Consider the following 72,089-nt stretch of genomic DNA (forward strand, 5'->3'; position numbering starts at 1 on the left):
GTATGGGCACTGTAGCCAGTTGCACCACAGCGCCCTCTGGTAAATCCATCCTTCCATTATGTTGCATGGCTCAACCCATTCTTTACAACATACCATAGTCAAGCATGCAATGCTGCTCGAATCTCATCAGATACAATTGGTCCTTGTCTACTTTGTCCTCACTCTCCCCTTTCCTCTCCTTGTCAATGCTGTTTTCCATTTCTGTTGAAGGTACGTGACACGTGATGGCTGTGATCAACTGGATCATGAGTGTGGTACTTTTGAAGTACCTTATGCCCAGCGCATCGTGGAGCCAGTCTCTGCTAGTTTGTGGCCAACACAGTTATCATTGTCCTGTCAGGTGCATACATTGTCTATGACATTGTCAGGTGCACACATTGTCTATGACATTGTCAGGTGCACTCATTGTCTATAACAGATGAACTGAATGAAAAGCACATTCCCTTGCATGTCGGAGAAGAAATTAGGTGTGGTCAGGCACATTGATCACACATTGCTATTTTGATGCCACTGAAAATGATAATGCCAGTGACTGGTCTAAAGTGAATTGTGCAGTATTAAACTGTTATTTTGAGAGTGCACAGTCAAGAAGTCCAGCTTCTTGTTATTTTTAGTGTCATATCGTGCATTGCATTGATAATAATAATAATAATAATAATAATAATAATAATAATAATAATAATAATAATAAAGATTTATTTGTATAGCACCTTTCATACACAGAATGCAGCTCAAAGTGCTTTACATTTGAAGCATGTAACACAATAATAGTCAGTCAGTCATTATCAATCACTTTTCTTTGCTGTTTATGTTATACTCAGCAACATATCAAAAATATAGAAAATGACGTCATAAGACTGGCAGCCTTAACCCTCTTACCCCCCACAAGCACGCCATATGGCAACTGTGGCAATGAAAAACTCCCATATTCCAGGAAGAAACCTTGAGCAGAACCTGACTTAATAGGGGGAGCCCATCTGCTTCTGGCTGGCTGCGCCCTCCAATAGTAGCAGATGTAAAATAATCTGAAAATGTAGTCTACAGGATAAGATGAGTTAACTAAAAGCTTTCCTGTACAGGTATGTTTTCAGATCTTTTTTAAAAATATTTACTGATGTACAGAGGCAGGGTGTTCCATAGTTTGGGGGCATAATGGATAAACGCAGCTTCTCCACTTTGTTTGTGGAGCACTTTGGGTACGATTAAAAGATTAGAATTGGATGATCTAAGTTTCCTTTGTGGTTGATAAGATATTAAAAGCTCAGAGATATATGAAGGTGCTATGCCATTCAGAGCTTTGTAAGTAATTAACATAACCTTAAAATCAATTCTATAGGAAATAGGGAGCCAGTGCAGTTCAGCCAACACAGGGGTGATGTGTTCTCTCTTCTTAGTCTTAGTTAAAAGTCTAGCCGCAGAGTTCTGTATGAGTGCCAATTTCTTTAGATGTTTTTTGGGAAGACCAGTGAAAAGTGCATTGCAGTAGTCTAACCTGCTAGTGATAAAGGCGTGAATTAGTTTTTCTGCATCTTGTTGAGTTAAAAAGGGCCGCACTTTGGCAATGTTTCTCAAGTGGAAATAGGCTGTCTGAGTAACTTTACTGATATGGGGCTTAAAACTTAACTCTGCATCTAAGATGACACCGAGGCTTGTTACTTTTGGTTTGACCTGGTGTGCCAAGTTCCCCAGATTACTAAGAATAATATCTCGCTTTAGTTTTGGTCCAACCAGAAGTACCTCTGTTTTGTCATCATTTAGTTTCAAAAAGTTTTTGCTCATCCACTGATTAATGGAGGTTAGGCATGCAGTGAGGGAGCAAAGGCCATCTGGGTTAGTTGGCTCCACAGAAAGATACAATTGGGTATCATCTGCGTAGCTGTGGAAGTTTACATTATGCTGACTTATGACGTTTCCCAATGGGAGCATATATAGAGAAAATAGCAGGGGACCAAGGCAGCTCCCTGGGCCACACCAAAAGGCAAGTCATGTTTTTCAGATACATGATCTCCTAGACTGATATAAAAATCTCTGCCAGTAATGTAGGTTTGAAACCAGTTTAGAGCATTATCAGAGAGACCCACCCCTTAGCAAGGCGGTGAATTAGGATGCTATGATCAATGGTGTCAAATGCCGCACTCAAATCCAGAAGAATAAGGATTGAGACTTTGTTTGAGTCGGTAGCTAGTCTGAGATCATTGACTATCTTTACTAGAGCCGTTTCTGTGCTGTGATTTGATCTAAAACCTGATTGGAATTTTTCAAGGATACTGTTTTCGTTGAGGAAGGTATTTAACTGATTGCAAACAACTTTTTCAAGTACTTTGCTCAAAAAAAACGATAGATTTGATATAGGCCTGTAGTTGCTCAGATTGGTATGGTCAAGTTTAGACTTTTTAAGTAAAGGTTTCACAACAGCGGTTTTAAAAGCAGTTGGAAATATACCTGTTTCTAATGAGGTATTTATTACCTTGAGAAAAAAGGGAGCTAAGCCATCATATACTTTTTTGAGGAATGTAGTAGGGATTTGATCTAAAACACATGTTGAGGAGCCGGTTTGAGTTATAATTTTACCAAGCTCAGATTGAGTAATAGTGCTAAAGGACCTTAATTTTGGGGGCTGTTTTTGGGTGTACTATCAAACATATTACTTGTGTTACCAATAGCCTCCCTTATAGAAATGACTTTGTTTTTGAAGAAGTCTGCAAATTCTTCGCATCTTAGAGAGGATGCCTGACTGAGTGTATCAAAAGGTGTTTGATGCAATAGCCTATCAATGGTAGAGAACAACACCCTAGAGTTTCCAATGTTTTCAGCAATTACCTTAGAGAAGTGGTTCCTCCTCTCATTCGAATAGCTCTATTATAATTTGCAATTTTTTCTTTTAGAATGGCACGGTGAACCTGTAACTTAGTTTTTCTCCATGTTCTCTCAGCTTTCCTACATGATCTTTTTTAGATCATGGATATTTTCGTTCATCCAAGGTGTCAGTTTGCTACAGGGGCTTTTTTTAGTCTTTTAAGGGTGCCACTCTGTCAAGCAGAGCCTAATTCACGATTAAGAGCCTCTACCATTTGATCAATGGGATGATGTAAAATATCTAAATTTATGGAGTCTATAAGAGCTATGAACTGCTGTTCTGCTCTAATGTCCAAGAGTCGCGATTTGATTGCAATTTCGGGATGAATTTTTGGAGTATGTAGTACAATATTAAAAGATACACAATGATGATCAGACATATTTATATCATTTACTGATAAGTCTGTGACTTCTATCCCTCTGGAAATGACTAGATCGAGGGTGTTGCCAAGGTTGTGGGTGGGTCCTGTAACATGCTGCTTTTAGCTCTAAACTGTCCAACACATTAAGGAACTTACTGGCTTTAGCATCAGTTGTCTTATTGACATGAATATTGAAGTCGCCATTTACAATTATCCGATCATAGCTAGTGATGATGAGCGACATAAGTTCAGAAAACTGGTCGAGAAAGCCAGTCCATAGTTTAGGAGGGCGGTATAAGGTTAATAGAAGTACAACTGGGTCAGCCTTCAGAGTGAGGGCAATATACTCAAAGGAAGCGAATTCGCCAAAGTTGACTCGTGTGCAACTATATTTGTTTGAGAGAATGGAGGCAATTCCACCACCTCGTTTGCCTTGTCTAAAGGGAAGAAATTATAATTTGGGGAAATTCAACAAGAATAATTTGGGGACAAGTCTCAACAAGAAACAGAAAATCCAATTTTTTTTCACTAATAAAATCATTGATTGCAAAGATTGCAGTCCATTGACTGGAAATGTTCCATAGATGTGTGTGCATAATGTTAGACTTCCAATATTTAAGGAAAGAGCTGTGTAGCCTTCGTGTACAAATCCTACAAGTCAAAGTAATGTAACATCTCTGATATGAACATCCTGAAAACAGAAAAAAAGACCAGAGGGAACTGACGTTTTAAAGGAAGAGAACACAAGAGGGAGCTTTGTCACAAATGACCTCAACTGTGATCTGGTTGTCTGTGCAGACAGTCCAATAGAACGTATCTCCTATGTATTTCATAAGCAATTGTATTTTACAGTTTTTCACAATTGCTAAAACACTAAATCCCATTCTCTGAACAAATGCTCAGAGACCTGAACACATTTATTGATCACTGTTGACAAAACCATAAACACTTTTCACCTAGTAAACACAATTTGCAGATCTCATTTACATGCAAAAACTCTTAACACATTGATTCTCATGTAATGAGATTTAAAATCCTGCAACATACCATTTTCCACTGTTGATTTTTGCTTTTTTCTCTAGATAACTAGAGATAACAATAACGAATAATTAGATATTCATATTGAACCATCACCAGTCATTGCCATTTTTGGAGTAGTACCACAAGGGCTTGGCATAGGCAACCGGGGAAAAACGATGATAGCATTTGAAACTCTCCTAGCCAGGCACATTGTTTTAGTTCAAGGATAAGTCTCCACCTATATTTAAACACTGGATCAGTAATGTCATGTATCACTTAACGCTTGAACAGATTCATTATTACAGTGCCTATAAAAAGTATTCACCCCCCATGGATATTTCTGCTTTTATAAATGGAATCTTGATCAATTTTTACAATAATTTACAAAAATCCCCTCTTTAATGTCAAAGTGAAAAAAACATCTACAAAGTAATGTTAATTAATTAAAAATGCATAATGCAAAATAAGCGATATAACATAAATCACCCTTCAAATTAGCATTGAGTAGATGCACCTTTGGCCGCAATTAAAGCATGGAGTGCGTGGATAGGTCTTAATTATGCTTGCACATCTGGATACTGCAATTTTACTAAATTTTTCTGGTAAAACTGCTCAAGCTCTGCGAGGGTGGAAGGGGATCGGGTACGAACAGCCCTTTTAAGGCCAGCCACAGATTGACTCGACCACTCCAGAACATTTACCTTGTTGTCTTTAAACCATTTCTGTGTAGTTTTTGCTGTAGGCTTCGGCTCACTGTCTTGTTGGAGAGTTAATCCAGGATTTCTATATATTTTGCTGAATTATTTTTTCTTTTACCTTTACAAGCCTTCCAGGGCCTGCTGTCGAGAACTATCCTCACAGCATGATGCTACCACCACTATGCTTCAAATTACGGATGGTGCGTTTTTAGTGATGTGCAGTGTTTGGTGTCAAAAATAGCATCTAGTCTGATAGCCAAAAAGCTCAATTTTAGTCTCATCAGACCAACAAACCTTCTTCCATTTCCATTGGGTGAACTTTACTCGAGATTTGATAAAAGCTTTGCCACTCACCCATAGAGCTCTGACTGGTGAAGAACTTGGCAAAAGTTGCTGTATGCATAGTTTCTCCCATCTCAACTGCTGAAGCATTACATTTCTTCAGAGTTGTCATAGGTACTTGGTGGCACCCTTATTCTTCTTGAACAGTCACTCAGGTTGTGGTAAAAGCCTGCTCTAAGCAGATTTGCACATTTGCCATATACCTTACGTTCCTTAATGATGGATTTCAATGAACTCCAGGGGATGCTCAGTGACTTGAACATTTTTTTGCATCCATCCCCTCACTTATGCTTTTCAATAACGTTTTCTTTGAGTTGTTTGGAGTGTTTTTTTGTCTTCATTGTGGAATTATAGCCAGGAATATTGATTGACCAGGGACTGGACCTTCCAGACGCAGGTGTCTTCATATTACTTCACTACATTCACTGCACTCAGATGATCTCCATTTCACTAATTTTGAGACTATTAGCACCAATTGGCTGGACCGCTGTTGATTTAAGAGGGGTGAATATTTATGCAATCGCTTATTTAAAATATAAAATATTATATATTTTTAATTAATTAACATTACTTTGTAGAAATTTGCTTTCACTTTGACATCAGAGAGGGGATTTTTGTAAATTATTGTGAAGAAGGCCAAATTCAATCGAATCGAAAGATTCCATTTATGAAAGCAATAAAAGGGGAAATATCCAAGGGGGGTGAATACTTCATATAAATAAAAGTAGACTTTTATTTGTAGGATTTATAGCCAGTGTCAGTCAGCATCATGTAATGACCAAAAAAATTATGTTAGCATATTTAAAGGCTGTTGTGAGCTAGCATAACAGCCTAATATATGTTGCAATGGCCAATCGTTTCATACAATAAATGAGCTTTAGCAATCTCACATTCTGACTTTTTGGTTGATTATATATATCATTTTAACGCTATTACATGATGCTGACTGACACTGGCTATAAAGCCTATTAACGTTTAAAAGTCTACTGAGTTAAGGCTGTAGGCCTACCAAAACCTGTCCCCGTTCAGTTAAATTCTTCACAAACTATAACTTATTGTTTAATTTTGTGTCAACTTTCAGAGAGAATACATATACGACTCCTTTCTGACCAAATTTCCCAGCTTCTAAAAAAGTCTATCGTGTTTTGAACAGAGAAAACAGAAAAAAGTTAGGCTACAATTTTGCCCGTTCTCCCATACAGATCAACACCCCAAATCAGGGCAATTTTAGCTAAATAACATTCCTGTGACAGGCTATCAAATATTTAACAATGGGATAACGTTTCACATCACCTTTATTGATGCTTGTGTAACTCTGTTTACCGGACAGGCTCTGGGTTAGCACTATCAAGTAAATTCTGTAATATCTCTCACTAGATTCTTTCAGGGTTATCTTAAGGTTCGTACAGGAGGACTGCAGTAATGCTTAATTACTAAGTATTGCACCCAAACCCACAATGACAACAGCAGCAGACCAATCAGATTATGTATCAAAAGATAAGCTTGTATTAACAGGAGGTGTCATCACATTAAATCGGAAAAATGTATCAGGAAAATTATATAAAAGAAAAATGAATATGTACATTCTGTATATTAAGTGTAGACACTGGATCTAATTTCCAAAAATGTGTGGTGTATAATATGAAATATCAAGGCAGATCTTAAAATACCACTAGTGAATCGTGTGGTGTATAATATGAAATATCAAGGCAGATCTGGAAGTAGGCTACCACTAATAAAACGTGTGGTGAGTAATATGAAATATCAGAGCAGATCATAAGGTTCAGCCTTAGCTTGTAGAACATGTAGTGAACCACAATCACACATGGAATATTAGACAATACAAATCAAACTATGTTGGATCCAACAACCCTCAAAAGAAAATGTAAATGTCTTTAAGTTTGAGATCTCATAAAAAAATGGAATCAAGAGCTGAAAAAGGAGAAAAAAGTTGTGTGTGTTAAGTTCTGATCAGTATGTCCCGTCCTACCACGCTCCTGGGCGAAATCAGTCCGTGGGAAGGCGTCCTACTCTCAAGGGGAACTTCTCAGTCCATGGAACACTGCACTCAGGGGGGTGGGGGAAAAAACCAGCCTGCTCACACGCACACAGCGATTAGCAAAACTACATTCTGGAACTACGCTGTTCATCAACATTTGGGATAAATAATTCATTCTCCATGTCGTTACACCTTAATATGAACATACAGCAAGTGTTTTTATCAAAAGACACAAGTATTACTTTTCTTCATTCAAATACGTCTCCTAGCTTATTCAGCTATAGCACAATAGCTAGGTGGCTAACACAGCTAGCTTATACGAACGTACACCACCGTAATAACATGAGATTTGCAAATTGACGGTTACACATCACGCTTGCAATAATAGTCAACCTATCCTGACTGGTTTACAATGCAATTCTTTTCATTTGACATGTGTCTGTCGTGAACAATTTAGCTAAGTGTCCACGTTTTAACAGTAAGTTATAGCTGAACACTAAGTTCAAAATAAATCAAAACAGTTCTTCTCGGAAATCTTCAAGGTGTCAATTACAACTCTTAGTCTATTCTATGTGTTCTGTGTTGTATGTAAGCGATAATGAGCTATTTGCCATACATCTTATGTGAAATCTCTGTATCTGGTGGATGGTGTTGGTGTGGGAAAATGAAAGGGAGGAAAATTAAGTATCGTTTCTCTACAAGGGGGAGGGACTTAGAGAGTTACTGATAACACCCCACCACCAATACTAGTGCAGCCAAAGCGAGGGACCACTCACATCAAGTGGGTGAAACTAACGAAGGTTACACTTGACATGTTGATATTGATGAAATACAGAGATGTAGCCTACCGAGAGGCACCTGTCACAAGTCTACACTGACATCTTTAACTTGTCCCTTTAACTTGACCAACAGGCCCCAGTTAGTTAAAATAGTCCAATGTGTCCAACGCACTGACTGTCTTTCGGAGGGAGGAAGCACAATCTGGTGATAAGTCTCTTGGGTATTAGAATCCTGTTTCCTGCGAACAAGGACCCCCCTCTTGCAAACCCAACCATGGCCACTGTTGCAATAACTCACAGACTTCAGCAGGCTCCTTCCTACAGGCTTGTCCTGACAACCGGTTACCTGCAGTAAAGAGCTGTTTTACCCTAACCAAGTTGGGGGTCCTTACTCTGTACGCAAGTCCATCTCTGTGGGTCCCAGGCCCACTGTTGGACCTGAAACTCCTGCTCCTGAGCATAAGGGGGCACCCTGCTGTTGGAAGGGCGATAAGTAACCACACACACTGCTGGAACTTGTCAACACCTGAATCTAAGACAGTAAGGGCACCATGACTGGAGGCCGAGAACCCAAGCAGGGAGTAGTGATTGTTGAAGACCAGTATTTACCGACCTCATATGGAATTTTGGGAATGAATGTTATTCGTCACTGCTGGGAAGTCCTTGAAAAGCAAGGGGGGGGGGGCTAATTGTTCCTTGTTTGGTCTCTGCTCTCCCCAGGTCTGCTCGAGTAGCTTGGAGCCAAGCATTTGCAGCGTGCCGGTGCCTGCAGGTGACCTCCAAGGCTGCAGCCCCAGTGGGAGTGTGTTGTCTGGGCTGATATTCCAAGGGGCCGACTGAGGGACGGGGACCAAGTCTTGGTCTAGGATTTTCAAGGTGGTTACCAGGAGTGGTGCATAGGCCAAGCCCTGGCAAGGGTGCAGGATGGACGGGTGCCGCTCCAGGTGTGTAACCTCCATGCCTACCCTGTGGAACTTCCCTTACACTGCTGCTGGCCACTGTCAAAAGGGTTGGACCAGACGCTGTAGTTACCCAACAAGTTTGTGCTCTGCCCCCAGGGGGAAAGTACTGGTGAGGTCATGGTCCGCCCTGTTGGGCATGCTCTGCCCCAGCATCTCCAGACATTGGGGGAACAGGGGGAGGGCCTGAAACAAGAGGAGAGGGGGTAGCTATATCGTTTGCTGGAGCAGTGGCAGAGGGTGTTTGAGTGAGATGAAGATGATTAGGGAAAAACCGACGCAGTATACCACCCTATTCCAATGGGGACCGCTGCACCCATCCTAGAGCTCTACCGTCCAGTGCCCCCTAGCATGTATTTGGAGATAAAGGAGCTGTTGCGGGAGATGCTGGAGGGAGGAGTCCACAAGAGCTCCAGTCCTTGGGCCGCGCGGTAGTCCTTGTTCGGAAGAGGGACGGGGCCTGTCGGTTCTGTGTGGACTATAGGCGACTAAATGATGTCACCCACAAGGCCGCTTACCCCCTGCTCTGCATAGAAGAGTTCCTTACAGATCTAAAGGGAGCTGCCTGGTATTCCACCCTCGACTTGGCCAGTGGGTATTGGCAGGTGCACCCCAACGACCAGAAGAAGACGGCCTTTGCTATGCCCATATGGGCCTCTACCAGTTTGAACATATGCCATTTGGGCTCTGCAATGCACCTGCCACATTCCAGAGATTAATGCAGCACTGCCTAGGGGACAAGGTACATGATTCCCTGCTAATATATCTGGATGATGTGATCATATTTTCTTCTGACCTCTCTTCCCATCTAGCCCATCTGGACCAGGCATTTGCTCGGCTGGAGGCCCATGGGTTGAAGCTACAACCAGCAAAGTGCAGTCTCTTTCAGCGCTCTATCAAGTACCTGGGCCATGTAGTCGGCACGAGTGGAATATTCACAGACCCTGAAAAGACTGCGGCGGTACAGGACTGGTCGGTACCCACAACTGTGAAGGAGATAAGAGCCTTCTTAGGATTTGTGGGTTACTACCGCCGTTTTATAGCCTGGGTGCCAGCTGAACTTTTTCCCGCCCACAACATTTGAGGTCGGGAAGTTCGGTCTGGCATTGCTCCGTTGTGGAGCAACTATGCTCGCCCAGAGCTGGGCGAACCAATCAAATTAGGCTTTACGATGATGGACAGGTGAGCAACAGCACCTCGTCTATCATGTTATCTGAGCACGCTTAGGTTGATTATGTTTGCAGCAAAAACGCTGTGGCTAGAAGGAGACAGATGGCCTCTAGACCCCATCTGGAAAATGCATATTATTTTACTGAAAACTTTTCTAATTATTATAATATGATTATATTCTGATTAATTCTGAACACTTTGGCCAAAGTTGAGATGTGGGAAAACTCATGGTGTCACTTTCATCAAGGGAGAACAGCGTGTTGCATTGTGACATGTTGTTCCCTCGTTTGTTTGAAATCCCTGATTGACCACCTGTTCGAGGGATTTGCGAAAGCCTTTCCCTAGCTGTTTATAACATGTTTGTAGCATAGGCTATCAGTGTTCAACAGAATTATTTTTAAAAACAGAGGGGATATAGGCTATCAGTTTTTTCCTAATAGCCTACCCTACTATGTATCTCTTAGATTTCGCTAATGAGTGTTGTAGGAGATATTGATGGCACAATAACTTTTACAAAAGCCCAGAAAACAATGTTGTAGCAGCCTTTGTGGAGAAGAAGGATGGTTTGTGTGTTCTTCCTACATCTCATGGTAAGCTATTTCGTTGCTCTGATTGGTTAGGTCTACCCAATTGAGTGCAGAGGCATTCCCCCCCTGTATCGGTTGAAACACGCCCCATAATTACGTCCCAATGGAGCAGTATCAGACTCATATTCTGACTAGAATTTGAGTATGATGTCAGGCTAGCCGTTTTATATCCGGGTTTTCCAAGCGGGCGGCACCTGCACGCCTTGTTGAAGGGAGTCCCTGGGGCATCACATGGAAAGGTCCAATGATCGGATGTCTGCCAGGAGGCTTTGATGGCCTTAAATGTGCCCTGGTGGAGGCGCCAGTGCTAGCCTACGCTGTATACACCCTGCCGTTCCGCATCTACACAGATGCGCAGTCCTCGCTCAGGTGCTGGGAGGTAAGGAGAGAGTCATAGCTTAGGCCAGTTGGAGTTTGCTAACATAGAGAAGAATGACCAAAATTACAGTGCATTCAAGTTGGAACTATTTGCCTCAAAGTGGGCTGTAAACGAAAAACTTAAAGACTATTTACTGTTTACTGCATTCACAGACCATCAACCTCTCCTGCACCTGAAGACAGCCAAGTTGGGAGCTGTGGAACAGCGATGGGCTGGCCAGCTTTCCTGCTATGACTTTGTACTGCACCACAAGCCGGGGCTGAAGCACCAGAATGCCGTCACCCTCTCACAGCAGTTTGGCTGCTGTAGGGAAGTAGGTGCCTGGGATGAATCTGATTGGGCGGAGCAGCAGGAACAGGATTCAGCAATGGCCCAGGTGAGACGGGGGTGGTCGTCAGGGGTGGTACCTACCGCGGAGGTCCGGGAGGCACTGCTAGGGGCTAGCCGAGTGCTGCTCAGGAACTGGGACAGGCTGAAGGTACAACAGGGGGTGCTCCTGTATCAGGTGCATGGAGAAGAAGGCTGGGGTGTGGTGGTCCCCAAACCCCAAGCTGAGTGCCAGACCATCTGGAGGTAGTAACACAAGGTTCTGGGGCATGTTCTTAGAACATAGTTACTAGAAAGACTTCTTATATTCAGATGGAAAGTAGAGAACATATTAAGAGGCATAGATGCACACACATTCTTAAACTGGGTTTCTTTGTAAAAGAAGATTGGAGATATCATGTGATGAAAAGAAATTTGAGTCTGGGTCAACCTCAAGATAAGAGTCCACTGAAGCTGGATCAAAGGGCTTAAAGATCAGTGGTCAGTTGCACAAAGCACCTTAAGTTTTTTCCCTTAAGTATGACCCTTAAGGCTTAGGTAAGGGATTTACTTAAAGGAACACGCCACCCAATGTCAGTAGTAATATATGTTCTTACCTTAACTTTCACGAGGTTGAGTCATACCTCTCTCCCGTGTTGGTACATGCACTCAAAGCGGCTCTGGTGTGATGTGCGAATGTGTTAGCATGTTGCTATGCTAAGCGGGCTCAGGCGTAGCCATAGATAGAAGTAATCAAAACATCCACGTTTTCCCTACTTAAATACAGTTGCGCAGTGGTTGATAAAATGTGTAGGTCACACAACATGAAGCGTGGCGATTTTCCAAAGCGAAGAAACAGGAGAACTATAATGTAATGTAATAGCATAATGGGACTTGCCGACCTAGTGTAGTAATATTGTTAACACCTAATTGTAGATCCCACGCCACCATTACTACAATGTCAGTAGTAATATATGTGTCACCGGGTGATGGCACGTAGCATGGGGGAACTAACCTTCCAGGGTTTGTTTCCCCCCCAAGGGGGAAGAATTACCAGGCAGACATAAACAAAGCAGGCATGAGCACTAATTGTTTTTATTGTTAACTATGTACAGGTGTGCAGCGGTAATGTGTGGGTTTTAGTGATTGGTTAAGAGCCATGGACCATGTGTTTTTAAGCGTGTGACTTTTAGTGTTTGGGACACCTTGTGGGGTTACCGAGTGAAGAGGACTGCTGTTTGGAATACCTCAGAGACGCAACTTGGGAGTTCGTAAGGAGGAGTTGACAACGACAACGAGTGGATTGGGAACCGATTACTTTGGGCTGTGGACGACCACATCAGACGAGACCGGAGGTCACTTGGGGCTATGGCAAGCTAAGTAAACTCTCCCACTTAATGCGACTGGTCGAGTTGTAGAACACGGAATACCGTCAGCGTTTGCCCGTCTCTCGTCTCCCCCTCATTTACTGTGATCAAAGTGTTGTGACAATTAGTGTATGTCCAGTATAGTCAGAGCTGCTAAGTCTTATCGCTCAAACGAGCCTCAGAGTGAACGTGCACTACTATTGCCTTGCCTGTGTTGTAGCCAACGGCTCGTCAGCCCCTGTACTGTGCTAGCGACTTTCATACTAGATGCCTACTATTGCCTTGCCTGTGTTGTAGCCAATGACTCGTCAGCGCCCCTGTACTGTGCTAGCGACTTTCATACTGGATGCCTACTACTATTGCCTTGCCTGTGTTTTAGCCAACGGCTCGTCAGCCCCTGTACTGTGCTGTTACCCAGCTTGAGTGGATTGTACGCGTGACACCCGCCTGCTTAGTTGAACTATCCCTCTGGATTTAAGCCAACGCAGTCCCCTCGGAGGCACTGGCCTGTCCATCCCCATTGGTGTGTGCTCTAGCCAGCTAGCTATTTTATGACTGATATCTGCCTACCCCATTGAACTGTCTCTACCAGGATTTAAGCTAACACTGTCCACTTGTTAAGTGCTAGCCTGTCCTCCCTCATCACCACCGAACCCCAGGGTGCTGTTAATCCCAGGGCTGCCACCTGGGAGACTGAAGTCCACAGCCTGCCGTAAACCAGACACGATTGAGAACCACAGTGTGCTGTGACGAACACAGAGTGACCCCCCCCCCCTTTCACCTTTGCCGAGTGTGACCAGAGTGTGTGTGTGCAGTGGCGTCTCACAACAGGGTGAATCCCTCCTATGGTTGCAATGAGTGACCCCTAACCTGCAGGCTGTGATCAAGGCCCCCTTTGGTGAAGTGGCAGCAAGACGACGACGCACGCTCCAACTAGAGGTAGGCTGGCCTGGAATATTGCAAGACCGGCTGCCAAGTGGTTGACCCTGCCTAATTGTCCCTTTGTCTTCCCTTCTAGTCCGGGGCAGTGTGGGCGCTGAGTTGGGGAGTGTGGCCAGAGACTCCCGGGACCGAGACAGTGCTTTTGGCCCTCACGAGGGTTCCCGCACCAGCGAGTTCACTTTTAAAAATAAAACTGTATACTTTTCTGCTAAACGCTGGCCTCTGCTCGGGTTTTATTGGCGGGTGTGGTTGCTCCTTGGGGTAGAATATAACTGGGGCAAACAGCGCCCCCTAGCGGTCATATATGTTCTTACCTTAACTTACCGAACACACACACACACACACTTTTACCATGTCGAAAATCTATATAATCTATATATCAATCTATTCACTGCATATTTTTATGTGCGCTTCCATACTGAGTCCATTCCACTTACTTTGTTAGGAAAATATGCAAATCAGTGGCGATCCATGCCATGCGTTTCCGAAACATGTTTGGAATGCCTAAAATGATGAGCACAGAGGAGCGTTCAGCGACTCTGGTGAATGCGTGAAGCGCCGGAACACTGTCTACTCACCCAACTGCTAGACTTGAAAAAGAGGCTACAGCCAATCCAATTGTCAGCTGCTGTTCTCTTGAATGTGTATGAATGTGAAGGTGCTGCTTTTAGACACTTTTTTCGTTTTGTTTATTTTGTTTCGTTTTTGTTTCGTTCTACTCTAAAGGGGTGTGCCTTAGCTCACGTGTGGTATTGAAACCTTGGCCTGGTCAAGCTTGTATTCCGGTGGCCCACCCACCTATGGCTTATCCCTATGTTAGTTGATGGATTTGTGTGTTATTTATTTACTATAGTTATATACAGTTTGTAAGAGTAAAGCCCTTTTGTCGCAAGTTTTGGGCAAGGTCCATAGGCTACAACAAAGTGTTTCTGGCGTGAAATTTTGAATTTAGTCAGACCTGTGTGATAGAAGAATATAGCTTGCTATATTCTTCTATCTCTAACTAGCTCATATCGAGAAGAATGCATGACGGAAATAACAGTTTACTAACTATGGATAACTTGTAGACCATAAAGGTAAGAGTTCATTGTCCTTACGTTTAGCTATGTTCGCCATGTCCAGCTTCTAAATGTTATGTGGCTAACAGTAGTTTATAATGTGATAATGTAAAAGCTTGCTAGGACCAACGTTCAATGAGTTCATGCTTTGTCCCTGCTTTTATGCTTTTATCGCTGGATTTTAGGATAGCCTATTATGGCAACCGATTGCATTCCGACCTACAGTCAACTCTAGCAGGGGTTAAATGACTTTAAGGATTTAAAGATTGTCGTAATGTGCTGTCTCTGCTATTGCTGCTTTTGATCAGTCAGATTTTAAATCTCCTGCAGTGGGTTGGACATATGTAGTGTCATCAAAACGCCTGCCCTTTCCGGCTTAACATTTTCACACTGGTGCCGGTGTTACATGGCAACTGGCACCCATGGTAAAGAAGCACTATGGTCTGGTAGCAAGTGACTGCTACGCTAAACCCCTACTAGCTAGCGAGCTAGCCATCAAGAAACCAAGCTAGACACATACAGGGCTCACAATAAAACGGTCGAGCAAACACATTGTTCAAGAGACTATCAAACCACATTACAAAGACGAAGTTCACCCAAGGGTAGGCTACTTACAATTTCAACAGCAACAAAAGCCAAGTTGGCTTCCGTTTTGCAGTCTTCAGAGTCTCTCACTTGACGCCTATGTTCACTCGTGTCTGGTCTCTTTTTTTGTCAAACTCCCTTTTCTTCTTCTGTTCCTCCGTCAGTCGCTTCTTGGGTTTCTTATTTGTCGACTGATCCATGATGAATGCAACAATTGCCTTGCAACTGGCTGTTTATCTAGCCGGTCCCATGTTTGGGGGTGTGTCTGCCGTAAAGCATTTTCGAAACTACAATCTGACTACATTTTCAAGGCGCGATTGGATACTTCCGCTGAGTCACATCCGGATTTACCCGGACCGGGTCCAGAAAGTTGCATATTCGTTTTTTCCGTGGAAAAGTGATAGGGGGAGGCAAACCCACCAAACAACCCAGAAAGTGTTGTAGAACCATCGGAACGACTCTCAGCCTGCATAATTAAGGTCATTTTTGCTAAAATTGTTGCATAGTTCTTTAACTGGCTGCGTTGGTGACGTTTCACAAGTGATGACGTTTCTTTGACAGATGTGGCCGCTTGCAGATTTGTCACTTTCTGATGGAAACTGGAGACAAACAAATACAAATATGCATGACATTTTTAAAGCATTCCGGGAAGGCAGCGCTGCATTTGAAAATATGTCACGCGTCAAAAAGCTGGGCGAAGCCCATCTTTATGCAAATGAATCCGTTGAACGCGAGGCGACTCTCCAATGAAAGGACGAGGTTGTAGGTCCTTTGTTCTACCCCAACAGTGCCTGTGAAACTTTGGTTCCGCTTACATACAAATAATGTTTTAACGATCTCTTCCACGACCACCTAGTAGTCCATAAAACAAACGAAACTAGGATTTGGATAAATATATTGAATGTTGGTGTTTCTGGTGAGGATTTGAGATTGCATTGAGTAGTTTAAATAAAAAAAGATTTCGAAATGGCTTGCATAGTTTGTTTAGGCTATTAATGTGTTGTATACTGTAGCGTCGGTGGATGTACATGTCTAACGTTGAATGAGTGTCTCCCAGAATGCAGTGCGAGTGAATGCTAGAATGTGTAATGTCGGTTATAATAGTTGTAGTTACGTTTAGCATGTTGTGTATTTGTTAGCGTGTTAGTCTCTTTAGTTGTACCTCATGTGTTTATCCTCGTGTTTATGTGTGTGGTAAACCCTTATTGAGTTTTACATGTGCGGCTGAGACTACCCCTGTGTTGCCCTATGTAGTTATCCGTATGTCTGATTATGTCTGAGTCTTCCTGTTCCAATAAATGGCCGTCCTGGCCAAAGGTGAATCTTGTCTGAGGTCGCTACATTGGTGTCAGAGGTGGGATGGGCCCCTCCCGGGGCGCGAACATCTACGCCAGATCAAGATGGAGAAGAAGGCCGAAGACCAGACCAGCAAGATGGTGGCGAACCTCAGCAGATGTTCCAATGGTCCTTTTAAGGACTAGCCAGCTCGCTGAGCTTGCAACTGCGGAGGATGGAGGACCTTCCGGCCCAGCGCGGGACCTGTGCAGGCGACCAGCGGCATCAGCCCTGCACAGCCGACGAGAGCTGCCAGCACTGGAGGAAGCGGCCCTGGCTGATGTCGCGGAAGTGTCCGCGGCTGGCAAGAAGTTCCCGGCTCGACGCCGATGTCGATGCTGCCGTCATCCGAGGATCTCATCCATAGAAGCCTTGAACTCTCTCTGACGACCTTGGAACCACGACCACAGCGGCCGGGTTTACACCGCCAGTTACTGAAGAACTTCCAGAGCGTCAGCTGCCGGTCGAGAGTGTGATGGAGTCATGGCTGCTAGTTCGGGAGCTTGCGGTGCACCAGCTAGTGACCAAGAGGGTTTATCGTGCAGCCGGAGGCTTTCCGGTCACTTGGACTAAGCACTGGGACTGACACCGACGCAGCCGCGAGCGGTGAGCTGAGCTGTCATTGCCGGGGACGACAATGGCTCGGGAGGGGGTTATGTAGCGTCGGTGGATGTACATGTCTAACGTTGAATGAGTGTCTCCCAGAATGCAGTGCGAGTGAATGCTAGAATGTGTAATGTCAGTTATAATAGTTGTAGTTACGTTTAGCATGTTGTGTATTTGTTAGCGTGTTAGTCTCTTTAGTTGTACCTCATGTGTTTATCCTCGTGTTGATGTGTGTGGTAAACCCTTATTGTGTTTTACATGTGCGGTTGAGACTACCCCTGTGTTGCCCTATGTAGTTATCTGTATGTCTGATTATGTCTGAGTCTTCCTGTTCCAATAAATGGCCGTCCTGGCCAAAGGTGAATCTTGTCTGAGGGTGAGATCGCTACAATACTGTTAAGTACATGCCTAAAATTGTGGTCCATTTGTGGAAAAACACTTTTAAGATATGTTAAAATGAACTGAATATGAGCTGGTAACTGACATTTTAAACAAAACGCCCACACACTACTGAACGAGGGGAGGCAGCGCGACCCCATGTGTATGTAGTGTCGTGCAAGTGGATCGGTACCGTAAGTCATTTGCATAGCTACCGTCGGGAACACCCACTGGCATGCGTTGACGGAATGCAACTGTGTGTGGAAGCTGTTAAACTTAAATGTCTATATTCTATTACCAATATAAAAATAAATATCCAAAATTAAACATGGACCTCTGGGATGTATGCATTTTATGCATATGCATTTTATTGAGCCGAAATACCTATTTTGAAAGAAAGAATTTCTCAATTGTGCTATCCTGTAATGGCTAACAAACTCATTTTCAATCAAGATGCTGATCTATGTGTAGTTAGTATCAATCTGACAAAATGGATAGACTAGTAGGCTAAATCGCAGCATAGCCTATCATCAAACAAGAGGAAAATACTAAATAATTTAAAATAATTTAAAACAAGCGTCAATGGGATCCTTTCCAGATGAACCTGCAAAGCAAATTCAAATTTGTTAACAGGTTTGTCTGGGTTGACTCAAGCTAAATTAAAAACATGGTTGATAATATTTGGGTTGCTCAGCTCTGCTCAAAGCTGCCCTCATGTTGCACGAATCAGGATCAGACAGAGTACTGTATAGCATTGGGAATGCATTTACGCTAATTGGAGAGAAGCTCATGTGTGCTGTCATACTGTGATTAAGTTCGATTTTAATAGTAGCCTATCAAAAGGCGTGAATTTCTTCAATTTCACATCGCCTATGAGAAGTGAAATAGGCTTACAGGAAACTGGTTAACATGCTTAGATATTCGTTCAACATTTTCCCTTTGTGTATGGACTTCAGAAGGCACAATAAACCCGATAAGCCCGTCCCGAATAATAAGATAACGTCAGACATTCGAGTTTAACTTCCTTGTGGAGAGCCGTCCAGACGAAGGACTCACCATTTATGATAGCCACACATCGCTCCTCCCACGTACGAGTCCGTGCGCGCTCTGAACGGCTCTGAAAAGAGCAAGACGACAAACACTTCCTCATTGATAAGGCTGTCTCTCTTACTGTACGTGAACAATATACCTGAGGCTTACTTTTCTCTTATTTTCTTTAGAATTACACGCCTTTAAGCAGGCCATATAGGCCTACTTACAAATACAAAACGCGGAGACATAGCCTACTTATTTTAATTAACCTATTTGTCGTGACTACGGAGACAAATAGCCTACTTCAACAGGTAGGTTGGCTATTCGATTTAACACATGGGCAATACATTTTTGTCGGGCTCAGACATGCTGATAAGTGAAACCTTGCCAATTTGTATTGCGTTTTCAAACTGTAGGCTATGATTCGCTTTTGAGAAGGGCGATTTTGATGTTAGGCTATATTTGTTCGATAGCTAAAGCCAACATTTCGGCAAGACGATCAAATATTCATAAACTATGTTATAGCCAGCACTTTAGATAAGGGACCACCATCAACTCGACGATGAGTCATTTCTGTCATCAATTTCAGCCTGGAGGTGATCCGGGCAGGGTTTTCCTCATCGCCATGTAACATGATTTTGTTTTAAATAACTCAGCCAATTTAGGTGAACTAGGCCTATATGTTTGGCCAAAAAAAAAACAACAATATCTTTGTCTCCCTTATCCTAGATTTCAGTCTGACTACACCATGGAACAAGTGATGCCACTGTCAGCTGGTTTTCGCTCCTCATTAAAAGTAAGAACTGCGATCTTAAGACCTGTCAATGAAAACATGTTGCCAGCCGTGCCCAAATCCATTTTCTTAAGGTGTAATTAGATTATTCAGAATATGTATTATTTGTAGGCTAGTCTACGGGCTATCTACTGCAGCGTGGAGGTTGTTGTAATAGCCTATAGATTCTAGTCAGAGCTAATTTGACACGATCTTCATATTTAATCTGATTGGAGAGACCTTGGTAGTTCAAACTGGTTTGCAGAGTGCTTGGTTTTTCTCTTTGTGGCACCCACCCACGCAGTGTTGCTGGGTGACTGCCAGTCCTCAGGGAGAGTTTTGAAACCATCGGAAGAGGAAAGCCATATATGGACACATTCTCCCGACCAGTTATGACAAGCCGAAACCCTGAGAAGAGACTGATGATTTTGAGTTGCAATGGCAAATGCATTCTAGGGAGTGCCCTCAGGGCGCTCTCTTTGTGTTTCTGGCAGATGTTTTTTCAATGTATTTTCAAGTCAGTGTTGAGTTTGCTTTCCTGATTGCATTTCAATGAAGTTTAAGGTTTCATGGATTTTCTATTTGGAAATATGCAACTCGAGAGGTCTGTGTTGTTTACATCTATGTTTATACTTGTTTTCAGCGTCAGACCGCCATTGACATGTATGACCATATGTCATTGTTTTCTGGATATCTCCTGCCAGGAGATGAGGACCAGTCAGTCCAAGAGGTTCCCTCTGGCCTTGACTGTGTTACACATGGTAAGCATAAGAGTCACATAGACCCTTTACTCCCCTGTAATACATAATAAATTCATTCATACACTGTTAACATTGTTTGTAAAGCTTTTTTTTTTTTTTTTTTATTAAAATGTTGTGAAATATCTTTTTTTGTGTTGTGCCTACCAGACATGGAGCCATGTACTGTACCACTGCTTACTCCATGTAGCAAAGCAGTCATGAGTCAGGCACTGAAGGACAGTTTTAATGGGTTTGCAAAGGTGCAACGCATCTGTGGAATCTCAAACAGTAAGTCACATTTCTCAGGACATGATAATTGGCATTCTTCTTCCTGCCTCCTAGGTGTTCAATGTCACATCTATACTCATGACTCTAAAAGTCATGAAAAATTGAAGACCATTGTGTTTCCTGTGCATTTGTTAGACCCGCGCAAGTGGAGCAAACAGCATATCATGAAGTGGTTGCACTGGGCATCTACTGAGTTTAGCCTCACAAATGTTAACTTCTTCAAGTTTGACATGGATGGCCAAGAGCTTTGCAACCTTGGAAAAGACAACTTCCTGGAGCTAGCTCCTGACTTTGTCGGTGAAATACTCTGGGAGCACTTGGATCAGATGATGAAAGGTAAATGGTTCATAATATAGATATTACTGTTTGTAATGTATGATCTATGTACACAGCATTAACAGATGATGTCTTCCTTAAATTAGAGTGTCATGAAAAGGTTGAGTCAAATGTCTTTGCTCAGGCAGTACAAGCAGTTCCCAACTGGATGAGCAAAAACAATGTTGGTAAGTCTGTTTAAAAACACAATTGAAAAAAGTTACCAATGGATTTAATATTATTGAATTATAGCCATTGTATGATGCATTTAAGTGTGTTGATATGTGGCGGCAGAATGATGCTGATGGTGTTCGTTCTCTCCAGAAGGCTTTGGATTGGAGGATGGCTTGTGTTCACTTCAGGTACCTGACAACAGCTTACTGAGGGGGCTGTTTGAGACTTCAGATGAAACAGCACTGACAAAGGATCAGGAGTACTCCATGTTTCCCAAACCCCGGCTGAGCACTGTGAATATTGGTTATATCAAAAGCAGGCAGAATTACACAATGACAGCTATTAGGCCTGGCATCTCAAAACACAGTGAGTTTCTTGGTGTTTTTGTTATTCTGTTTTTGTGATTGTTGGCTCTTGACTCAGGAGCTCATTAAATGGAAGAGAACCCTGTTAATAATTGTTAAGACTGTTAAGAGTGTGTTTCTTAAGACACTTAATCTTTGTTTGTACTGCACGTTTTAAATTTGACAGCTAAACATTTTTTATTTTTTTGCTTTCAGTTTCATCACATGATCTAAGCTCAGTGGAGAGTGTCGACAGCTTTGAAGGTGGTGCCGAGTCCATGTTGCGCTCATGGAGCAGTCAGTCATCTTTGGCTGACATGCAGCGTGTTCCTTCACAAGACAGCTTTGATGATGAGTACTCCATAGCTCCATTTGATGTGGGAAAGCAGGGGCTTTCTTTTAAAGACTACATTTTGGAAAGGAATGAGCCCATTGAACAGGGCAAACCTGTAATACCCGCAGCTGTTTTGGCTGGATTCACAGGTGTGTTGAATCCGTCCTAAGTGTGCTCCCTCTATGGAAGAAACATAGTTTGTCTAGTTGTATGCAAACAAAGATTATACATCACATCTAACCCCAGTATTGAGCATGCACACAGTTACAGTGATTAAGTTGAGATGAATTAGGAAAAAAGTATTCACAAAACAGGGGGTGTATTCTTTTTTTTTATTAACAGGCAGTGGTCCAATACAACTATGGCAGTTCCTGCTAGAGCTGTTGACAGATAAAGCATGCCAAACCATCATTAGCTGGACTGGTGATGGATGGGAGTTTAAGCTCATTGACCCTGATGAGGTAAGCTCACCTGTCTTTGCTGCTAGACCATATAGTATTCACTTTTTAACCTATGATAAAGGTCTGACTGTCATCAGCTACAGCATTTTTAAAAATCATATGTTGTTTTGCTTGTACAGGTGGCTCGGCGCTGGGGACGAAGGAAAAACAAACCTAAGATGAACTACGAAAAACTAAGCCGAGGCCTGCGCTACTATTATGACAAGAATATTATTCACAAAACGCCTGGGAAACGCTACGTGTACCGCTTTGTCTGTGATCTCCAGAACCTATTGGGCTACTCAGCTGAGGACTTGCATATCATGTTGGGGGTTCAACCTGACACCGATGACTGAGCAAGCTGGAATGTTTCTCAGTGTTGAGCGAGGTGATTAAATTTTAACCCTCCATGTGGAAATATTGGCTTCTTGAGCACCTCCATTTCGTAGTTGGCGAGGTTCTTTGTTCTTAGTTCAGCGGGGGCTCGATGCCATGAGTTGCTGACCAAGAGTTTCTTTATTTGATAAGAGTGGACCTCAAGCATGGAAATGCATTGCTGTGCAAGCTCTGATTATGTAGAGCATCCTGACATTTCCTTAATTGACACAACAGAAGTGAAGTTGAGGTGATAGAATTATATCTCACATACTTATGCACTGGTTGTGGTTTGCACTGTAAAATTGCTAATTAAATTAGCTACCGCTTAGTGTGAACTGGTGGCAATCGTGTTCCATGTCAGCACGATATGGGGAATATCTTGATATCTTGGTATAACAGCATCTCCTTTTGAAATATGATATGTTATATTGTTCCATTCAGTGTGACAATGTAATTATGTATTTGGTTCTTAAAATGATGTAGAAGTTCACTGGGGGTGTACGATCAACCCCAAATTCTACTGGCCTGTCTTAGTCTGAGGCGTGTGGCACTGTTACCTTTAGCCAGGTCACTGCATGGTCTCCTGCATCTTAGAGCAATTTCCTGTGTATTAGCCGCATTGTGTATAAGCCGCAGGACAGTGTTTTATGCAAGTTAAAAGAAACAAAACCATATTAATACCATATTTACTGCTCCTGTGTATTAACCTCATGGCTGAAGAAATATTGCAAAATCAATGTATAAGCCACGGCTAATAGTTGGGAAATTACGGTATCAAAATAAACTGATTACAAATGGTATGGCCTTACAAATTGTCAGTACTTTAAAACAGATGCCTTGTTATTCATGTATTTTACTGCAGTTTATCTTTGGGGAATGTAGCCAATCCACTGAGGCACGAATGCCACAATTTTTTTATCGCTCAGGCCAAAGTGTGATATGAATGTATAATGTCTGTTTTCTGATTGCATTTAGCTGTTTTTTAAAACCAAAGCTGTTAATCATGCTCAGCAAATGGTATTCAGCTGGTTACAGGTTTGAGGAGATTTCCTAGAAAATGAAAATATAAATGAAATGTGTCTCAGATAACTGCTTATTATACTGCTCTAAGCTAAGTTTTTGAAATATTTCTCATTTTTGTTTATTTGTATTTTGGATCTTAAGCCACAAACCTGGTGTACATTTGCTGCTTTGCTTTAAATGTAATGTTTTTATACATCAAATTTTCCTGACTACAGAAATGCTTATATCTGATGGAGAGCACTATGTGAAATTGCTTTAGCAATCTTTTGAAACCTGTTTCTAGTACTACATATTTGCATGTAATGTCTTACACTTGGATGCACAATTTATTTATATGGTTGCAGAATAGTTATTTGACTCCAAAATGCTATGAATGTATTACTAAGTGCAACCAGTTTGAATTTTTAGATTTTAATTAACTCTGAACCATCTGTCCTCAGAACATATGTGGACCTTGTCTATGTAATGTTTATCAATTTAAAATTGAGACCGTTGTCTTGGAAAAAATCGGGAACTATTTCCTGCTGTGTTTTTATAAAGCGCTATTTTTATATGAACTGTTTAATTATTTTGTGTGAGTATAAAACATTGTAATATTTAAAATATTTTTTGTAGAGGTATTACCACAAATTCATGTGGTGAAACAGAGGAAGATAGTCCTGCAGATCTTTTATTTATTTTACTGAATGTGAGCCTGTTGCAGAATCCCTATATTACATGACTATTTGTTTTACTGCTGAAACTTAGTGTAGTAAGATTAGTTCACTCTTATTATCAACTGTGATGTTGTGTATAATGCAAGTCAGTAAATATATCCTATATCCATATGCGAACTGAAGCCATACTTTACAGCTCCGACTGTGATTACTGTACGTCAAATATGTTCTGATGCAATTTGACAGATGTATGCCTTTCCTAATTATGTCCAATGAATTTAATTGGAGCCAAGTTAAGAAGCATCTTAAGGAGCATTCAAAAAAAGAAATAGGATGCACCATATAGCTTTTATTTGTAATAAATTTACAAAACACTCATACTCATGATTGTGGTTTATTGTGTGTATATTGATGAGAGAAAAACAATTTCATTCACTTTTTGTAAAGTTGAGATGTAAAAGGGGAGACTCTGAGGGACCTATTTTGACAATCTAAAATGCATGGTCTGAAGCGTATGGTTTAACTGCATTCAGGGTGTGTCCAGATTAGCTTTTGCTAGTTTGACGGCAGAATAAATGATCAGATGCCAGGCGCATGGTTCAAAAGGGTTGTACTTATGTTTCTTAATTGATCATGCGTGTGATGTGGGCGTCATATCTAATAAACCAATCAGAGTGCCAGTGCCCATTCTCTTTCATCTAGCGCATGTACCATGGCGCAAATTGGTATTATGATAAGTGAAGGCATTTCTTCAGAGGGAATCCACACACAAGCATGACCATCTATGCAACAGCAAGATTACATCAAACTGGCAACGTGTGCATGTGACAAGCAAAGTATACATGTGTCTGTACTTGCCTATGCATTGAACTCGTAGGCAACAACAAAACAAAGTCTTACGTGGAGTGAAAGCCATGGAGTATTCCACCATCACAATTCTCATATTACCAGATTCCAATACAGAGACATCACTGGGCAGTCCTCAAACACAAACCTTTTTCAAACAACCTGTCCTTGCACACACATTTTATGGGTAATACCAAGACAAACCAATTCAAGGAGAGAAAATATTGAACAATATTCAAACCTACTACATAGTGTTTTACTTTGCTTGATAATGCATTGAAAATATTAGTGTTGAATTTCCTGAGCATCCTAGCCACCATAAGGGACTCTGAGTCACTCGCTGTCAATTTTTGCACCTCCTTCTCCTCTGTGATATTGCCCCCGTGTTTCTGAAGGAAAAATGATGATGTGTAATCTGATAAATTCTAATGTGTTGAGATTAGCTAGTCCATTTCTCTTCACTGGCCATCTGGGTATGATAGCTGTCTTCACAATGTGTAAGATGAAAGAACAAAATGCTGACAGAGATGCCATCTGATCTAGTGGTACAAACACCATTATATAACAGGAAATCTCCAGAATATCAAAAGGATACATTTAAATTAAAGTTCTGCAAAAGATTTATCAGCTCTTGTTTGCATGACCCAGAAATGCCTTCTCCCAGTGCAAAGTGAAACCAAGACCATGAACTAATATCTACACTCACGGTTAGATCATGTAGTGACAGAACATACATTCCTGTCTGGGGTTGGATCGGACGGGGGCAGGTAGTGATGTGACCTTCCTGGGTAGATTTAATGAAGATGTCTCTTCTGCGAGCAATTAGTTAGGTACATCATCTGGGGTTCTGTCTGCTTACAATACACATTCAGTTCTCAGCCATTTCTGTTGGCTGAGACAAAAAGACAGTAACAATAAAACCACCAATATTCAACAATGTGCAAATTGCAGAGTTGTCAAAAGGGGGAGAAATGCACTCTCTAAAAGCGAACATGTAACCTCTTCTGCCCATGCACCACTCAAAAGGCTATTGCGCTGCTGCTGCAAGGCCAGTGGGGGTGCAGAGGTGTGTAATACAGTAAGTAGCAAGGCACAGATATCTGAGTCACTTCTCAGAAATGGTCAGGTATGTTTCATGTACTGTACACATCTGGGAATTTTCTGTAGGCTTAATCGGATGACATTACTCATTAAGAACAGGATTTCTTAGTCAGTCAAAACCATGACAATCATAATATTTGTTATGTACAATCATAATTATTTTATGAAATCTTAAAGTTAAAATATTTGTTAAATAAGAACCTAATTACACTAGCAATCAATAAAATGATCAGATTTTGATTGAAAATCATCTGTTTGAAATCATCACAACTCATTAATTTGAGAGAAAACTTAGCTCAGAGTGTCTACATTGTGTTGAGATCTGATCTGACACGGGGAACAATCTGAGGAGAGGATTACACTTACAGAATTTAAATTCTCAAACAAAACCTTGGGAATTTCATATAAGGGTTACCTCCGTATATTTGGCCTCTGGCATGTGGTTAATCCTTCAGGTTATACAAACTAATCTTTACAGAGTAAGAGATGTTTTCAGCCTTTTGTGCATATTTCACTGCAAAACAATTACACAACAGAAATAAAGTTATTCATTTATATGGCTCAAACCTCTGAACAGCATACTCAGTGTTTTAATGTAATACAATTATTTTTGCTTTGCTATGACGTCTGGCTTCTATGGCAACCTGCCCCTGGGTTCATTAAAATGCTTCAGTTATCACTACAACATGTTTTTATTGCACTGCCATCAGAGGTTACAGCCTGACCTTAAGTTGTATATGCAACTGCTTTGAGCAACCCTTGCCATACCGGTCCTTAGTATACAACTGGAAATTCAGTTGAGGATAACTACAAATAGTTAGTTAGTTCTTTCTTCAACAGAAAATAAAGAGTGAAAACAATGGGAAAAGCATGGTTATAACCAAGTCATTTACCTTGTGACTTAAGAAGATTATGGAAGTCACAGGCAACAGATATGCTAAAAAACTGATTCTTGTATAAAATACATGTGATATGAGGAAAATATAGCATTTTGTCAACTCTGTCAGATGTCAACACCATCAGTGTATGTACATTTGTTTAAATCTGCTTTCACTTTGACATTAAAGAGGGGTTTTTTGTAAATTATTGTAAAAAGGGAAAAATTTAATTGATCAAGATTTCATTTATAAAAGCAGTAAAGGGGGAAATATCCAAGGGGGTGAATACTTTTTATAGGCACTGTATATCTGCCAAGGTAATGGATGGATGGTGAAGAGGAACATGTGAGTCGTCTGTTACCTATTCTTGGTATTTGTGAGGGTTCAATAGTCATTTTTAAAGAATAGCTGATCTGTTCCCTCAAGGTTATTTGTCCATTAAACCAATACATTTCCACAAGTTCATGTGTAATTTTTATGCTTCTAAATATCACTGTTCATTATGAAGGTTAAAAACAAAACTTTAAAACCTGTACAACCAAAACTGTATGCATTAAACACTGACTTTTCTGACTTTATAAATCTGATATAATTAATTTCAAAACCTGTGTGCATTGTTAAGAGAATCAAGAGACTGATAAGTCAAACTATTTGTGGTAAGATATTCAAAAAAAACATTTTATAGACATTTCTATGTGTCTGATGGTGTTGACAAAAATCGAGTGCGGGAGGTTGAACCAAAACATGGTTAGACATTTAACAAAGATGTGTTAATAGCTTTTGAACATCTTCAAAATATTCTTTTAGAAAATGTAAACCTGTTTTGTCCCTAATCTCAAGAATCACTGCTTGAACTGTTACATACTTATGTTTCAATGTGTGTTACCTTCTATTAAAAATGAATAAATTGACGAATAAATGATATCAAAAGCTGTGCAGAAGTAAAAATGTGCCTGATTCCCTGCATCATACATTACATCACATTAACCCTCATGTTATCCTTGGGGTCAATTTGACCCCAAGCAACGTTTAACATCATAAAATATATGGTTCACTTTTTTTTTATGTTTCATGACTTTTCCTCAATTGAAGGGTACACCAGAGTTAGCATGAAATTTGAACAATAATTTGTTTTCAATGTCCTGTACAAATATTTTGTACATTGATGTTCCTTGGGGTCAGTTTGACCCCAGCTGTATGAAACATAGGATACATGAATATTTGACACATTATGGATATTATTATTTGAATAGTATGAGAACATATTGCTATTATCATTATTACATACACAAGTACATATTACATACAAGTCATTTTGCCAGGACTGTATAAGTCAAAAGGGGAAGCAACAGCAAGCCTTTCGGCTGCTGACACTGGATGGGCAATATTGCCAGCCAGGGTTCCAAGGTTCATAAAGGGGTGTGGAGGGGTGGGATTGTTTTGTAGGGCTTTTGATGGTGGCTATTACACTCTTGTTAAGTACCTGTCACAAAAAAACTGGGTAACAATATGAATTATAATCATTTTCTGAGGGTTTATTTAGCTGGGGTCAAATTGACCCCAAGGATAAAGAGTGTCGGTAAGATTTGAGGATAACACAAGGGTTAAGCAAATTATATACAATAATACTTGTGTATTCCACTGACTTTGATATCCCATGATACAATAGGACTTTTCCCCTCTGTCAAAATGTCTGAGGTACGTACTAAGATGTTGAAATTCAGGAAGTATTAAATACTGAAGAGGACATTCTGTTCATTGTGACATGAGTCATGAGTCAACATAGAAGATGTTGCCAATAGAATCATCATACATGTATAAACAGCATGTTTCTAAGGTGTCTGACATAGCCTGGGTAAATTGAAACTAAATTTGGCTACACACCCAAAATAACAGTTAAAGCTTTGATAATGAGCCAGACATATGAAACTGAGCTCTCAAAACTGATTAGATATATCTGCGAGCTAAAAAACTAGGGTTGGCAAGCTAGTTGTGAAAACCTTGCTTCTAGCAAAAGGCTTTTTTTAATAGACATCATAATTTAACAGTTAAAGAAGACAGTTTGAGTGTATGAGCAATCGTTGTAACGGTTGGAACACAAAGGGGATTTCCCTCAACTGTAGCGGCAATTGAATTTACACATTATGAGGAGAGTGACTTTTTGACCCCATGATGCTTTCCTGCTGGCTGCCTCCCTCTTTACCCATCTCTTTCTTATGACGTCTGTTCCACCAGATCATATAAAGAGTTTGGTTTCAAACGCTATATTTCCGTTTTTAAAAACATTAAAAAGTCATGATTTTGATTGAGTAAAAGATAAATCAAATAACAATACACAATTACATTTCTACTGAAATTACTTGGAAAACAAAATGTTTTTTTTTTTTATGGAAATTCATTAAAATGGTGGATATAGTGTTTTGGAACTAAACTATTCCAAATAGTTTCTTTGCCAGAAATGCCATCTAATGCATTTTGTTTTAATGGTTTTGACATGTCTGCCCTGTTCTGTGCAGCTTGTTTTCTGGGGGATTAAATTGTTTAATTTAAAGTTAATGTCAATGAATTTAGGATGAATTAGGAATGGGGAATTAGGCCTATTAGAACATTAAAGAGCTGAAAAATTCAATGGATCTATGGAAATGAAGTAGGCTATGCAATTTAAACTTATTTGCAACCATTTACATATGATACAAACATAATGAAAGATAAATTCTTGATATTCATTCGATTCTCGTGAGATTTGTTGGGCTGACATTCTTGAAGTTGCATGGCTGGTTTTCTCGGTAGCGACTCGCTACATCTATGCTGTGCTAGGTGAACGATTTGCCTATTAAAAGTTAGTTTACCATTAAATTGGCTTTGTAAAGGTTATAGTAAGGTGAAAAATAGTGTACCTAGTGTAATATATTAAAGAGACCCAACCTTTAACATGGTCAGCCTATGAATATGTTTCATATTTCATATCTTTACTCCAAACATTATATACCACATTGTGGTATTAAAAACATTTCATAACAATAATGATCATTTTGGTCTTACCAGGCCATCAAATTCACAAACAAGGCACCTCAGTGCTACTTTCAACAACTATGCAAATTCAGCAGGAACTGCTGCTGCCAGGCTTGCGCACCCTCCCTCAAAATGCAGAATGATCACACGCACACAGCATACTGTACATGCTTACATTCAAACTGCTTTCAGCGGTTCCAGTGTGCTCGCCAGTTGCACACCCTCTGTCAGACCTACAAAAGAAGGCTGTGGTGATAGATGTCACAATACCAAGTGACAACAACATCAGACAGAAGGAAAACAAGAAGCTTGAGAAATACCAAGGGCTGAAGAAGAGCAAGAAAAGATGTGGAACGTAAAGGCAACAGTGGTCCCAACAGTGGCAACTGGAACATCTAGGGTTGTGACCCCAGCAGATTCAAGGAACAAGATCTGAGATCTCAATCCAGAAGAGGGCAGTCGGACTAGGAACAGCTAAGATACTGCGCAGAACCCTCAAGCTCCCAGGGCTCTGGTAGAAGAGCTGTGCTTGAGGTAAGAACGACCGCCCACAGAGGGGCTAGTCGAGAATGTTTTCTTATTTTTTTTGTCCAAAGGAAAATGTATTTTCTTGTTTCATGAGAAATAAATCAGCTTTTATTGAGATCTCACCTGTTTGTCTTAAGGGACCCTAAGGAGAAATAGGATTAAATTAGAATAAACTGAGAAGAAAAAAAGAGTGTTTTGAGACCTTAGCCGAAGTCCAAGTTCAACTTAATATCTTAAAATACTTTGTTTTTCTTATAAAGCCACCATCTCGCCTTATTTTTCCAAATGTTTTTTAGGAGAAATAGGTGAGATTTCATTTCACTTTGTTTTCCTATGTGTGTGTGTGTGTGTTTTATTATATTATGTTATTACAAAATAATGTATAAAACAAGCTGCATTAAAAACTCTCAATTTATTGTTGCTTTTCTGAGGAATCAATCAGGTTCAATGTACACACTGCTCAATGTATACATCTTTTCAAAAACATGTAAAGTTTATTTGTTTTGGGATATGTCAAATGCCAAGTGAGGTTAGGCAAGCCCCTATAATAACCATGTGGTGCAAGATATTTCATCCTACTACAACCTCTAGTGGAAGTACAAAGCTTTACAGGTTTAATAGCAATAATAATAGTTTACTCTCACACAGTCTTATCAGCATTAGAAAAATATTTTTCATAGTCAAACTCTGCAAAACAGTATACAGTCAACAAAAACAGACCGTTTATGTATACAGGTTACCATGGACATCATCACAGCCCCTTGTGAACTTCTGAAGGATGTCTGTGGTTGGAGGCTCCAACTAAATGAAAGTAAAGATACAACAATGAAAGAAAGAAAATAGAAATTCAACATTAATGTCATAGACACACTAAGTAGGAATGCTGTGACATTTTAAACAAGGAATATTTATATGTTACTATACTGTTACCAAGGTACCAAATTCTCCCTGCATTATGTAACATTGCAAAACACAGCATTACAACCACGCAAGAGATTCATGACACTACACCAAATGATGTAACTGGTTTTACCTTTATACTCTTAGTCCAAGTAAGAGCAAGCTTGTAGGTTTCCATTGTGACAGAGTCGGCACTTATCACATCACTGTAGCTCTGGTACAATACAGCTGGGATCCCATGAATTTGACAATGGCAAAGCACTGCAAACACAAGACAATATCATCAAACTAGTGTAAGACTTGTGAATATAGTTAAGTGGGAGTGGGGTTGGCAAAGGTTCAAGTGCATTGAACATGTTTCCACACCTAGACGTGGCAGAGGTATGGATCATCTTCTCCTCCTTAGGAGGGATACCTTCTACATCTATTCACTTAATACTATGTCACCTAAACACCTTGAAGCAACACAACATAGTTCTATTACCTTCAAATAACGGCTTCAAACTCATTAGAGTTTATCAAATCAGTTTTGGCATGACCTTTTCTCATTTCTTGAAACTGACCTTAAATACCATTGTGTGTAAATACATTCTCTATAGAAGCACTTATACTGTTTCCATGGTCCAATACATGCATTATCTTCACATGTATTATAACTGTCCAACCAGTGTATAAAACAACACATTCCTACCAACAGGCATTTGTGCAAAGTTACCTGCTGCAGGTAGTCCAGTGACGATATTTGGTTGTTCCAGAAAGGGACAATTTACAACTTCTTTATATGCACTAGTCTTCAGAGCACGAAGAAATGGAATGTCACTCCCATGGTGGTAGTCTGATGTTTTGTATTCTGCAATGGGTGCATCTGACAGTACTGTAACAGTAAGCCCTCTCTTCTGAAGACATGCAAACACCTGAGAGAAATAATACAAGACAAAAGTCATATGTATGCACTATACATATTAGACATGCAGGATATTGTTAAATATATCAGTAAAAGAAGCACACATTGGCTTTCGCTGCACTACTGTAGCATCTCCCCCTCTCACTCACACAGCACTGTAGGCTACCAGAGAGGATAAAAGGGCCTTTGGCAGAACTGAATCCACAGGTAAAAAGTTAAGCGAGTGCAATGGCAGAACTGAATCCACAGGTAAAAAGTTAAGCGAGTGCAACTAACCTTTCTCACCTACAATTTTGGTTCGGACCAAACTGAAAAGTCCGAGGTCCAGACCAAATGAGGTAGGTGTGAAAGCCCCCTTAATTCTAACAGATAATTTTGTATACTTCTTTTTACTGATTTTTAACACTGATCTGTAAAAGGCACTGCAAGTACACTGGTCATTACAAATATATCACTGCAACACAAATTCTGAGAGTCACCTTTTCGGTCCATTGAAACAGCTGATCTTCTGCAACGTAGCATGTGCACTGACAGATTAGTACCTGCAGAAAATTGAGACATGTAATTTGTACTTTGAAGTTAATAAAATATCAATGCATGCCTATGTACTGTATGTATAATAAGGCAGTCCATGACAAGAATTGGTTAAGGATCCTCATTAGGAGCAAGTCAGACAGGTCTAGGACCTCTCATTCTAGGACTCTTATAATGTCTTATAATACACATAACAACGGCAATGCTGTATAATCAAAATAGCAAGAGCATATAAAGCACATTTAACACATAAACATTTATGTTGTGAAAACATCGGTGACCCTTCATGTGATTTCAACATGACTTCTACTTCTGCTTTACTAACTGCCACAAAAGCAAGTTACTAGTGTCATTGTGCATCATAAGGTCTGCTCTTTCATGTCTCCACGGTAATGACTGAGTAATTGAAGCAGGATTAATGAGATGGGGAATGAGATAGCTGCAGATATTAAATGACTTGTCATTATGCCATGTCATCTCAAAACCAAATTACTTTACAATACAGGCAGTTCCACATACAACTAATATTTCAAATGAACAGACTGCAATAAGGCCTACTGCGTTATATTCAGATAGAGTTTGAGTTGAGTCAAATACAACAATATGTCCACAATACTTTGTAAAACTCATGTAAACTTCTCAAAGCTTCAGCCGTTTATCCAGTCAAGTAACAAAGAACCCGCCTGTTACTTCAGAGATAAGGCCGATAGCAGAAACTGAATATAGCATTAAAAAGTACATGTGGTTCCATTAGCCTATAGTGAGCCCTTTACATCTACATAGGGACAGGGTCCCCCTCCACAGTTTCAGTCTCCATGTTTCTACTGTAGCTTGAACAAAGGACAACCCCAATCACTGCATCTAGAGAGCCTTTTACGTTATTGTGGCACTAGGCAGTCGTTGCATTTCTCCCCCACTCTTGGAAATGGAGTAGTATTCAGTTGGTGGGAATTCAGCAACCACACTACAAGATGTTACACCCTGAACAAAACCAAAACAAGCATTTGTTTGCAACTTCAACTTCTCAACGACTTCAACATAAGATCTCGTTTGTAACTATGGGCCTGCTTGTAGGTCATTACATAGACTAGCAAGTAGCATCGTTGAAAAGGGCTAGTCTTATTGATTATTTTGATGTGATTCATGATGAAGCAATGATTACTAGAATTTCCACAATGTGCATGCACAAAGGTCCAAAATATGCTACTTTTATTTACACTGCCTAAGCCCCACCTTTTCTCAGTGGAACACAGAAATGCCCACGTGCCAGAAATGAAAGGCAACATCCCCTCTCTGCCAAGTCTTATAAAGATTTCTTTAATCTGTTTTCCAGTGGGAGTTCTCCACAACTATGGACTGGACTGCATTTATATAGCGCTTTTTTCAACTCCTGCAAGCACCCAAAGCGCTTTACATTGTCATGTCTCACATTCACCTATTCACACACACATCTTGCAAGGCGCCAGCCTGCTCATCGGGAGCACTGGGGTTAAGCGTCTTGCTCAAGGGACACCCGGGAGGGGAGTTGAGCTCGAATCAGCAACCTTCCAGTTGCTGGACGACTCCTGTACCTTCTGAGCCACTGTCGCACCAATAACTATGACTATCTTGTGATGCAAAATGCAGATCCGGCATAATTCTGCTTTGTTTAACATTGACAGTTCAAGTTGCCATTAAGATACATTTTAAGTTTGAATTTTATGTCTCTTCCAGCACTATTTGGAAGAGACACCCCTCGTTCACACAAAACTACAATCCACAAAGAAAATAACCACAGTCTACTCACAGAGCCACCTTCCTTCTGCTGGTATATCATACAGCTTGGTTCTCCTGGGGCAGGAGGGCTATTCATGAGACTCGATCCCCTGTTTCTCTCATTCCATAGAGACAGCCAGCCAACTCTGTTCCAGCTTGCAGAGTTTAAAATAAATGCTGATACAAAGCCTACGTAGAGACAGGAGTAATGTGAGATTGACAAAGGATAGTCACAGACTATTAAATCAAATATCATGTTTTTACTGTTGGTCATTTTCATGACACTCACCAGTAGCATTGGTTCCCACAGCTATGATAAGATGGGAGCAGAGAAGTGTCTTATCAGTGCAAGCCTCAACTGCTTGAGATACCTCTGGACACCATTTCAGATGGACCTTTCTGCAAGAAAATGACAGTCGTTCACTTAAAAAAAACACTAATAAGAATTCACAAGCAAGCTGATGAAGGACATTACAGGTGTGATGAGCAGCCGAGGAACAATCCACAAAGCAAGCAAGCACCTACATGAAATGTTTTTGCACAATTTTGTCTCTGTAAACAAATGGCTTCAATGTGCCATACACTACTACAACCAATCAATAATGTTGGTAATCAAAAAATGGCAAAGGTGCCTTTCATCATGATTTCGTTAAATGTTTCCCTTTTATTGCATTATAATAAATAAACTGAGTAATATCTTTATTAACCTACATTTACACACAATGCCTCTTTGACTAATTACTTACACTTGAAGCATTTAAAAAAAAATAAGGATCAGTCTTCAGTTATAAAAAAGATAATAACACGGAGGTCCGAGGATTCTGGTTGCTAATCACACCATTTTGACATAGATTGAAGTAGTGCTGGGCGGTATACCGGTTCACACCGTATACCGGTGTATATTTTCGTTATGATATGAATGTTTAATATACCGCCATACCGGTGTATTTGATTGCACAACGTTTGGAATGCTGCGCCGCGCGACAGTGTTTCAGACGGGGACTTTTTTCACACGCAGGCATGGTGCCACTGCCAGGCATAGTGAGGGTAAACACAAAACACCTTCACAAAACTTCAGTTTTTCCCCTGGCTCAATTTCTCCTTAGGTGTTGCACAGAATACCTTAAATTGTTTCTTTAGTTAAGGAAAAACGTTAAGGGATACTGCATTGAAAGGGATTTACAGTCACTAAAATTCTATTGAGATTGTTCAACAGCTATTAATGATCTTAATCTTATCATTCATCTCACCTTAAGAATATTCGCTGAAATCATCCAGGTAGCAAGTAAAGCATGTTATAGACATGAACTGAGCAATACTAGCTGGCTAGTTAGAAATGATCCTGACTGTCATCAGTGCACCAAAACGAACTTTTTTGTTAATGTTTTGCCTAGAGAACCGAACCGAAGCTCATGACAGGCTAACAAGACATCCACATCCATATCCACAAGACATCCACATCCACATGAAGTTAACGTTAGCCTACCACTAACATCATGTAAACCACACAAAAACAATAAGGCATGTTTCTGATAGGCAGAGAAAGCAAATTAGCAAAGAGGTTTTATTTTAAATTGTATAATTTTCAAAAAAGTATAATTATTGCAAGTTGCAATACTTTTTGTATTGGTTTTATACAAGATGTGAATTTTGCACAGTTCAAGTTCTGTATTTCGACTGCAATTGTCTTTGCATTCTGATTAGATTCTTCATTAGAATCATGAGTGGCTCTTTGTAAACAGCATCATTTTGTGGGGCCATGTAAAACTGCATGTTGGAGTTATTCTACATCATGACAGTAAAATAGAGCATCCTTATTCAATGTAGCAATTCCTCTCTCAACCTGTAGAAAATGCTGTGAACATCTGATTATGCATGAAAAAAGAAATACCGTCATATACCGTGAAACTGTAAGAATTTTGAAAAATACTGTGATATACATTTTGGGTCATACTGCCCAGCACTAGATTGTAGGGGACAGGAATGCTAAAGATAGGCCCATCTTCAGTCTGATACATCATTTGAACATTATTCCATGCATTATTATACCAAATGTCATTGCTTGACTATACCATAAGATTAAGATCAAAAGCTCCCCTAAATTATAGTAATGATTAGGCGTCCAAATTTACACCCATTATTCTCTGTTGAATTGCTCACGAAGTACTTATCACACAGATATCACATGAAAGAGCAGAACTGGAGCTTTTCAATGATATTAGCGTCTAGGTGCTGTGGCAGTTCCCAAGAAAATCAACACTGGATATACATAAAATGTCATCATATTTGCAATGCACTCTTTACACAGTGCTTTGTCCATCTCCACCCATTACTCTTGGTGGTGTCTCACAAACGCTTCACGCAAGTCATGTTATTTAATTGTGTATTTCAGGTAATATCAATATAAGTGCAGTTGTGTTGTTTTGATTGTGTAAAGATAAATCAAATTACAATTACCCAATTATAGTTCCACTGAAATTACTTGGAAAACAAAAACGTTTTCATGTTGAAATCTGTGTGTGTGTGAGGAGAAAAGACAGGCTATGCTTTGCGCACACTGACATGAAATACGTATCTTACTGCAAAACAACATTCTTTAAAGTATCGGTACTAATTAAATTAAGTATCGTGACTTTTTTCATTTTTAGGGTGTTGGTGCACCGTGTAACACTAGTACAACTCCATATCTGAAAAAGTTGTTATGTGAAAAAATGCAAATTAAAAACAGAATGTGATCTGTGAATCTCGTAAACCTATTTAGCTTCAAAAAGGACAGAGAAAACATATTAAATGTTTAAAATGACAAATTTGACTATTTAATGGAAAATATAAGCACATTTGGAATTTGATACCAGCAACATCTCAAAGAAGAATCCAGGTGCTAGTCTGTCTGCATTCAACTGTCCAATATGCAAATGCTACCAACCTAATTCACCCTCAATTTCCTGATGATGTTGAATTTTTCATTTAATGTTAGCTTCATTAGCTTGCAAAATAGCTAACTTTATATTGTCAGTAACCAACTAGTACACATTACTTGTTAAAGCTATTCAAATGGACATTCTAATGTGCATTCATGTGAGAATAAATTAGCTGCCAGTGTAACTGGAATAGCCAAAACTTGGGAATGTAATGTTATCCTTAAAGGGACACCAGGCAACGTTTTCATGTTAATTAATCATCTTCGTAAGTCGGTATATGAAGGCTCTCTCGCCCGCCCCTACTGCCTGTAGAAAGAATATCCCACTTGCAAGTTCGGTGTATCCTACCCGCCAACCGAAGCAGGATCAGTTTACAGCACAGCGGTAGGCTAACGAAACGCTAGAGATTGTTGCAAACGTGTGTATAATGGCAGAGCTGGCGAAGAAGCAGCGAAAACCCTTGACGGAAGATGCAAAGAAAAGGAAAAGAGCGTCAGACCGAGCGAGGGGGAGTTTCGTGTAGAGAAAAAGCATCAGGCTTGCCTGGTGTCCCTTTAACCCTGCTGACACACAGACAACTCTCAGTGCAAACTTTTCTTGAGCCGTTTATTGATGTTTGCTTAAAGATTTAATCTAGTAAAGGTGTTTTCTGTACTAACGCAGGTGCATCTCTATTAGGTTACATTCAATCGAATGGAACGTATAGGGTTTTAATTCAGAAATTTGGGGGCGGTAACCGTGATTATGACTAGATGCCGAACAAACATCTATTGCCTGCAGGCCCCAGCATTTCCCCCCATAATTGGTTGAAACAACTAAGCCCCACATACCATAACCCAAAAATCCAGACTCAAATTTGGTGTAGGCCTATGGCTCGCCAGCTCAGCCCCATTTGACACAAAAATTTGCAGGTTTTTATTTTAAACATTACAGCCCCGGTGGGTCTTTTTTTCTTTATTTCATTAAAAGCCTAGAAAAAGCATTATTTTCTTTACAAAAATAAAATGCTTCTGGAACGCATTCTCGTGACGTTCGAAATGTGCGCTGAGGAGTTACTTTCGGTTTGGTACGGATAATGAAAATCGTTAAGGCAAACTAGCTACACTAGTTTGTGGACTAGAGTCGGTAACGTTTAATCCCTTATTTCTTTAGACACACGGTGGACGAGTTGCCTAGCTTTAAAACTTAGGCAGAAAGAGAAAGACTAAGGTTGCATTAACGTTACCTCTTCTCCTCTAACTCTCTCCGGATTTCTACATCTTCCTCGTTTTCGCTTTCCTCATCCTCCCGGTCGTCCTCTTCTACTGCCCTCGAGTGTACTGACAATACTTCGCCGAAAAAAATGTAGCCATTCTTGCCTACTTACAGTTGTGTGTGCCTACGCCAAATAGCTTAAAAAATCCCTAAACATGAGTCTCTGACAGTGCTTCGGTAGTAGTGGGCTTCATCCTGCCAAGTGACACATTGCCACCTACTGTTCTGGAGTGTAAAAAAAAAAAACCCTAGCCCTGTCTCTCTCCTTGGTGATACAGTTATTGTTAAACAAAAACATACCCTACATTTGCAAGGATGGGATGGCTATAGGTGTTGCTGATGCCCCCCCCACCTTTCGAAGGATTTCTCAACATGTATACAAGTAAATTTCTGTGTATGTGCGTGTGTGTATGATTGTGTGTGAGCCCCACTCATCCTCAAATTCAAGCTCAATAAATTGCTCATCACTTACAGACCCCCTCAGGTGAAATCAAGTCTTAACCTTCTTAACATGTCCGTAATGTGTTTTGATATGATACAGCATATCAGGAGCAAAATAAGCAGTCAAGGCCATGCCTGAATATTTCCACCTTAAACTGACCGTTTGTTGATAAATAAAATAAAGTTTACTGGAAATAATACAGGCAGGTCGTTAACCGATACATCATGTAATATGATACCGGGCTTCTTCATATGTAATAATGGTGCATAACGGCAGACAGTCATGCTATACATATACACGGTGCCTAGAAAAAGTATTCAGCCCCATGCTAAAGTTGACTAAAATGAGGAATAAAAAAAATTATCTTTTGGAAATGGATCTTGATTTGCATTGAGCTCAATGAACATCAAACCAGACAATAGCTAACTGAAATACATTATGCCAATCTCTAGGGTGAAGGGTATGTGATGATGTGGGCTATTTTAATTCCAAAGGCCAAGGGAACTTTATCAGGATGCATATCCTGGATCCATTAAATAACTGGCTTTTAAAAATAAAACTGCCTGCCTCTATGGGAATTCAACATAGGTTTAACAGGTATGAATACTTATGCACCCTGTATTTTAATGAAGAACATGTATTTATTATCCCATAATCATGAAGTGCTTCGAACGGCTAGTCATGTCACACATCAAAGCCACCCTACCCCCCACCCTGGACCCCTTCCAGTTTGCATACCGAGCCAAACGATCCACGGAGGATGCAATCTGCTCTGCCCTCCATCCAGCCCTCACCCACTTAGACAATAAAGACTCATATGTGAGAATGCTGTTCATAGACTTCAGTTCAGCATTCAATACCATAATACCACAACAACTCATCAGCAAACTGGACAAGCTAGGATTCATTACATTACATTACATTACATTTGGCTGACGCTTTTTAACCAAAGCGACTAACAACATGGTAAACAGTAAGTTTTAGAACAATTCTCACAATTTTAGGACAGTTTAAAAAAACATTAGAGTACAGTAAGAATAAGTGCTTCGGTGAGTGCTGTTTTTAACAGTTACTTGTCAGTTTAAAACGGCTGGTGAGTGCTAGGATCAGTAAGACTTGTTGTAAGTGTTGCTATGAGAGTAGATGTTCTCTAAAGAGCTGGGTCTTCAGGAGTTTCTTCAGGAGCCTTGTAGGAACTGGCAGTGTGTTCCACCAACGAGGAACAACAGATGAGAAAAGTTTGGATTGGCTTGAGCGTACCGGTGGTAGAGCTAGACGTCGTTCGTCAGAGGAGTGCAGCGGTCTGGAGGTAGTGTAAGTCTGTATGAGGGCATTCAAGTAGGTGGGAGCAGAACCGGAGACTACTTTGTAGGCAAGCGTTAGAGACTTGAATTTGATGCGGGCGCCATAGGTAGCCAGTGTAGCTGGATGAGCAGCGGGGTAACATGTGCCCTTTTGGGTTGGTTGTAGACCAGAAGCGCCGCCCGCGTTCTGGATCATCTGAAGTGGTTTCACTGCGGAGGCTGGGAGACCTGTCAGGAGGGCATTGCAGTAGTCGAGTCGTGAGATGACTATTGCCTGAACCAGAAGTTGGGTAGCATCTTGAGTCAAGTAAGTCCTGATTTTCCGTATGTTGTAGAGTGCAAAACGGCATGACCGGGCGACTGAGGCAACATGATCTGAGAAGTTTAGTTGGTTGTCAAGAACAACTCCTAGATTTCTTGAAGTCCTGGTCGATTGAAACAGACAGGGAGTCAAATTTGATGTTGATGTCGTGGTGTATGGTAGGTTTAGCTGGGATGACCAGCAGTTCAGTCTTTGAGAGGTTCAGCTGGAGGTGGTGTGCCTTCATCCATGTAGCTATGTCTGAAAGGCAATCCGAGATCCGTGCTGAAACCAGGGGGTCGTCAGGTGGAAAGGACAGATAGAGCTGTGTGTCGTCTGCATAGCAGTGGTATGAGAAGCCGTGCGAACGGATAATCTGTCCCAAGGAGGTGGTGTAGATAGCAAAGAGGAGGGGGCCCAGCACTGAGCCCTGGGGGACCCCTGTGGTGAGATGGTGAGGTGCGGATAGCTGACCAAGCCATGATACGTTAAACGAGCGTCCTGTGAGGTAGGATTCAAACCAGGAGAGAGCAGAACCGGAGATTCCCATGTCAGCGAGTATAGAGAGAAGGATACGGTGATTAACCGTGTCAAAGGCAGCCGATAAGTCAAGCAGAATGAGTACTGATGACCGAGCGGTCGCCCTGGCTTCTTTTAAGGCTTCTGTTACAGACAGCAGAGCCGTTTCGGTAGAGTGGCCGCTTCAGTACCTCCCTCTGCAACTGGCTGCTGGATTTCCTGTTGCAGAGACCACAAGCAGTACGTGTCGGGGACAACACCTCAAGCACTCTGACCCTGAGCACGGGGGCCCCTCAAGGGTGTGTGCTCAGCCCCCTGCTCTTCACACTGCTAACACAGGACTGTACAACCACTCACAGCTCCAACCATCTGGTGAAGTTCTGGGACTGACACAACACTGGTGGGCCTCATCACTAAGGGCGATGAGGCTCACTACAGAGAAGAAGTAGACCTGCTGGCTAAATGGTGCAAAGACAACAACCTCCTGCTAAATGTCAGCAAGACCAAGGAGATTGTTGTCAACTTTCAGAGAGGCCACAAACAACTGCCACCACTGTCCATCGACGGAGATGCTGTGGAGAGAGTGAGCAGCACAAAATTTCTGGGGGTGCACATCAGCGGCGACCTCTCCTGGACCACCAACACAGCATCACTGGCTTAAGAAAGCCCAGCAGCGCCTCTACTTCTTGCGCAAATTGAAGAAGGCAAGTGCTGCGCCTCCTGTCATGACTACATTCTACAGAGGGACCATCGAGAGCATCGTCTCCAGCAGCATCACAGTGTGGGGCGGAAGCTGCACAGATCAGAACAGGAAGACCCTCCAGCACTGTTAACACAGCTAAGAGAATCATTGGAGCACCACTCCCCTCCCTGCAGGACATTTACACCACCCGCCTCACCCACCAAAGCACTAATGATTGTCAAGGATACAACCCACCCTGCACACGAACTGTTCAGCCTCCTGCCCTCTGGAAGCGGTACAGGAGCCTCCGGCCCCGCACCACCAGACTGGCAAGTAGCTTCATCCACCAAGCAATCAGGATGCTGAACACTCTACCCACTCTCCCATCACTGACAGCCCCCCACCCACCAGCCAACCAGGAACCTAGGAAACTAGGATCCTGTCTACCAAACCCCCCCCCCCAACACCGCCATGTGGAACTGCACTGTGACTGCGCAGCCAAACGTGTTGCTGCTTCACATCAAGCCTGATATACTTGAAATTACTGCATACTGCATATCAATGTAAATATACAGGTCACACACAAGCACAAGTTTAAACTTCATGTAACTGTTAAGACTATATAAATATACAACACAACTACCTCTATTTTTTTTTTTTATATATATGTCCTATATTTCTATTTTGATACATACATGTTCTATATTTCAGTCTTGCACTTTAATTTAATGTTTATTGTCTATGGCTATGTCTATAGTATGTCTATGTCTGTATTTAAAGCATGTCTATGTCTGCATGGGAAAGTAAGAAATTAAATTTCAATTCTTTGTATGACCAGTGCATGTAAAGAAATTGACAATAAAAGCCGACTTGACTTGACTTGACTTGACTTATTAACGATACATTATTCATTCACAAAGAAAATTGGTGTCCTTAAAGGTTGGATTTTCCTCATATTTTAAATTAAGGCACTAAGATCCATTTCCAAAAGATGATTTTGTTTATTCCTCTTTTTAGTCAACTTTAGCATGGGGGCAGAATACTTTGCACTATCACTGTCATAAAGCACTATATAATTTTGTACACGATAAACATTACAATTATGGTATATGGTAATATACACACAAGGAGTTAAACACTCTGAGCCAAATTTAAATGCTAGGCAAAGTGCAAAGTTCTCTTTCATAAATGAACAGCATTATGTGATGTGAAACAGCTTTTAACTAACCCACTGTTGTTTGTGCTAAGGACAGGGGTTCCCAACTGTTTTGGCAGGTGACCCTATTTTGATGTCACAAAAATTGGCAACCCCAATCATTCACAACATCTCTGTTGTAACACTTAGTTGAAAGTGGTACTTTGATTTTCCCCAAATGTCCTAGCAAGCTAATTTGTTTGTCTATCTCTGTGCGTCGTCTGGTTGCTACTTTGTTTGAAATGTTGACATGATTACGTCAATCAGGCTTGTTCTATGTAATCTACTTTCAAATGTTTAGAACACACAAATGTTTTGATTTTTGAGTGATGTTGATTGTATTCCTAGCTTTTCATAAATAATAATATATTTTAGATATGTATAGTTTTCATATTATACTGATTTATATAAGGAAGTTGTATCTGTTGAATCAAATGTATTGTATGTCTGCAATGTATGTTTTTTAATGTCATTCTTATTGACTGTATCCTTTGTTTATATACAAATAAATGGTTTATTCTTATAGTTAGATATTCTTATAATATCTAAACTAGTGTGTCTGACTTTCTTATTAGTTTTATGCATACTTTTATTGTTGGTGAGAAAGATAATTCTAAATCCTGTTTCCTGCTTTTTTTTACACTGATCATAAATTTATCATGGTTAAGGATATTCCGATTCATTTTTTTTTGTTAAATAACCCACAACTTGATGAACATGCCAAACACTATATTTTTCTCTATCTTGTGGAGAAATATGATGAAAATTAATATATATTATATCAACATTACCATATGTATTTTACATAATTTTATATAACTAATCCTTCTGATTACAATGGCATGTATAACCCATTGATGGTACTGTAATATACTCAAGAAATAAGTTTTTTTTGTGTGAGGAGGTCATCCAGCACCAAAAAATGTTCAGCACGGCACAAAAGGGTTAAAATTCTCAAAGCCTCAAAGGCAATAAGCTCAGTTAAATAAAGTGGTGCACGTCCATGTAAAGCCTCAAAAGTTAAAAGGAGAACCTTAAAATCAGCTCCATCTTGAATGGGTTAAAATCTTAAGGTGTTATGTGGTTACATTTTTTGTTTTTTGTTTATATTCTTGCTGCAAAAGGACCCGATTCACATAGACATACAAAAATTGGTGTGCTTATAGGCCTAGCCAGAGACTTTCTAATGAGACACAGCACTCAAAAATTCCTCCATAGAAATGCATGGGGCTAGTTTGTAACGCCAATATGGCCGTTGTCTACACATATCACACCCCTTCCTCGGCAAAACGTCGACATGTGAATACATTGAGCCAATCATGTGGTGTGATGTGAATACATTGAGCCAATCATATGGTGTGTTGTGAAGACATCGTGCCAATCATGTGTTGTGAACTCGCAGCTGGAGCAACATTGGTTGAAGCCTTGTTCACGCGCATTTCTGCCGAAGAGGATGCCCGATGAGTGCTCAAAAAGCGTTGCAATATGGCTGCCGAGTGGAGGGACTTGCCTAAAAGGACTTTGGCCTAGCCTACTTTATCCCATTTCCTCGGTGACGTTTGACCTGGTTAAAGGCACATCCTCCAACATCGCTTGGACCCCGATAATTACCGTTTTGGTTATATTTGCAAGATAGTTTTGTAAATCGAGAGAATGTCATTTTATGAAATTGTGCGCTCATTTTACTAAATTGCCTTATTTTACTAGATTGTACATACAATTGAGTATTCTTTCACAATATGGGCATTTGTGGGCGTTTTTGGGAGGTAACCAGGCGGTAAGGTAGCCTATGCCATGCTGTTGAAGGTGCAAAAAAATGTTGCATTGAGATCACATAGAAAGGAGCTGACTCAAGGGTTCTAAAAGTGTTTTATCATGTTCATTTGCATAATGAAAGCAGTGTTTTTACTGCCATTCATGTTCACTTCTGGCTCCTTGACTATCAATTTGGTAACTATAACAGGCTATTTGACGTCTTTAGAGCACTAAACATATCGGAACATATCAGTGTGCAGTGCACAGTGACTAGGCTATACAGAAAAAACATCTTGAAAAACAACGACACCTCCAGCCAAGTAGGCTACAGGGTAGAATGGAGAAGGCATGAAGAGATGACGACATCTTGCTGTAGGTGGCGGTAGTGCGTTGCACTGAGTGGACACTACCACAAAACCCCTCAAAGAAGAAGGGCTAATTATGTGTTAGTTCCGTGAAGCTAGCGACAGTACAGTTTTAAATTAATAATTTTTAAGCATATGTTCTGACTTTTATTTTGAAGGATTCGCGAATGGCGGCCATATTGGAATTTTCTTTACTGTCGCTATACAGTCTATGGTCGCTAGTTTCACACTAATTGTGTTTCTGAGCCAATTTTGTGGACATATTAACGATGTTCTCACTGCTATGACTCTTAACCACCAGTGCATCATCAAAAAGGTAATGTCTTGCTTTCAGGATTATCTATTGCATCGGGCAGATTCCTTCCTATATAATATCCAACAATAACAACACACCAAATGGTGCCTAGACAGTAACGTTAGCGCTACTCCTTACAAATGAGCGGAGTAAAGTTAGCTAGCTAGCTAGCTAGCTAGCTAGCTAGCTATGTTATTACGCCACCATGTCCTCCATTTGCAACCGCAAACTGTGTTGATGCTGGTTAAATACAAAAATAATAGGTTTCGATTGTATTAGCTGCTATTTAACTTCTGTAGCTCATGTTCCCACTTTACTGGAACGTAACGGTAAGGTTAACATGGTTTGTTATCATTAGCTAATTTTGGGGAGAGGATCTAGCTGCTAACATAACACAACGCTACATCAGTTAAATATGGATAAAATAGAAGACTATTTACAATAAAACGGACAATAATTAACATGTCACAATATATTTGAAGATTGGTGTGTAACGTTAGCCTTAAGCTACAGTTAACGTTAACTAATATTTTCTAACGTTAGTTGAACAATCTTCATTCGAGCTTATGTGTGACAAAATGCAGAAAAGGGTTAGGTTGGTGCACCACTGCACCATGCAATCAGTACGTTTAATGGCAATATTGTCAGGGCATCCGTTTAGTTAATTTTATCTGTGGAAAAACTTAGTTGCGTTGTGCATCAACGAATGTCAGGCAGAATGCACATTGTTTCTTTTGTTTTGTTTTTGTACAGGTAGCCTTCTCTAAGCGCCTTGCATCTGCATGTGCTGGATTCTTCAGAAGTAAGTAGGCCTGTAACATACCGGTCAACAACATTGAGTTTTCAAAATAAAGGAGATACTCAACATTGGACTGTGGAAATAAGGGAGTTTTTTTGTCGTCGCCCCGCCCCTGCAATTCCGGCTTTCTCACCAAATATTTTTCAGACAAGACAAGGATGTACAAATGGAACCTAGAAATCACCTCTAATCAAAAGTGGGTTAAGTACCACTGTACGTTGACTCTAGTAAATGCACTGTTCAGTTGAAAACATGCAACAGTTTATTACTCAGAAGTTCCATACTATAAGGGCATTATTATTATTATTATTATTATCATTGTTGTTGTTATGACTGTAAATTGAAGATGAGTGAGGCAGGGGAGAGAGTCTTGTCAGTCATCATGAGGAGTGATAAGAGATTAAAGTTGCAGATTTTGCATTCCTCAGTACATTTTATAGGGCAATGTTTTGGTGAGACTGACAAGTGTAGTTTATTTTATATGACATCAAATAGCAGCATTTTTCATCAGCAGTAAAATGAGAGAAAAGGTAAAATATCCTGTTGTCCAGAAACATTATTTTGCCATTTCCTAGCTGACACGGAGCTGCTAGCCTATCCATCAGATATATTATTTCCACCTGAAAGGTTTTCAGGTCTTTTCAATCCAGTCTAATCAGGTGTATACCATTGAGAGAGTGAAAGAGAAAAGGAGAATGTCCACCAGAGGAGAGTGAGGATGAGCTAGTTCGTAGTGATCAGAACATCTGATGTGAGCAGCAGAGTTAGCAGTCATATAGCTTGCCATTTTTGCTGCAAATGTATTACTTTAGAGATATTGGTTGGAGTAATGCAGTATTTTAGAGAATTCTGGGATGCCTGTATTAATCACTAGTCTATGAATATACAGATATGATAACATTGATTTGGAACAGCCTGACTGTGCACCGCCTAATACCTTTTATAACAAATCTGGGAAACATCTCTGCCTCACTATAAGTCAGGTCGTCCACAAAACTAAAACAAATGTCCCCCCACCAGATACAGAAATGATAATGTGTTGTTGTTGTTGTTGTTATTAAGATTCTCTTTTTCTTTTCTTTGTGTTTCTTTGATAAGTACATGATTCAGCAGGAGAAGCCAGAGTTGGTTGGCACTATGCCCGTAGTGTGGCCCACCCTCCTTGATCTTGGTAGAGATGAGTGTAAGAGAATACTTCGCAAACTTGGTGAGTTACTTTGTGATGTCCATCTGCTTTCTAAAGCAGTTCTGCAAACACATTTTACACATTTCTCTAAGTTGAAAATGTGATGACTGTGAATGCAAAATTGTATGTGATTATATAACAAATCTGTACAGAGTTAGAGGCGTATGCAGGGGTAATAAGTGCTCTCCGAGCTCAAGGGGATCTCACAAAGGATAAGAAAGATCTTCTCGGGGAACTTACAAAAGTCCTCAGGTATCACGTTTTTATTTATTCTTGATGTGCATATGGATCTGTGTTAGTATGGTCTGTGTTGTTGTCAATGACAATAATGCTAAGGCTGTGTGTTATTTAGCATCTCCACTGAACGGCATCGTGCAGAGGTCCGCAGAGCCGTCAATGATGAGCGCCTCACTACAATCGCATATCAGTAAGTTTGTTGTTCTGATCATGTGTAGTGGTTTAAATATTGCTGCTGAATAATTAATTAAATATTGCTATATATTTTTTTCTTCCCTGTGTAGTATGTCTGGACCAAACAGTTCTTCAGAATGGTCTGTCGAAGGGCGTAGACTTGTCCCTTTAATGCCAAGGTTGGTTCCTCAGACAGCATTCACAGTAACTGCCAATGCTGTAGCCAGTGCAGCCGCCCACCAAAATGCATCTCTACTCCCACCTGCAGAGACTGGTAATAAAGAAGGTAGGTGAATTAGATATTGCCCGTTGTGGAGCAAATAGATCACTTCACTAGGTCTGGTTAAATATACAGTACATTTGAGGAGGTCTATGCCAATAATGATTTTCTGTTTGTAGTGGTAGTTTGCTACTCCTACACAAGCACAACCTCTACAGCCACCAATGTCACTGCACCCAGTGGCAGTGGTGCTCCTACAGTCAAATCTCCGCGGCCTGCCAGCCCAGCTTCCAATGTGGTAGTACTCCCCAGTGGAAGCACAGTTTATGTCAAGAGTGAGTGAAGTGACCCATCATGTTATGATTCTGTGACTAAAATTGGATATCATCACATTGATCAAATGACTGTAGACAAGTCAGTCTGTAAATGTCTTGTTGATTACCCCAGTGTTTGTGTAAATTGATTTGAAATATATGAGAATTCTACTACAAATGCAGAAATTAGTTTGGTAATGTAGTGAATTTTACTCCCGTATATAGTCTTATCCAAAAATGAATGTCCAACGTTTTCTATGAATCAATGTCCTGGGGATATGGCAGTTTACTACATTCATGACACCTGGAATCCATGTAATATCTGCCAGTCTCCAAACATTGTTTAGTACATTGTCTTAACTTTGAGTTAACCTTTTTTCCAAGCTGATGAGCACATAATCATGTGTGACTTTAAACAGGGCTGTGACATGTACAATGCTTTAGATAGGGAGGTACTACATTCAAACACCTAGTTCACAAGGTATTTTGCTTAAAAAGGGTTAAACCGTTCATTTTCGCAGCATATCTGACATTTACAATAGAGAGGTCTAATTCAGTAAGTAAGATATTTAAAGTAAATGGGATTAGAAGCAGTTAAGAAATGTAAGGTGCAAAATGTTACTTGTTGAAAATGTTACTTGTTGGTTCTGGCCTATTGTATAATTGTGGCTAAATGTTCATGTAAATGCATGAGCATGCAGTACATCAGATGAGTACCGATTTAAAAATATTCATGACTACATGAACTGCAGTATTTCCTAATGTTTTAAAATGAACAAACATAGTCACACAAGCAGCAACAACAACAACTCTCAATGTTAACAAACAGTCCTGAGACAGCTCCATGTGTTCCATAGCTCCATGTGTTCCATAGCTCTCTCTGTATATGTGGGGCCCAGGTGTGAGCTGTGCAGATGAGGATGAGAAACCTCGCAAACGTCGACGCACCAACTCCTCGAGCTCCACTCCGGTGATGCTGAAGGAGGTGCCGAAGGTCATCCCCCCGATCTCAAAAACAATCACGGTGCCTATGAGTGGCAGCCCCAAGATGAGTAATATAATGCAGAGCATTGCCAACTCTCTCCCTCCTCACATTTCACCAGTAAAGATAACCTTCACCAAACCGACCACGCCTACCACAAACACCACCACCCAAAAGGTCAGTTTCTTCTTCTCCTCCTCCTCTTCCTCCTTCTTCCTACCTTTCTTTGATTAACAGCGCAAAGTGAAATGTATCTCATGCAATTCTTTTCTCAGGTGATTATTGTGACAACCTCTCAAAGCTCCAGCTTTGTTCCCAACATCCTCTCCAAATCCCACAACTATGCCGCTATGTCCAAGCTGGTGTCCACATCTGTTTTGACTTCCTCCAGTCAGAAGCAAACGGTTGTCATCCCAACCTGTTCCAACGCAGGCTCTGGCCCAAATACGGTTGCCGTGACCACAGTAGTGTCTTCCTCTCCGTCAGTAGTCATGTCTACTGTAGCCCAAGGTAAAGGTACTTTGATAATATTGTTTACTGTTTATTTTAAGCAGTGGTGTGGTGTAAACATATATGTTTTCTTTTATCATTATTTAATAGGCACATCTCCAGCAGCTGTGAAAGTTGCCACGGCAAGACTTCCCTCTCCAAAGACCTTTGTTGGTACACCAGCACAGATCCTTGCCCAGTTTCCCAAAAACCAGCAATCATCCAAACAGATTCAGCAGAGCAGCCCTGTTCCATCTTCATTAGGAGCTGTGCAGACCACTGCAACATCCCCAATTAGTAAGCCTAGCATCCAGATAAAGCAAGAGTCTGGTGAGCATCTCTCTGGAAGACACATTTCTGATTTTCACACCTATGTACATGAAGAGAAAATGTGATTGTTGTGTTATTCAGGAGTGAAGATCATTACCCAGCAAATGCAGCCTAGTAAGATCCTCCCCAAGCCATCATCTGCCACACTGCCCAGCAGCAATGCCTCACCCATCATGGTGGTCAGTAGTAACGGAGCGATTATGACCACAAAGCTGGTGTCCACACCGACAGGTGAACATTTTTTTTCCCTTTTTCTATTGTGATGCTGAATTGATTCTGCTGACTGTGTATTCTAGGGCATAAAAAAAAAAAATTCTTGGGTTCCGGTTTTCGACCGACCCTGTCAATTTATGTGCGGCCCAAATTTATTTTATGAGCTTGGGGAAGAAATAACACTAAATACATTAAATAAATCCACAAATAAAAGGCGAACTATAATTACATTCATTACCCCTTGCGTTATGTATAGGGATGAGCGTATTCTCTCTTTTACAAAGTAGCCTATGCACAGCTGTTCACGAAGACGATTGTTTTCGTCACTTACCAAGGCACTTTCGCAATTTTGTCCAAACACCGCAACTTTTTCGCAAATTTGACCAATCATCGTAGTTTCACCGTGAAATTTCACCTACCACAACAGTCCCTCGCGCAGAATATTGAGCCAGATGGTACACTTACTTCTGCACCTTCTGCATATGACACCAAAGACTGCCCTAACGTGTTCGTTCCTCTACAGTTTTGATGACTATAAATAGAAGGCTAACGTTAATGATCTGCTTACTTGCATCTCTCAACCTGGTGTTGCTAACCTACCTAGGCTATGAAAGTAAGTTAATTAAGGCCTACTTGGTTTACTGACATTTGAGTAGGCTATGCAACCCATTGGCAAACGTTTACCTGGATATGTCCTTTTAGCTTATGTCATGTTTGCTAGCTTGTGGGCTTAGTTTGAGTAGTGCTACCAAAATCATAGAAATTAATAAAATTGCAAGACATTTACCTCTTCTATGATCCAAGAATGATTTCATTAGAGTTGTTTTTTTAACATTTATTTTAACTAATGACTAAAAAAAAACTAGAAGACATTCCCAATTGCATCCACATATCGTAATGCACTATGCAAAAAGTGATTTACACTCGTAGCCGAACACAGAATTATTTACCTAATTACACAGAAATGTAATTAGGCTACTCTCACGTCCTTAAAGGGGGCAGGCAGTCAATTAGACGTACACCACCAATGTAATGACATTAAACAGAAGTGTAGTCAAATAGTTTAAATCAATATGAAATTACTAGATACTTACTTGGCTATTAGTAATTATGCAGGCCACAGACTATGAATTATTAAAAAGATATGAACTTAATATGAATTACAAAATATATGAATGTATTGAAACATATGACATGATGCCATCTCTTTAGGTGACTGTCTTTTTTGGACAGTTCTACGAAAGGTTATACTGCTTTGTGAATTACCTCAGTCAAAGCATTTTCACAAATAAAGTAGGCCTACTTTAATTTTCTGTAATCCTTACTGTTTACCTTTGATTATCCTCTTTTAATAAGCATCAAGATTATCAGTGTGATTTTAGTCTTACTAACCTTAATTGCCCTAAAAAAAAAAAAAAAAAAAAAAAAATCTATATATAAATAAAAAACTATTTTTGCAATTTTCACTTCCTCCCGCAATTTCTCCACAAGAAACCGCTAAAAACACCCTACCGGCCCATGGCCTCAACTGACAACCAACAGGAACCAAACCCTTTTTTTTTATGCCTAGGATGCCTTTAAAAAGAGTTTATTGCTTGGTCCGTCACCATGTCATTTCATTTAACTACTTATTTGGCTACTTTATTCAATGCCTAGTTTTCACTTTTTTTTTATTCCTGTGAAATCAAAGACTAGGGTCAGACATGGGTAAGCTTACCTGTGTTCAACCCTTCTTTGGTCAATGCTTTGATATCAGTTTTGTGTGACATCAAGGCTGAACAAATGGCTCAAAATGTTGAGGAAAAGGCTTATATTTTGCCCAGCAACTAATCGAATGGAATAGTAGTGATTAACAACTATGGTTAATTCATATTAGACCTCTCAAATATGTACTTTGCTTCAGCAGCTGGTCTTTTTGAGGCTTGTACTGGATCTTATCACCCTGTTAACAGTAGCGATTTCCTTGTATTTGTTTGTGATTTAAAAAAAAACATTTTTTATTGCAGGTACCCAGGCCACATACTCACGCCCAACAGGCAGCCCCACAATAGGGGGCAGAATGTCAACTTCTCCTGGAGGAGCCACCTATGTGAAGACTACTAGTGGCAGCATCATCACAGTGGTTCCCAAATCTCTTGCAACGCTTGGAGGCAAGATTATCAGCAGTAATATAGTGTCTGGTATGGCATTTTTTTCCACATGATATTGGGGTATTCACCCTGGGAAGTAGTGAATTTGTTGTGTAGAATATGTTCCCCTGAACCATGATCAGATTTTTTTAAAGCATTAGCATTTTTCCGCATTCCAGGCACAACAACAAAAATAACCACCATCCCCATGACCTCCAAGCCAAATGTCATTGTGGTGCAGAAGACAACTGGAAAAGGAACCACAATTCAAGGATTACCTGGGAAGAATGTTGTAACTACACTGTTAAACGCAGGAGTACGTTTTAATTTTGTGATGTCTGTTTGTCTTAAATACTGTTGTTTTGAAGATTTTGTGATTAATTGTAGAACTTATCTACAGGGTGAGAAAACGTTACAAGCTCTTCCTGGAGCAAAGCCAGCTATCATCACTGCTTCTCGTCCCATTACCAAGATGATCGTCACCCAGCCCAAAGGCATAGGCTCAGGAATGCAGCCTACTACTACCACCAAAATCATCCCCACCAAGATAGTATATGGACAACAAGGAAAAACTCAGGTAAATAAATGTTTTTCTTTTGTGTGTTTGGGTGTCTTTTGAAAGTTTGAAATCACCAATAAATGAACTAAACTTAATTGCAAAACATATTGAATATTTATAATCATTGAATACATTTTCCACAGAAACTGTTCTAGCTATCAGTTTTTTTTTTTACTCAACTCCTCCATAACTGCAGACTGTAGTTGCAGTTGCTAAAAAGGGGCTCTCCATTTTTTATTATTAAGAATTAGTAAATATTTTCTGCTTAACCGTTAACAATTTTTATTTTTCTCTGGTTTCAGGTTTTAATCAAACCCAAGCCCATGACTTTTCAGACAGCAGTTGTGAGCGAGCATACTCGGCAATTGGTGAGTGAGACCCTTCAGCAGGTGGCCAGACCCTTAGATGCAGGAGCTCTATCTGGCCAGGACGGGTTGACCAAGGACGATTCTCCAACCTTCCCAGAGAGCAGTTCGCCCCCCTCAGAGTCTATGCACAGTGCTCAAGGTATATGTGCAGTGCAAACATCAGTCTTAAATAGCACTATAGGAGAACAATGAGTATGGAAGATGTTATAGTCCATCTCTGTGTCATAACCCGAAGAACATGTAATTAAATATATTTTAGTGAACCACATTGCACTGAAATAATATAAAAACACTCATGTGCATAGCCTAAAAACATAAAGTTTGAGTCAGCTGTTACCAGTTTGAGTCAGCTGTTACCAGTTTGAGTCAGCAGAACCATTTTGACTCTTCGATGGGTTTAATTATTTATTTGCATCTGCATATGTTTGATACAGCTGGCTGTAATGTGTACGCTACACTACAGTAGATCATAGTGCATGCTTATGAATGGAATGGAAAAAGAGCAACAGAGCAGACCATAGATATTTTGGCATTACGTTTAGGCGATGGGGTAACTCATCATCAGTTTTATGAAACACATCCTGTAACATTTCATTTTGTGTATTTGTTTTTAATAATTTAGTTATCTCTCCTGTTTTCTGACTTAGCTTTAGATGCTCAATCTGTCGTTCGGGTAATTGCCTCCAGGGGGCAGGAGTGGACTGATCAAGAGGTTGAGACCAGTCCTACCATTATCTACCAGGATGTCTTGGGAGAGTCCCAGTCTGCCACCTCCACCATTAAGGCTTTGCTTGAACTCCAGCAGACAACAGGTGGATTCCCTACTTGTGCTGTTGGTCTGCTTCTCCGTTTCCATTATATTGGTGTTGATATGCTCTGTGCCAGATGTAAATGTAAATTTAGTTATATAGCACGTTATCATACACAGTGGTCATTCAATGTGCTTTTACATGTTATGACACAAGATTAGTCAATATATACAATATATGTAAAAAAAGTCATATTCATATAAACAGCATTTATACAGGCAAAAAATGTTAATTAAGAAACAAAATTATGACAGTTGCATTATGCTTATCTTTCAAGCGTAATGCTGCAGAAGAGGATACTCTTTTGTATGAGGAGGTATTACAGGGATTTCCCCTGTCATTCCCCTAACAACTCAGTCATTCCACTGATCTTTTTTCAGTGAGGGAGAAGACTGACCCCAAACTACGACAGCATACCATTGATCTTAGCCAGATGGCTGTTCCCATTCAAATGGCCCAGGAGAAGAGACCATCTCCAGAGTCTCCTGGACAGACACAGAGGGAGGCTGAGGTCCCAACAGAGTTCATTCCAGCCGGTATGAGCAGGGACTGTACTAGTCATTGAAGCTCTTCAGTCAGTTATGTTATATGGGTTATTGGTTCCTGTTGAGAATTATAGCTCTTGATTTATTAGACTTTTACCTTGCAAGAATGATTCACAGTTTCAGTTTCACTTTCGTTTCTTCATCCATGACTTGATTGAAAAACACCTCTCCTCACTTGTTTGTGAAATTGACTGTAAAATGTATGTGTGTTATATTATCTGGTAGTGATGTAGCTTTTGATCTTGTTCTGTGCAGGTAAATTCACGCCCAGCACCTCTGCTGGAGGCCCAGTCGGTGAGGTGGCCCCACCCTCTCAGCAGCAGCAGGATGCTTCATCCCTGTTAACAACGGTGGCTGGGAAGTCCAGTCCAACGTCATCTACATCAGCATTCATTCAACAGGTACCACAGGACTATCTCATTTCAAGGTGTTTTTGTGTCTGTGGTGTTCCTGACTGATATAATATGCAATTGCCATTGTTGTTGATGTAGAGTGGAGGGAGTCCATCTCTGTTGAACAAACAGGCAGAGGAGCAGGTGATGGAGGAAGGAGACCTTGAGGGGGACACCCTTGATCCACAAACAGGGCTTTTCTATAGGTCCTCTCAGCCTGCTGTCCCGCCCCATCAGCAGAGAAGCACTTTGGCAACCCAGTCAGAACAGGGCCGACACACACCTCACTCAATGCAAACCCAGCAGAGCAAAGCCACAGCCAGCCAGCCCTCTTCCTCGTCCACCATTGCCCTTAAAAAAGGGTCACAGCCACAAGAAACAGTTCCATCAAAGGAAAAGCCCTCTGGTTCTGGGACCCATCCAGTGGTTGTCCTTTCTATGAAACCTCCCCATACTCCCCAGTTGCCTAAGCTACAACAGGCCCCGACTTCTCACAATAGGCCTAACCTCCACTCTCCACTGTCCCATCCACCACCCTTGCAGGCACACCATCCTGTAGGATCTGACAAGACATCCTTGGGACAGGTGGGTGTACAGTTCTCAGGGAAAATGCCTACTAGTGATGCGCGGGTTGAGGCTTCTAATGACCCGCACCCGACCGACGCGTTTTGGAGATCCAATCCGCCCCCCACTCTGACCTGACAAAAAATACGTAAAACATCGACCCGAACCCCGACCAGACCCACAAATGGCTGGTCAGGCGTGCGTGTGTGCGTGAGCACATAAACACGTGCCTATCTGTCCCATTTCTCACCTCTGAACTTGAGCAAAGCATTTGCCAATGTTATGTCCGTTCTAATCTGAGTAGGCTACAGGCTACCACACGCATAAAATGTAATCGCAAATTAATAAGAAGATGGGAGGATAATATTTTGGCTGGACAATATCATGCTAAAGACTAATTATAAACTAAACTGAATTAGCCTGCAGGCCATTGTAAAAGACTGTGGAGTGTGGTAACATGCATAGAACTAACTTGTTTTTATCAAAGAGTAAGCTGAGCAGGGAAGTTACCAGGTTAAGATCTAAATGTTATCCGTTTTCTTACATCAGGTGTTTTCATCAGGATAATGAACACAACTGAATGTATTGTGTGGATAGGCTTTGTCCCCTCCAATGAGGTATTTTTGGAGAGAAGGTGGACATCTCACTTTTACCTACGTCACGCAATTCTGCACATGGATATTTGTAACTTGTATCGTCGCTATCTAGTGATTTTGACCCGACCCGGCCGCAACCCGCAATATTATCCATACATCATACCCGCACCCGCCCGACCCGCGGGCTATGGGTTGACCCGCGCATCACTAAAGCCTACAGCTCTCTTAAGAACATGTTTTTGAGCAACCTTTGGGCAACTTTTCATCTGCTTAAACAGGTTCAGCAGCCTATCATCACCCAGGGAGCAACGGTGACAAAAATTACCTTTGGTAGTCACATGTCACCTCCAAGAACCAGCACTGGAGAAGCAACAGGCAAACTGGTGCCAGAGTCCAGCTCAGGCCTAGGCCATCCAAGTGACAAGCCCTCAGTATCAGACATCCTTAAAATATCCATGATGGAAGCTGAGATTGACCCCAGTGCTGAGCCTATGGTTGTTGACTCCTCCAGCGACTGTGATTCCTTCAATAAGGACACAGCTGCCACATCCCTCATCAGCAGCTCTGCATCTGTGCTGCACCATTCAAAACAGCAGCACGGCAAGTACAGCCACATGCCAGGACTTGCCTCCCAGAAGAACAAAGACATGGATGTCATTCAGGTACTGTTGTCCTCACCGTCAAAAATGATTTCCGGTACCTGAGATCACAGGTTAATCAAGCATATATTTAAAGGAACATGGCAATATTTTGAGAAATTAGCGTAGTTGCCCTCTACCCTAGAGTTAGATAAGAGGAGATGCGTACAGGGTTAGAAATGAGTACCAGCCACCAGCCAAATGCTGATAAAATATGAAAGTGGCTGGTAGATTTCAGATACAAAGTGATCATTTCATATTGAGTGGCTGGTGAATTTGACCAAAAATCTACCAGTGGCTGGTGACTATACACATTTTCAATATTTAATTTCCATCCCTGGATGCATACCCTTCTCCTCTCTGTGCATGCAAGCTAGCCTAACTGGTGTAACCCACTTCCAGTGAATAATGCATGCATCCTCTTATCCACCTCTGGGGTGGATGGGAAATAAGCTAATTTCCCCAGATTTTGGCGATTTCCTTTAAGTTTTATAGCAAGTGCAGAAGAAGCAAGTGAAAAACAAATAAAATGAGATCTGAATCTTGTTGTGTTTTATCATCCAGTTATAGTTTGTTTGTGTCTTACAGGTCATCCCACAGTACTCCATAATGCCAGACTCTAGCCAGTCAAATGTAGTGGTGGAGCAGAGTGGTTTTCTTGAGATCACAGACTATACCAGCCAGCGTCTGGACGATGAAAGCATTATGGAGCAAGAAGTGGACAGCAGCAATGATGAGGCAGCAGCCTCAAGTCCAATGGAAGGCTGTGCCGACCAATCCCAATGAGCCACAAGAACCACATATGGCTTCAGTGGCGTAAATCCTTTTCGTGTCATCACCAGTTGCGTGGCATCTTAAAAGTGATTTTTATAGAGAAACAAGAAACTTGACAGAGGAGCTGAAAAGGAAAGGTATGCAAGAAAAATTCCTTAAAGAAAATTAATTCACCTTTGGCAAATTTATTTTTAAAACGATATTACCAAATTGAAAGTAATTTGTGAAGATCATCAAAAAATATTGTGTTTTTATTATTTGTATTGTTTGTGAAGCGCTTCAACTTATCAGTTGTATCTGTATATTTAACTAGAGATGGAGTAGGTATAAGTGGCCATAATGCATCAGTGTAATAAATGTGACTTTACGTGATGTTCAATTAGGCTAGATGACATTAATCACCTAACCCTGCAGTGTCCAATTGACTTGCATTTCTGTACATTTTACAATCATTTCTTTTTTAGTAAACTTCCCATTTGAACAACTTTTACAAATTCTTGCTATTTTTTAAACATGATTTGAGCAGAAACACTGAACAAAGTGCATAATTAATTACATAAAACATCTGCGGGTACAGTGTTGCTTACAGTGATCATGAGAGAAATGGCTGAATGTGTCTGTTTGGCTAGGGCTAAAATTAGAAGTTGGGTAAGAGATGTAGAATACGTTTCTCATAAGATTGCATACATTATGTCTGTTCAAAGATAGATTAATTAAAAGTGTTTAGAAACTTGAATGTGTTAGACATTTCATAAAAACTGTCAAAACTAATTTCACAGCAGTATATGGAAAGTACCAGGATAAACGTCATCACAATTGTAAACAGATAAGACTGAGAAGGCGGGGTTGGGTAGACTTTTCGGTGAATCCCAGTGACTGCATTTGTTTTGTGTGAGTGGTTTCTAAGGGGGTAAACTACATTGAGTTTACAGGGGGTTTTGTACTGGGTAAAGACGTGTAATTAGAGAACCTGCCCTTTTTACTCAGTTACTGCACATATTAAGAACCTGTTTCCTCCCCATTCTACCGATGCAGTGGGACTTTCCACCATTGATGTTTATATGCAGGCATAGAGAATACTGCAGTTCAGTTGTAACACACTCGAATCTGTGATCATATTTATGAGAATTTTATATATATATTTGGAAGTTGACATTGTAAGTGCTGTAGTTTCACTTTCAATTTCAGTACTTGCACATTTGTTTGTCTCTGTCTATATTGTCTGTCTACAGCACAGGTGTCAAACATAAGGCCCAGGGGCCAGATCAGGCCTGCCAGCAGGTGCCAGATGTTTTGGGTAGGAAGGGAAAATTAGGAGGGGAAAAAAACAGACATCCAGTTGTCTTCAACAATAGGTAATAAGAAATATCTCTTATGATATGAGATTGATTCAACCTAGCATTACAAACCATCCTCAGAAAGGAATAGGCCAACAAACACTGACATGGAAGTAGGGAATTTCACGAAAGGAAGAGCAGTATATGACAGCAGTACATGATTTGTACAGTAAAGGAGTATATCATCAAACAACACTGATATCCAAGCAGAAAAATGATAATGACCATGACAACAAAGGCCCCCGTAAGGTCTCATTCTAACAAATCTGTCACTGTCTGACATGAGTTTGACACCCCTGACTCTACAGTATCTGTGCTTAAACTGTTGATGACCCTTTTAAAAGTTTTTCTTTCACCATTGCATTTTATTCAAATGCAGATTTAAGTGGGAAGAAGACCTGTTGGTTGTACTACGAAGATAATTTAACCAACTCTTATTTAGCAGCAGAGAGGTCCTCTCTCAGTTTTTACACCAATGTACTTGAAAATGTTAGATGGAGAGGTGGTTCATATACATTTCTAAAACAGATAGTTCCGGTCCTTGATTATGATTGGCTGAATCGTGTTCAATGCCGTTTTAAAATCTAGCACAAGCATACACCTTGACCTCATTTTGCTCTATATTGCTGCGCTACCACAACTCGATACAAAAGTCAAGAGTAGCTGCATCTCCAACTTGCTTAGCAACCATTCTGATATTACCTCTATCTGCTTGCGCGTCATGCCTAACCACGGCCATTAGCTGTTCTAAAATCTGTGTAAGCAATGGCCTTATTGCTTAAATACATTGAGAGAGCCACAATCATAAGTCACTCTGAGCAGTTTAGAGATGTAGCATAAATTGCAGCATTCCTTGGTTAAAACTTCTCCACATAGTAGTATGGGTTAATTGGAAATGACACCACATGTCAGTAAGTTACTCTTAAAGCTACTTTGGTAAGCCAGTAACCTTGCGTCGTAGTACAGACCTTTTGAAGGTTTATCTTCAATGGGTACATACATTCAGGTCTCCCTAGGAAAAGGTTGAAAATATAAAATTCCAAACAAACTTTTATTTGGAAACAGTTGGCAGGAGTCATAGCTGATCACAACTGACAGTTGAAATGGCTGAACAGTTAAATAGTTGAGTAGTTTAAAGAGTTAAATTATTTAATAGTGAATTATTGTAGTGAGGACATTTATTTTGAAACAGTTGTGGGCAGAGGAAATAGTAGTCTTAAGAGAGCCAGATTGTATGCTTAAAGCCTGAGACAGAGTATATAGTTTAAATGTTAATGTCAGAGATGGTTGGCAGGATGTGCACACAGACAGGGACACGTAATGTAATACACGATCATCACCACACTGGTCTGGTCTGGAACCTAAAAGACAAAAGCAAACAAGTTAAGAGTTATACTAAAAACATGGAATGTGTACAATTGTTCAATACAACTTATATTTAAGTGAGGTTGATGCACCATAAATCTGTAATGGTTGTTAACTATACTAGCCTATAGTATTTCATTGCAAACAAAGCAACATTTTGTGTTTTGTTCATTTCAGTTTAAGGATAGCTGATAGTATAAAGTTCACAAATATGAAAAATATATTGTACGATTGTCCGTTACAAGAGCTTTGTAGGAGTCTTTGAATGAGGTCAGACGGTTCAGCGGTTTCAGTCGCATTAAACGTTGAATTTGGTCGGAAAAAGAATAATAAGAACAGCGATAATAATCCATTGCATTTACATGCAATGCAATTATAAGAAGAAAAAGACTTCGGATAACAGAACAGTGCATTTTCATGCACTGTAATTAGGGTCTAAGATCACATTTTCCTTTGATGTGGAGATAAATGCTGTGGCAGCAAGGAGGTTGGTCTCCTATTTAAAGGCAAATACAGTAGTTTGATATTTTTCTGTAGAAAGCAAAAATCCCTGAATTTTCTTAATGTTTGGAACATGATTTGACATCAAACTAAGGCAGGGAGGACAAAGGGCAGAGACATTAGTCAAAGGATATATAGTTGTACACAAGTAACTACATCATACCCTGGAAGTATTTGGAGATTGGTATCTGGAAGTATTATGTCCCATATTAAGTATTATGGCCTTCACCAATGGTGGTCATCAGAAGGACATCTAAATGGTTTAATAGAATAGAATATATTTATTTGTCATTGTAACAGATACAACGAAATTAAGTCCTTGTCAAGTGCATCAAGACATCTATTGAGGTAGTATATTCATAAATAAATACATAAAAAAAGAATGCTACTATTGCATACATCTCATGCTAAAAACACATAGGAGACACACCCATGCAGACATCCACATTTAAAATTGCATATAGCCCTGTTGACAGAAGTGAGTGGTGGGAACTATGCTTTAGTAGCATTATTCAATGCACTTATGGCTGGATAAAAACTGTTTTGTAGTCTGTCTGTTCTTGTTTTCATGGACCTGTATCTCCTGCCTGACGGCAGTAGTTTGAACAGTGTGTGGCCGGGGTGTGATGAGTCCTGTAGGATGGTTTTGGCCTTTTTGAGGCAGCGGGAGTTGTGAAGTTCTTCCAGAGAGGGGAGAGGGCAGCCAAAAATGTTCTGTGCTAATGTGTGTGTTAATGGTAAGAGGCTGCTGCACTAGATGCTTTCATATGCCTGTACCTGATTTAAGCTTGGTCACCGTACTCTTTGCAGTAGTCACTCACATTGCAGTAAATGATACATGGCTCTCAGTGCTTTTGCCATGCTCAGAACTTGTTTAGAGAATATTCTAACAATATTGAATACAATAGCCTAGCCTGGAAGTCAGCCCAAATTTACCGCACCGACAAACTTTTGAGTTTGGGAAATTTGGTCTGGAGTCGAGAAGTCTGGTCCATTGAGAAGTCTCCTTGCCCGAACCAGAGGTGTTTGGGCCAAACAAATTGAGGATGGACAGATGAGCAACAGGTGTCATACACCTGAACCTGTGCATAAGTTGATTTTAACAACAAAAAGGCTGCCACTAGAGAAGCGAGATGTTTAGATTCTGCCATCATAGAAGATGATGTGCAAAAGGCAAAAAGACGAGCAGAAAGCAGCGATTAAGGCATTTGTTTTTGCTGTTCTGCCTGTGGGGTTCACATATTTTTTGCTTTGAATGGGTAGGTCTATCCAATTGCATTTTCCCTGTATTGGTTGAAACGCCCTATAATCAAGTCCAAAGAATTTGAGTCTGGCTATGCCAGGCTAACAATATTCCATATAAAACAAGTAAGACTTGTGGCCTACATGCAGTGATGTGCAAGCTACTTAGAAAATGTAGTGAGCTAAGCTACCACTTTATACTACCACTCTATATTAACTAACTACACTAGAGCTACCTCAAGTATGTCTAAGTTACATCAATTTCACAAAAGTAGCATACTGCATCAGAAGATACTTTTTTTCGCCTGTAAAAGCTTCACCTTTTCTCGATTATCCCAGTTTTACTCCACTTGCTTGAAATGTTGTTGCATTTAAAAGTACAATTACCCAGTCAGTTTATGTTGTGCTAGATAAAAAAAACTAATACCATGTGCTAGATAAAAACTAATACAAACAATTTTGACAGCCTATTTTATAGACATTGCTCAATAAACCATGCAGTAGAACCAGACTCTACCACCAACATCTTTGAAAACACAATTTTGTTGCTTCGGCTCTGCCATGGAAAATTAGTTTGTCTTACAAATTTACACCAAATAGAGTAGCCTAAATGTTTCCCACACAATGTAGTGCAATAAAGGACCAGTGCCTGTCTCTTCTCAGCTTTCGTTGGACAAATGCGTCACATTTGTCAAATTCACTGAATAGAACTGAACTTGCATGTATGAGCGGCTAGAAGGAAGCTCTGCTGTGAGCTTCACAAATGCTCTGGAAAATGTAGCTATACTGCACTACATGGTCCAATAAACAGCTAAGCTATTGAAAAGCTATCTGCTTCAGAAAATAGCTACACTACCACCAAGCTACTGAGAATTGTAGTTAAGCTACTGCCAGTCACTGCCAACATGATGAATGGGGAATGTATAAGATATGGGAAATTGCAAGCTGTTTATGTCCATGAATTTCAAAACCCAGACAAACCTGAATGTAATCTCTTCATTCAGTGTAAAGAAGAAAACAAGTTAGGACCTGTCTCTTTTGTCCATATATATCATATTTTAGCGTTGAATCTATACAGTTTTAGAAATTAACCCCTGGTCTTTGAGGGGTAGAGGAAGTCTAAGATGTGACTGACTGACTGACTAATTCAGAAAATGAATATTCATTTCAATATAAAGTTACACTTCTGAATGAAAAGTAATGTTAAGAATATCACTAAAAGCATAAACAGAATAGCTGAGGCAAAACAGTGGATTATCACAGATATACTTTTAAATGTACTTTATTTTGTGTAAATATTTATGTTTAATGAAAGCTATGTTGAATGTTAAACTGGTTTTGGTCCTAAAATGTTAACCTAACTCATCTCTGTATCAAATGTAGCAGTCCTTTGTGACAATGTATCTCTAAACCACAGGTGTCAAACATAAGGCTTGGGGGCCAGATCAAGGCCGCCAGCAGGTTTCAGGCCCCCCCAGATGTTTTGGGTAGGTAGGGAAAATTAGGAGAAAAAAAAAGGCATTCACATCCAGTTGTCTTCAACAATGGGTAATAAGAAATATCTCTATGATATGATACATTGATTTAAACCGCATTACAAACCATCCTCAGAAAGGAATAGGCCAACAAAAACTGACATGGAAGTAGGGAATTTCACAAAGTATCTGACAGCAGTACATGATTTGTACTGTACACTCTGATACCCAAGCAGAAAAATTATAATGACCATGACAATGAAGGCCCCCATAAGGTCTCATTCCAACAAATCTGGCCCCCTGCCTGAAATGAGTTTGACACTCCTGCCCTAAACTCAACATGCAACAGAGTTATCTTTCATTTGACCCTGGAGAGGATTAAACCATACAGAGTGAAACTACACAAAAACAATGTGTGAACCCAATCATTTATGAAGCAACCTCCTCAGGTGTGATACTCTTTCAAAAAAAAGTTGGCCTCAAGTGCAAAACAGCATGCTGTTAACATGATCCCAGGATTAACACTCCGCTCTGTCTGTACTTTACTGCAGTCTTTTGTGGCACTTGATATCTCTTCATTCTTTCAGCTCTGAAAGTCCCGTCTGTGTTCTCAGAGCGAAGTTCGGAGGAATCATTTATCCTGTATACTGATGCCTCTGAAAAGAAGGGAGGCTGAAGAAGCACAGAGACTTCTTTGGGAGTGGAGTGTTCTACAGAATCCCCACACTGGTTATACTGGCTTTATTTACATAGTGGAAGTGATATGCTGTGTGAGTATGCCCTCCTGGGTTGGACATCTGACTAGCCTTTTACTGAATCAAGGCAGGAACATATGGTTCTCTTTAGCAGCATGTTGACTAATACTCTAACTTTCCCCTTCAATTCTGTGAGTAATGTTCCCAGACAAAGTGTTTCGAGTTGCCTCACTCCTCATGTCTACTAAACAACACACTACAAAATCCCAGCTGTTCTTTTTCACTACCCCAGAAAGAAGAATTCTTTCAAATGGAATTTGACCCAAGACCATATTTAAGAAAACATTTATAAATCACAAAACAAAATCTGAATGAGTTTGACTTTAAAACTTTATCCAATTGTCCATCCAACACAGAACGAAAGTGAGGACTGTTAACTTGATCATGGCTTTGTCTTAATCAAGGCGATCCAAGCACATTATGTAGCCCTACTTCAAATGATGCTCTTAGCATCTTTAAAGCTCAAGGCTTTGCAGGAACTTTCTTATGCCAATTAACATGTTTCTCATGTGTAACAGTACAGATGAGCATTTTACAAGCGGATTTTTACAAGCCAATGAAAGTCAGGCTTTTGCAACAGTCCTTTCTTTTCCAACAAAATAAATCTGTTTTGTGCACAAACATGTTTTACTAAGGTACTTAAGAGTTGATAAAATGTTTCAATGAAAAAAGTAAGATAAACAATTATTTTGTTTTACAGGATAACGGAGTACAATGAGAAATATAAGAACACTGGTCAGCTAAGTCGTCTGTGTCTGATTAGTATAAACAGGATGTTTTAGGCATGCTTTACAGTCTAGGCATGCTGTCAAATTTAAATGCCATGCTCATCCCTTTGGTATGTGGTAAGATAAGACAGTGTTATCCAAATGTTCCAATCTATGACCATTCATTCATCATATGACAGAGAGCAGTTTGGCTAAAAGGGCCCCTCTGCCTCTCTTCAGCAGCAGCTTTCAGATCACAAGCTCCACAAACCACTGCCTTTGAGAGGGGAGAGTAGCCATAAATAACCAGGACTGTGAGACTCCTGTAACCTCTGTGTTCTCATGTTGAGAAAACAGCTTGTATGAGACTAAAAGCCCTTTGGGACCTAAACATCAGGGGATGGGAGCAAGAAAACACTGTATCAAGATACATTGCAGTGTTGGTCAACAGGAGTAATGGAATGTCCTGTAATGAGAATTTATTTTAATTTTCACTTATTATTGTAAGATTTACCATTGATTTCATTTGTTGTTTGTTGTGTGCTCTAGTGATGTAAGGAAAGCATATCCCGTTTGCAGATGATATAATTTAATATCACAACATAGTATATTTATGAAATTATTTTTCGGTAGTGTGTTTGGTCTTGCCAGACTAGATTCCCTTAAGCTGCTGGTGCTGGTAATTGCAGCGATCACCAACCCAGTGGTGAATAACTGTTAACTGCATAACTGTGGAGGATGGGACTGATGGGAACTTCCATAAAAAACGTTCAGTTGCATTCAGAGAAACTTTAATTGTGCAGAACAATCGTATGGCATCTACATAGAAGTACTGAATTTTCAAACAAATTGAGTTGTAAGAAGCTGAAAACCCCAGAAGACCAATCAAAACTGACACAAACTACTGTGTAACATATGGCAATATTAATAATCAATATAACTAACCCTGACATTATCTTCTTTTCATACATTGTCACTAGAGTCCTAGAGTAACCAATCACGATTTTTGACATTAATATAGACGTCTGATTCGGTATCTTACATTCTTATTATATTTGATGTATAGACCCAGTCCCAGTGAGCTAAACAAGCAGGAAAACACCTCATACGCTATACACATCAACTTCATGTCGCACATCTCTAAAACAGGAAATGTGTCCAGACAATCCAGACAACTAAAATGTAGGGGCGTGACTACTCTTGGTGAGATGTTGAGTATCAAATTACAAGCTCCAGCTCATGGTGTAGTTTTCAGATGTATTTTCTCTTCTGTCACAGAATTCTAAGAATGCGTTATTAGGAGGACTGGTCTGACTCATTAAACTCACAAGAAATCTTGACACTGTTTGTTTTTTTTTCATGTAAGAAGTAGAAGTGGCCGAGTCTTTCTCATTTAGCTATGGTTTACTGCTCATGGTGCTGAAAAATAATATTGTCAAATAATCTATTTGCTGTCTCTCTATTAAAAGTGACAGCCCCAGAGGCCTTGCATAACACCATGAATCAGTGCCTCAGAGAGGAAGTTTCAGACAGTAATGATGTTTTGTCTGGCCATAATGTCTGTGCTACAAAGGATGCTGGGCTCAATTTGTGCAGATATGGTCTGGTAAATATAATTAGACCTCTTAGGCAGTGGAAGTTCATGCCCTAAATAACTATAAACAGTTCTGTAAGTACTCAAAAAACATTGTGTCAGAGGCAGCTATCAAACAGTCAAATCAGAATATATTGGAATGTTGGAATGCTCCATTCAAAGTATGCTCCACTATTGTATAAGCATTACTTAAACGTATACTATATACATTCACCAGCAATATTGAATGGACGCCTGTACATGTAATCTATGCCAACACAATGTATGTATGAATTTCCTGTGAGTGTCCTGATTTGCTTGCCTCTTTATTTCCTCTCTCCCTTCCCCCACCTCCCACCTCCTGTATTTTTATACCAGGCCAACCAAGTCCCCCCTCTGAGCAAGGCTCTTCTTCTAGTTCATCTTGTCTTGTGCCGAATCTACAGAGACTATGAAATGCCTTAAGAGACTTTAATGCCACAATATGAATCACAAACATTTACATTGAGTTGTTATCAGAGTAGAAGTATTATTAGGTTATGTAGATGTTTGCTTTTTATTTTGAAGTACATTGAATCTAAAAAAGTGAACTGAAATAAGTCACAGTGTGAGGTACTGTGCTGTTTTTCTTTCATGTTTTTTCCCTTATCTGGGTGGTCTTGAAGGAGATCTACATTGTGTTCTCTTAAGCAACCTTAGAGGACAGTTAAACTGTGTGGTCGATGTGTGGATGCGTGAGTAAGAGATAATTGAGAGGAAAAGAATGTAAGTTTGTATGTATGCATACATTCTAGTATGATGAAACAGAATTCCTCATCTGTAAAACATAAAGACATGTAACTGGCCTGGTTCTCATCAAAGAGTAGACTCCGTGTCTATTTGGGAAGTCTTGGCAGTGCCTGTCTCCTTCCTAGGATTTTAATCTGTTCTAGTCATACTAGAAGACTGAAAAGAAAAACAGTGCTATTTTAGCTCAAGAAACTGCCGCTGGGCGATTTCAAAGGGTAAAATAATGATGCAAGGCTTTATAGTATGATCTTTCTGAACATTCAGTATTTTGCATGCTATCAAAAATATAGTCTACCCAATTCTGTTTGGATCAAGTTACCATTTGTTCTGAACTTTATTACTTCAATGTAGGAATTTGGAGAACAATTTAGATGTAAAACATAAGGAATTCACTTAGATTAATAGCATAAGTGATTAATGTGGGTGAAGCTATTCTAGTCCCACCCAAAGTGACGGCATCTTGCAGGATATCTGACTCAGAAATGACTACTAAGTGACTCAATATCACATGAAAGTGACTGAGTCTGTTTTCAGTTAACAAACCACAAAAATATCCGGTTTCACTCCTATCTACCGGAAATCAACCTCAAAGTAATCTATCTATAAATTGCAGGAACGTCTGTCTGTGTCTGTGTGTGTGTGTGTGTGTGTTATTCGCATATCTCTCGAACCGATTGTCCAATTCGTTTAAATATTGACAGGTGTCTTGCTACGGGTAGTGTGCAGTAGCCTGAAAGTTGTCGGTTCAATTCCCGGCTTCCACCGTTGTGCCCTTGAGCAAGGCACTTAACCCCAAGTTGCTCCGGGGACAATGTGATCCCTTGTAATATAGCTGACAAGTCACTTTGGTCAAGAAGTGTCTGCTAAATGTAATGTAATAATGTAATGAGTAAGTGCAGTGCCAAGTTTGGCATTGTTTGGATAAGTAATGCAAAAGATATTGTGAAATATATCAGTTAAAGAAGCACACGTTGGCTTTCTCCGCTACCGTAGCCACTCTCCCTCTCACACAGCACAGCACAGGACCATCGCACAGCTCAGGACCAGAGAGAGAGGATAAGCGGAGTTTTGGCACCACTGAATCACGGTTTAAGATGCAAGATGTTTGGATGATTATCATGACTGACCTCAACACTAAAGACTCTCTGTATGCAGTTTGCTTGCATGCTGAAATGAAATGATTCTGCGATTTTTGCAACACGCCAACAAACACAGCTAGTGGCTATGCAAAATTAGCCTACAGAAAAAAGTATATGCAATAAACTGACGAATAGCTCAGGCTACTTTAGATTTGAGACTTTGAATAAACAAACGACAATTCCTACTGCAAGGTCCCAAATTGAAACGAGCGATATGACTAATGGTCCCGAATTTAACAACGTTTCAGATGACCGCTAGACAGAGCGATGTCACTTATGCTACCGAAGACGGTTTTTGAGTCACATTGTTGCAAATCTCATATGATGATGCATTTTTCTACAAAATGGTTCGTCTTCTACTGTATATCTTTAAGCTATTCAATAGGCTAAACATATGCAGATTGCGGTCTTGTCTCCTACATTGTCCTCTTCAGCTCACCCCAACTGGTTTTCTATGGAGGTCAGACCAAGAGACTGAGATGACCATGGCAGACATTCCCCTGTGAGGAAAATTTTGAACAATAACCCCTTAAATGATGACTTCTAGTGAATTTTGTGGAAACAATTTGATAAATTGACTTATTGACTAAATATATTATATGCATTGATATCATATTACAATACATCTTATAAAAACCTACACAGGTAGTTATATTCAACTCATTTTAAGCAAGTCTATTAGGAGTTTAATCTCATCACATACTACATCAATGGAGTAAGTCTAGCTTCTGAGCTTCAAGATTTGAATAATGTAAAGGTCACACCTGTTAAAGGAGAATTCGAGTGTGATATTGACCTAAAGTGTATTGAAACATGATACCGAGTGTGATATGTCTCATAGCCCATCTTGGCTTGTCCCCTGCACTCCAAAATCTGGCGCTAGTTAGCCGATGCTACCAACAGCTTTTTCAATAGTGGTGCTTCGGCATTGGGCTAGCCATGCAAATAAATCACTGTTTTACACCCATTTCTGAAGAAACTGGAATCCATGCATTTCCACTGAATTATTTTTGGAATCTGATCCCTTATCATACCTGTTCATTCTTACTCGTTGATCGACTTATCGTGACTAAATTCAAGATGGCTGCAAACGCTAAACTTTGTGAAGATACTGTCTGTATAAATCGTCTTGTAAGTAAACTACCAGTGCTTTTTCAAAGTTCTCAATGTCTCGTTTTAAATGTCAGGGCCCTCGGAAGTCTACCAATGAAGTGTGGAGATACATTGAGCCTAGTAAATGGGTGTAAAACAGTGATTTATTTGCATGGCTAGCCCGATGCCGAAGCACCACTATTGACAAAGCTGTTGGTAGCATCGGCTAACTAGCGCCAGATTTTGGAGTGCAGGGGACAAGCTGAGATGGGATATGAGACATACGTTCACACTCGGTATCATGTTTCAATACACTTTAGGTCAATATCACACCGGAATTCTCCTTTAAACTCTAGTCTGGAGATTCCAGACCCAAATCCGAAAGATTAAGGGTCTGGCAATGAATAATGTAATAATGTTTACTGACTGATTCTGGACTTCTACGTAATTGGATAACACTAATTGGATAACACTACCACTGTCATCTGTTTAGCTCGCCTCTGGCCCGCCTATATCAGATACACTGATGTGATTGGTGCCCCACAATACAAGGGACATAAGTAATGAGCATCATTACTCATTGCCAGAGTGACTCGCTGAGCAAATTCAAATTGTGCTCCCACGAGAACTCTGGATTTTCAGGGTATTTAAACTCACCTTAACACCTGACATTTACTGAGGGTATAAATCAGAATCAGAATCAGCTTTATTGGCCCTTTAATTTATTTAATCTTTCCTCTTAAAGTAGCCTAGCTACAACACTCACTTAACATATAAAGAATAGAGCAGTAAGAATAGCACGAAGAGCAGTAGGATATAGCTATAAGTATACAGTAGCCTATGTACATTTGTAAATAAATAAATGTTGCAGCTATTCCGACATGCCGCTACTTAGACATTGGCGTCTAATTGTCGAAGTGGCGGCATTAACATTGATTTTCAAGCGTCCCACTATTGCGACATTTTTTTTTCCATTGTCGGAGTAGCGACACTTGACCTTTTCTTTCAAACGTCCTGCCATTCCGACACGAGGTCATTAACAGTGGCGTAGCCAGGATTTTTCAACGGAGTGGACTTTTACGAAGTAGGCCTAGGGTGGGCCTTTATTTTTTTATTCCAATAGGCCTATGGGCAGCATAGGCCTACAGTAATCGTCCCAACTTTAAACAACACACCACACACGAACAAAATTAAATCAATTTGCAATGACCACGGCTGAAGAGTATAATATGACTTCATTAGGCCTACATAATTAGCCCATATGAAACTTGTGCGGCCTTTATTGGTGCGGATTATGCATGATGCAGCGTATGCGGGAAATTACTGTATTATATAAATGCCAGTACAATTATCATTGTACTTAAATCAATGAATGTGATTATGTCCTAGTTACGTGCACTTTAGTGTCATACACTAGCTGACATTCGTCAATGGGGATAGTCGCCGACCCTCATTCGATGTGGATATTTGAAGGCAAGGATAGCCTTCAAGAAACAATTTATCGCAGTTGCTGTAAGACATTCGGCCCTTCTCCAGTCTCTCTCAAAATCAAAACACACCCAATTCCCGCTTGGACTTTTCTATTATGTTTCTAAATGTTGGGACTGATGGACACTGAACTCTGGGGGTTATTTGAACGTTCATTGTGAAGTGGTTTACTGTAAAAGGAGCGTCGGATATCGCGTCTGTCTTTGCACAATTATAGGGCCATGATAATGCATGCGCTAGCCTAGAGTCGAGAGAAAGAAGACTAAATAAATATGCAGACATGTTATGTGCAATTCAACAACTGCACGCATGACATGTAAAAAATATAGGCCTAGCCTACATTATTGTGTAGTAGGCCTAAATTGAGTTTATCCAACCTGCTGGCAAGCCAAAATGCGTTGCATATGGCTTTATCATATCCTCTAAAATGCAATAAGCAACTTGAATATCGCACACCCTGATGGACACTGAACTCTGGGGGTTATTTGAACGTTGACTGAAATGGCTGATAGGCTACTGGAGCGTAAGAATTCCGCCCGTCTTTGCGCAATTGGTCATTGATTGACGGCCATTAATTAATTAATATAGGTGGC

At 40.3% G+C, this 72,089-nt stretch overlaps 3 protein-coding genes across 8 annotated transcripts; 2 read left to right on the forward strand and 1 right to left on the reverse strand.

The window, feature by feature from the left end:
• The first annotated feature begins 18,866 nt into the window (after window positions 1-18,866).
• ets2 (v-ets avian erythroblastosis virus E26 oncogene homolog 2) lies at window positions 18,867-24,604 on the forward strand. Of its 2 annotated transcripts, none has more exons than XM_048237922.1 (10): window positions 18,867-19,071; window positions 19,490-19,556; window positions 20,176-20,293; window positions 20,441-20,560; window positions 20,696-20,896; window positions 20,983-21,063; window positions 21,200-21,415; window positions 21,610-21,876; window positions 22,070-22,188; window positions 22,308-24,604. In XM_048237922.1, exons 2-10 carry the CDS (start codon window positions 19,509-19,511, stop codon window positions 22,521-22,523), a joined length of 1,386 nt encoding a protein of 461 aa, XP_048093879.1. In that variant the 5' UTR covers window positions 18,867-19,071; window positions 19,490-19,508; the 3' UTR covers window positions 22,524-24,604. The 2 variants fall into 2 exon arrangements, with proteins under 2 accessions (XP_048093879.1, XP_048093880.1); XM_048237923.1 differs by having other exon boundaries at window positions 21,203-21,415.
• Window positions 24,605-30,982: 6,378 nt separating this feature from the next.
• Window positions 30,983-39,231, reverse strand: psmg1 (proteasome (prosome, macropain) assembly chaperone 1). The gene is made up of 8 exons (XM_048267959.1): window positions 39,210-39,231; window positions 38,829-38,961; window positions 34,972-35,081; window positions 34,714-34,871; window positions 32,873-32,935; window positions 32,205-32,403; window positions 31,623-31,750; window positions 30,983-31,390 (listed from the first exon to the last, which is right to left on the reverse strand). Exons 1-8 carry the CDS (start codon window positions 39,229-39,231, stop codon window positions 31,313-31,315), a joined length of 891 nt encoding a protein of 296 aa, XP_048123916.1. The 3' UTR covers window positions 30,983-31,312.
• Window positions 39,232-45,488: 6,257 nt separating this feature from the next.
• Window positions 45,489-58,517, forward strand: emsy (EMSY transcriptional repressor, BRCA2 interacting). Of its 5 annotated transcripts, XM_048237477.1 has the most exons (22): window positions 45,489-45,736; window positions 46,469-46,517; window positions 46,662-46,710; window positions 47,613-47,721; window positions 47,853-47,952; window positions 48,053-48,127; window positions 48,222-48,397; window positions 48,511-48,666; window positions 49,545-49,804; window positions 49,903-50,137; window positions 50,228-50,446; window positions 50,528-50,677; window positions 52,666-52,839; window positions 52,968-53,104; window positions 53,189-53,365; window positions 53,650-53,854; window positions 54,363-54,527; window positions 54,905-55,060; window positions 55,325-55,470; window positions 55,561-56,046; window positions 56,900-57,283; window positions 57,848-58,517. In XM_048237477.1, exons 4-22 carry the CDS (start codon window positions 47,616-47,618, stop codon window positions 58,043-58,045), a joined length of 3,705 nt encoding a protein of 1,234 aa, XP_048093434.1. In that variant the 5' UTR covers window positions 45,489-45,736; window positions 46,469-46,517; window positions 46,662-46,710; window positions 47,613-47,615; the 3' UTR covers window positions 58,046-58,517. The 5 variants fall into 5 exon arrangements, with proteins under 5 accessions (XP_048093434.1, XP_048093431.1, XP_048093435.1 ...); XM_048237474.1 differs by having other exon boundaries at window positions 46,469-46,710; XM_048237478.1 differs by having other exon boundaries at window positions 46,469-46,710; window positions 50,228-50,413.
• Window positions 58,518-72,089: the final 13,572 nt, after the last annotated feature.

Source organism: Alosa alosa, chromosome 2 (assembly GCF_017589495.1).
Source record: "Alosa alosa isolate M-15738 ecotype Scorff River chromosome 2, AALO_Geno_1.1, whole genome shotgun sequence".
NCBI classification, from domain to species: domain Eukaryota; kingdom Metazoa; phylum Chordata; class Actinopteri; order Clupeiformes; family Clupeidae; genus Alosa; species Alosa alosa.

Bases quoted from the DNA above. Each gene is read 5' to 3' on its own strand.
- ets2 (XM_048237922.1), top strand. From the start codon at position 19,509: ATGGAACAAGTGATGCCACTGTCAGCTGGTTTTCGCTCCTCATTAAAA. The intron at 20,561-20,695 runs GTAAGTCACATT...TGCATTTGTTAG, and splicing joins CATCTGTGGAATCTCAAACA to ACCCGCGCAAGTGGAGCAAA. The intron at 20,897-20,982 runs GTAAATGGTTCA...TCCTTAAATTAG, and splicing joins CTTGGATCAGATGATGAAAG to AGTGTCATGAAAAGGTTGAG.
- psmg1 (XM_048267959.1), bottom strand. From the start codon at position 39,231: ATGTTGAGAAATCCTTCGAAAG. The intron at 38,962-39,209 runs GTGGGGGGGGCA...AACTGTAAGTAG, and splicing joins GTTGAGAAATCCTTCGAAAG to GCAAGAATGGCTACATTTTT. The intron at 31,751-32,204 runs GTAACTTTGCAC...TTGTGTTTGCAG, and splicing joins CACTGGACTACCTGCAGCAG to TGCTTTGCCATTGTCAAATT.
- emsy (XM_048237474.1), top strand. From the start codon at position 47,616: ATGATTCAGCAGGAGAAGCCAGAGTTGGTTGGCACTATGCCCGTAGTG. The intron at 50,138-50,227 runs GTAAAGGTACTT...ATTATTTAATAG, and splicing joins CATGTCTACTGTAGCCCAAG to GCACATCTCCAGCAGCTGTG. The intron at 55,471-55,560 runs GTACCACAGGAC...TTGTTGATGTAG, and splicing joins CATCAGCATTCATTCAACAG to AGTGGAGGGAGTCCATCTCT.